Source organism: Balaenoptera borealis (genome assembly GCF_965194805.1).
Source record: "Balaenoptera borealis genome assembly, chromosome: 15".
NCBI classification, from domain to species: Eukaryota; Metazoa; Chordata; class Mammalia; order Artiodactyla; family Balaenopteridae; genus Balaenoptera; species Balaenoptera borealis.
Window position 1 is genome coordinate 14,408,941 of NC_138871.1, and position 70,676 is coordinate 14,479,616.

General features: G+C 52.4%; 1 protein-coding gene and 1 long non-coding RNA gene across 3 annotated transcripts; both read right to left on the minus strand.

Annotated features, from left to right (window-relative positions):
- Nucleotides 1-565: 565 nt before the first annotated feature.
- ATOH8 (atonal bHLH transcription factor 8) lies at nt 566-35,540 on the minus strand. 2 transcript variants are annotated; one of them, XM_082357684.1, is made up of 3 exons: nt 34,089-35,357; nt 24,594-24,785; nt 566-1,611 (listed from the first exon to the last, which is right to left on the minus strand). In XM_082357684.1, the coding sequence occupies exons 1-3, from the start codon at nt 34,842-34,844 to the stop codon at nt 1,606-1,608; spliced, it is 954 nt and encodes a 317-aa protein (XP_082213810.1). In that variant the 5' UTR covers nt 34,845-35,357; the 3' UTR covers nt 566-1,605. The 2 variants fall into 2 exon arrangements, with proteins under 2 accessions (XP_082213810.1, XP_082213811.1); XM_082357685.1 differs by lacking the exon at nt 566-1,611 and having other exon boundaries at nt 24,599-24,785; nt 34,052-35,540.
- Nucleotides 35,541-35,748: 208 nt separating this feature from the next.
- LOC309612245 lies at nt 35,749-51,203 on the minus strand. Its single transcript, XR_014235071.1, has 3 exons — nt 50,887-51,203; nt 48,802-48,887; nt 35,749-44,307 (listed from the first exon to the last, which is right to left on the minus strand). It is a non-coding gene; the product is annotated as an uncharacterized lncRNA (long non-coding RNA).
- Nucleotides 51,204-70,676: the final 19,473 nt, after the last annotated feature.

Sequence of the window (70,676 nt, forward strand, 5' to 3'; positions counted from 1 at the left end):
CCCCCCTCTCCTTGGGCAGCCCTGCCCCTCCTACACAGCCCTCTGCCCTGACAGTCCTTTCCTAGTTCTTCTCTTATTAACCCTCCCCCATCCCCACTGAGCCATTATTGCCCCATCTTAGGCCAAGGCCACACAAAGACTTCGGGCAGGAGCTGGCCTATGGGGCTGGAGAGGCGCTAAGCGCACAGGCAGTGGAGTGAGGCCACCCTGATGTGAGAACTGTTTCTGTCACTGACTGGCCCAGTCTCCTCCCCGCCTCAGGTTCCTCATCTGTACAATGGGATTAAAAATTCAGTCCCCACCTTATAAACTCACAGTATGGAGTAAATGAGGCACGAAGCCGAGAACGCTCCTCACATGTTCCTGACCTGGCCTCCTGGTCACTAGTCCAGGCCGAGGCCATGGCGAGGGCCCCACCCCCTTACACACACACACACACACACACACACACACACACACTGCTCACTTCCTGAAGGGTTCTCAACCTCTCCCTCCCCCCACAACCCTCTCCAGCTGACCGGCCAAAGGCCTGGTCACCCACAGAGTCCATCAACACAAGCAAGTGTTTTCTTTACATGTTGGGGCTTTTACTTCAATTTGAAGCAGATGGTTGAGCACAGATGTGAACAGCTTTGGCCCTGTGAGCACAAGGAAGGAACAGGCCTTGACTTTGAACATGCCTGCCTCCCCACATACTGGCCCATTCCCCTGGTCCCTTCCTCCCCTCTGCCCCCCTGCACAACCATCACAGACCGCCGGCCCCCAGCCAGGGCGCCATCTTGTGTGCCCAGTCAGGAGGGCGGGCCCCCGGCAAGGAGTGGCTGGCTGGACCGGCTGGGGGTCACCCTGGGGCAGGTCCCTGGGGTGAGGCATGGGTGGTCGGTACTGCCCCCCACCCCCGCCACTCACTTCTCATGATGCTTAGGGCCCAAGAAGGAGCCTGGGCCCAGGGAACATGGGAAAATCGGGGTCAGAGGCCTGGGCAGCCAGCGGGAAGGAGAGGGGGGCCGGGATCTCAGATCTCACTCCCCCACAGGCGCCCCCAGCCTCCCTATCACAGCCCCCAGAAGGCTTATCTGCGTCCAGCCAGCTCGGGGCCCAGCTGTAGAAAGGGAGTTCCGGGTCAGAGGGTCAAGCGCTTCCAACAGTCACCAAACGTCCATCCTTTCCACGAGTTCCTAGTGGAACTGCTGACTCGTTCTTTGGCGTGAGATGGGACCCGGGCAACAGGAGGAGCAAACATCACAGAGCAACAGTGTGGCTTTTCACTATGGGGTCTTCTCACCCCATTTTGTTCAGTGTCTCTGTCGAATCTTTGGCAATGAATTTCTGCAGCCAGACGGTGGGCCTCAGGCCCGGGCAAGGGGAAGGCTTTGCTCTCCCCGTCCCACCAGGCAGAGAGCAAAGTGCAAAGTCACTATGGAGTGGTTGGCGGGGGGAGGGCGAGAGGGGGGCAGGCAAGCTCCTGTCCTGAGAGGTGGTGGTCTGAGCATCCGGTGGCAACTTAGAGAGGACAACAAGGCTGGACTTGGCGAGCTCACCTTCTCCTCAAGCTTGACTGGAAAGAGGGCCCACAGCAGCGTCCTTGGACGAGCCCATGGCCGGTCACTCCTGAAAGAAACAACCAATGGGAGGAGAGGGATAAATTAGGAGGTTGGGATTAACATATACACACTACTATATCTAAAACAGATAATCAACAAGGACCTACTGTAGAGCACCGGGAACTCTACTCAATACTCTGTCATAACCTATATGGGAAAAGAATCTGAAAAAGAATAGATATCTCTATATATCTATATATAAAACTGAATCACGTTGCTGTACACCTGAAACTAACACAACATTGTAAATCAAATATACTCCAATATAAAAAAATAAACTAAAAAAATAAAAAAACAGCAGCTAAGACCCGGCACAGCCAAATAAATAAATAAATAAATGTTTTTAAAAAATAAAAATAAAGAAACAAACAAAAAATAAAATAAAATAGATAAGCTAAAAGGATATATTGTATAGCACAGGGATTATAGCCAATATTTGATAATAACTTTAAATGGAATATAATCTATAAAAATTTTGAATACCTATATTATATACCTGAAACTAATATAATATTGTAAATCAACGATACCTCAATAAACTAGCAAACAAGCAAAAAGAAGGGCTTCCCCGGTGGCGCAGTGGTTACGGATCCGCCTGCCAATGCAGAGGACACGGGTTCGAGCCCTGGTCCCGGAAGATCCCACATGCCGCGGAGCAGCTAAGCCCACGTGCCACAACTACTGAAGCCCACGAGCCTAGAGCCCGTGCCCCGCAACAAGAGAAGCCACCGCAATGAGAAGCCCGCGCACTGCAACGAAGAGTAGCCCCTGCTCGCCACAACTAAAGCCCATGCGCAGCAACAAAGACCCAACGCAGCCAAAAATAAAAATTAAATAAATAAAAAAATTTTTTAAAAGCCAAAAAACAAACAAACAAAAAACAGCCAATGGTCAGAAGTAGCCCCTACTGGTCCTGACTCCAGAAGGCCGACCTGTACCAGGTGCCGGCACCCATGGCACCTCCTCTTACCCAATCCTCACAGCTGCCCGGGGAGGGACTCGGGAGGGCCTCGTAGGGCCCAGGCAGGGACTGAATCTTGAAAGGTTCAGTAAGGGATGGAGCCAGCATCTGGACCCAGGACTGGCTGCTGCCAGAGCCCACACTGTCCCCTTACTCCCCACCCCTACCTTGCTGCATTTCAGAGCCACTGCTGATTTTGTTGGTTTGGGGGATGGACGGGGTTGTAGAGGAAGCTCAGGGACCCCTGGTCCTGATACCACAATCCCCCAGGTCACACCTCTGTGGGATATCAGAGTCAGCCCTGTCCCCCACGGGAATGGCATCCTTACCTCCTTCTCCCTACACCAGGGGTCCCCAACCCCCGGGACCCCTGTACCGGTCCGGGCCGCACAGCAGGAGGTGAGCGGCAAGCGAGGGAAGCTTCATCTGCCGCTCCCCATCGCTCCCCATCGCTCCCCATCGCTCCCCACCGCTCCCCACCGCTCCCCACCGCTCCCCATCGCTCCCCACCGCTCCCCACCGCTCCCCACCGCTCCCCATCGCTCCCCATCGCTCCCCACCGCTCCCCATCGCTCCCCATCGCTCCCCACCGCTCCCCACCGCTCCCCATCGCTCACAGCACCTCCTGAACCATCCCCTCTCCCGTGGTCCGTGGAAAAACTGTCTTCCACGAAACCGGGCCCTGGTGCCCAAAAGGTTGGGGACCGCTGCCCTACACCCTTCAGACAAGACACTACACCAGCAGCCAAGAGACTGACTCTAGGTGCAGCCCATCCCCCCGCCAGCTGGGCCTCAGTGTTCCCATCTATAACACGACAGTGTCTTCATCTATAAGAGGTCAGTGTCCTCAGCTGTAGTAGAAATGAAGCCTGACCTGGGAATTCTAACACAGAAAACAGGTGAACATGGTTCTACTCTATTTGGATCGGGAGAGTACAGGGGACACAGAGAGAGGGGAGCCCAGAGTCTACAGTATTCCTTCCAACGTGGAGCCTGGGATGGCGGTGAGAACCCAGGTGCTATGGGGCAAACTGGAAAACCCCTAGGTTAGACCGTCTTTCAGTTCCTTGAAGTCCTGACCTTCGGAAACTTCACTCTGGCAGCCGAACTTGGTGTTGCTCGTGAGCAAACTGACCAGAGGGCGTGATTTGCTACAGGAAGGGACAGGAGATTCGAAAAGGTCCTGGGGCTGCCGGGGCTTTAGCTTTGGGGGAGGTCAGAGCTGGTGGGGAGGCTCTTCAGGGGTTCCCAGTGCACCCAGAACACGCAGGAGAAAAACAGCCGTCCGTTACCTGGGCACAGCACACCCCTAATAACGCAGTTCCAAATCCCTCTCTCCTGTTTCCGGCAACAACCCTGAACAAACAGCTAAGCACTTATTTTTGAAGCAAAACATCTGTCAGGCACCTCTGACATGCCAGGGAGCTCCTCACATCCCCAGCTCAGAGGTAAGTGCTACGAGCTGGCAGCAGCACGACTTGAATCCAGATCGGCAGTGTTTATTCTACCACACAGAGCCCGCTCCTGCTGAAAGGGAGGCTCGGGGAGCCGGCTGGAGCCAAACCACGGGGCTGGAGGGGCTGCGAACCACAGGCCCTGGTGAGCCTCAGGCCTGGGCGGTGCTGGGCAGGCAGCCAAGGTGCGAGGCAGGGGCAAGGCTGGAAGTGGGGTCCAGGGAGGGTGAGGGAGCCCAGCCAGGAGGAGGGAGTGTCCTCCAGCTAATAGAGGCTAAGAAGGGGAAAAGGAAAAGTGAGAGGAGGGAGCATCTTGATGTGGTGAATCCAGGCTCACATTCTCCGAGCCCATGGTGCGTGGCTGGCCCCAGCAGGAATCTGCTTTTTGTTACCGAGTCTGAGGAGGAGGATTAAGAAGCGGAAAGGAAACCCGTGGGGATGGCACTGGGTCTGTGGTCCACGGGGTGATTTACAGCCGCGTCATCCCGGCGCTGGCTGCCTGGGCGGGCCCTGCCGAGGACTGGCCCGGAGTTCCTCCCTTGTTCAGTCTGCCTGCGGTCGGGGAAGGCACGGAAGGCTGGGGCAGCTGAAGCCATCCCACTGGCTGCCCTGTAAAGGCGGCCGCCTGGCCGGGCCCAGCCCCAAGCCCTCAGTCGGCTCTCAGACTCCACTGAAGCCATGGCTACCGCCCAAGAGCAAGGGAGACAGGGGTTTCTCTCGCCAAGGCCTGACCTTCAATTCTCAACCCCACCCTTTCCCTAACGTCTACACGGGACCTGCATTCCCACCACCCACCTTGGTCCAGGAATCCCAGCACATGCATCATCCGTCCAAGGAAGCCTTATGTCAGCTGGAGCGTGGTGGGAGGAACACTGGGAGGCCTTAGGTGCCACGACCCTTTTTGCAATTAACCAACTGTGTGACCTTGGGGAACTGACTCTCCCTCTCTGTGCTTTAATTCCTTCACCTGTACGGCAAGTACACGTACATGGATTAGCACCCCCCAAAGGGTGCTCTTCAGAATACTAGCCAGGTGAGGTATATCCCATGAGTTTGGGAAACATCACAGACCTTGGCCCTACCTTGGAAAGTCACTGTGCATATGAACATATTAAAGTCTCTGAAAAGTCCTACAGTAAAGAAATTCGTGTGGCTTTACTTACCCAGTGTTTTCCCAACCCATTTGACTGTGTGACTGCAACTGCATTGTGGGGAGTAGAAACTCACTCTACTCTTCCCGTTACTTAAGGCTACACAAGGGCCTTTCAGAGCGGCCGGGGGAAAGTCTCAGGAAAGCTTGTGAACCTCAGTAGGGGCAATCTATGGCCCTTCCCTCCAGGTGCCTGCCAACAACATCACTCAGCCACTTCCAGGCTCTGCTTCTTTCATGCCTGTCTGCCCATTGGCCCAATCTCTCAGCATCCCAACCCCAAACGCCCAGTGTAGGCAGTCAGTTGGTCCAGCCTCAGTCAGATTTCTTCCCCTAGACCAATCTGGTGTGGCTGAGACAGGAGACAAACCTACCTATGCCACCCCTTCAGAAGAGGTGGGGTATGTGTGTGTGTGTGCACGCGTGCGTGTATGTAGGTGTAGGTGTGGACGTGTGTGTGTGCACGCACACATGCAAGCACAACTGCAAATACATGGAAGAGGGCTGGACATACTCCCCGCTGTGACAACCACACCACAGACCCCCTTCTCATGTAACTCCTGGCAACATCCTGCTTGGGTCCATGTGAGAAGCACAGCTTGAAAGGGCCTCTTGCGTCCCCTCTGGCTCTGGCCTTTTGTGGGTGGTGTTCCCACTGCGGCCAAGGCTCTGATTATAGCTGGGTAAGGCTCTCACCGTCCTGAGGAGCCCCCTGCAGCATGGCCCCTCCACACATCTGTGTTAAAAGATGCCCTTTAAACACAGGTCGTGCTGCTCACTAATATAAACTTTGAAAATGACTAGACAAGATGCCTCCCAGGTCCCTTTCAGCAGGTCTGACATGCTGGGTCCGATTGAAATGATTTGGTCAGGGTGACAAAGTGTCTGGGTTTATCACATTCAGAAATCATCTTTTTTTTTTTTTTGGCCACAGCATGGCATTCAGGATCTTAGTTCCCCAACCAGGAATCAAACCGCACCCTCGGCAGTGAAAGTGCAGAGTCCTAACCACTGGACCGCCAAGGAATTCCCAGAAATCATCTTTTTATCTGCTCACTCATTTGTGGTCAGAATGTCAGGTCCACAATGGCAGGGACATGGTCGTTTTGTTTGCTGCTGTAGCCCCAGAGCCTAGAACAGTCTGGACACACAGTAGCATCTCAATAAATATTTGTTATTTATTGGACATGTGAATAAATATTTCCAGTTACCAGGCATTTTATTTACTGTAGCATTTAAGTGCCACCAGATATGCTTCCTATTTCAAATGTAACACTGAGCATTTTTGTAACTGTGCCTATGCTTTAGGGGAACTTTTGGTAATTGTTGTGAACCCAGGAACAATGTTGTATCTTTCTGCTTTTGTTCACTTCCAGTTTTTAAATTTCTAATTATACCTCCTCTGCTTACTAAGTTTGTCCCTGGCTTTAAGTGGATTGGTTTCCTCTCCTCATCACTTCTGTGTGCTGCAGGGTAATTTTATCACTTCGGGGGCATTTAAAAAAACGATTATTTCTGCCTATAAGTTATTTTACCTTTAAAGTTCATTTTCAGTCACTTCACCTATTTAACCATTTTTGACTGTTTTCAAATCATACATCTTTCTGTATTTAAGCAATTTGTATACAGCCTTCTAGGTGCAGAAAAAGATGTCAAATGGGATTGAAATCCTGAGTTTTTTGTTTTTTATGGTTTGTCCTAAAAGGAGCAGTCAGATTGCAATGTTACTTTAAAACTAAAATATGAAAGACAAGCAGGGAGGGCATGGGAGAAGTATTTTTCAAGACCCACACTATCAGGCATTATTTTACCTTTCACTTTTATGTACACCAATATATGGGCTAGAAAGGGTTTGGTTCTAAATGCTGACCACTAGGGTTCATCTTGGCCCCAAAGTCAGTGGGACTCTGGGGCCCTGGGCAGGCTGGTTGATCTATCAAAGCCTCAGTTTACTCATCTTTAAAATGAGCACAGGGGAGGGATAAACTGTGAGATCGGGATTGACATGTACACCTATTATATGTAAAATAGGTAACTAATAAGGACCTACTGTACAGCACAGGGAACTCTACTCAATCCTCTGTAATGACCTATATGGGAAAAGAATCTGAAAAAAAGTGGATATATGTATATGTATAACTGATTCACTTTTCTGTACACCTGAAACTAACACAACATTGCAAATCAACTATACTCCAATAAAAATTTAAAAAATAAAATTAAAAAAATAAAATGAGCACAGAAATAGTATCCACTTTCTAGCTCAGTTGAAAAGAATCAATGGGACAAGAGAGCCACACTCCCAGCAGGGCCTGGTACACAGTGTAAGCACCAGCTCCCATTCCTGCAAAGAGCTGGGTCCTTGGTGTGATTCACTGGTGTTTGAAAACATAAAATGGCATCATAGGCTGAAAAGTTTCAAAAGAAGTAACCAGAAATCGTCATATGGAACCAACTGTCATCTTGACCAATCTGCTTTAGATGAATTTTTTTTAAAAAATAAGCACAACTTTTAAATTACTTAAGTCACATCCATGACGAATGAATAACCAAAGTGTGGTATATTCATACAATGGAATACTATTCAGCCATAAAAAGGAATGAAGTACTGACACATGACAGAACTTGGATGAACCTTGAAAACAGTATGCTAGGTGAAAGGAGCCAGACACAAAAGCCCACGTATTACATGATTCCATTCACATGAAATGTCCAGAACAGGGAAATCCATAGATTAGTGGTTGCCTAGGGCTGGGAGGGAGAAGGAGACTGCTAAAGCATATGGGGTTTCTTTGGGGGCTGATGAAAATGCTCTAAAATTGGCTGTGGTGATGGCCACATTTTAGTGAAAAAACTAAAAAATCATTGAATTGTACACTTTAAATGGGTAAACTATAATCTCAATAAAAATGTTAAAGTTTTTGGGACTTCCCTGGTGGCGCAGTGTTTAAGAATCTGCCTGCCAACGCAGGGGACAGGGGTTCAAGCCCTGGTCTGGGAAGATCCCACATGCGGCGGAGCAACTAAGCTCGTGCGCCACAACTACTGAGCCTGTGTGCCACAACTACTGAAGCCCGCGTACCTAGAGCCCGTGCTCTGCAACAAGAGAAGCCACCACAATGAGAAGCCCGCGCTCCGCAACGAAGAGTCGTCCCCACTCGCCGCAACTAGAGAAAGCCCGCGCACAGCAACAAAGACCCAACACAGCCAAAAATAAATAAATAAATATTTATAATAAAAAAAACTGTTAAAATTTTTGTAAATGCGTAAGTAGTATATGTTAATTATAGAAAAGTTTGAAAACACAGAAGAGTGAAGAGGAGAAAACCATTTAAATCACCTCCATCTCCCCACCGAGAGAAACCATGATAGTGCTAGGTGATTGCTGTTCCACATACTTTTTCTTTTTTTTTTTTTCCTAGTTGATATACAATGCTGTGTTGGTTTCAAGTGTACAGCAGAGTGACTCCGTTATATATATACATATATATATGTACATATATATATATTCTTTTTAGATTCTTTTCGATTATAGGTTATTACAAGACATTGAATATAGTTCCCTGTGCTATACAGTAGGTCCTCGCTGTTTATCTCTTTTATATATAGTAGTGAGTATCTGTTAATTCCAAACTCCTAATTTATCCCTTCCCACCCTTTTCCCCTTCGGTAACCATAAGTTTGTTTTCTACGCCTTTGAGTCTGTTTTTGTTGTGTAAATAAATTCGTTTGTATCATTTTTAAGATTCTACCGATAAGTGACAGCATATGGTATTTGTCTTTCTCTGTCTGACTTGCTTCACTTAGTATGATCATGTCTAGGTCCATCCATCCACATGCTTTTCCTATGCGTAGGCAGACCTATGTTGGATTTCATGGGAGTGAAATCAGCTTGTGCAAACTGCACGGCAAGCTGGTGTTTGTGTTTTCTCCAACACTCCAGCCCATACATCTTTGCATCTGGCAGATCTGCTTCCACATCTCCAAGGGCCAGGCTCTGCTGAGGTTATTCTGGGCACAAGCATAGGCCTGGGCTTCTGGCCTCCAAACTTCCCAGGCAACTGGAAGCAGGTATGGACCAGCCCACCCCAGCACCTCCCGCCTCGCCTGGCCTGGGCGCCACGGGTGACAGGCAGGAAATTTATGAGCAGTTGGAGCTGGCTGCTCTTTGCTGAGGGCGGGAACATGGTGTGAATCAACGACCACACTGTGTCCAGGCTGGGAGGGCTCTCAAGGTGCCAGGACCTAAGAGTTGCGAAGTTATAGCCAGAGCCCCTTGTGAGCCAGGGGAATCCGCCTGGGGACCACGAACTGGGGGAAAAATTCATTTAGTCATCAAAGATTTATTGAGTTCCTCCTGTCAGCTCCGTGACAGGCATCAGGATTGGAGGCCCTGCCCTGCAGCAGCTTACAGTCTAACCCCAGGGCGAAGCAGAAACCACCAAAATGCTATCCTGGTAAACGCTGTCGAGTCACCTCTTCCCCCTGCCCCCCCCACCCCGTTGTGTCCCTCCAGGCCACTCATCAGAGAAGCGAATATGATTGCCAGGGGCTCCCGGCTACAGGGTGCAGATAGCTGCCTGTGATGCTAGGACGACGTCCTGCCCTGCCGGCCCAGGTCAGGAGCAACGGTGGGTCCAGCAGTCTAAACCCCTCGCTGACTGAGGCCAACATTTATGTTCAAACCTCAGGGTCAGTCAAGGACATACAGAAGGACTTTCCTAGCGGTAGGAAACAACCACTGAGTAACCCTGGGGACCCCTCCTGTGCTAAGATGCTGGAGCTGGGACCCAGGCACCCGGGCCAGCACTGAGAGAGCCCCGTCCAGCCCCGGGCGCCCCCTCTGTTCCAGTACAGCCTTGCTCGGAGTTCCTTCCGCCCACGGGAACGGAGGCTCCAGGAGGGCAGGGTCCTGCCGGCTGTGTCCCCAGTCCAGGACAACGGGGGCTCCGGTCCAGCTGCCTGCCCCGAGACCCACCTCACTGCAGTCTGGGGAAATGCGTTTCCCCTCTGAAACCTCCAAGCTCTTCATACCGACTCCTGTATCCCTCTGTGCTCGAGTCATGGTTGGTGCAACTGCCATCGCCCACTTGCTCAGCCCACACAGCTCCACCACGAGCTCCCGAGAGAGGGGGCCAGGTCGTCCTCGGCTCCCTGTCCTCCCAGGCCTGGGGACAGAAGTCGGTGAATGGGCTGAGGGCGGCCTCGTCCGGAGCCCAACACACTCCTTTGCATGTGCGGTTGTACAGTCCTTGGGAGGTGTTGTCGCCGCTTCCATTTTGCAGATGGGGATATGGAGGCCCCAGGTCACACGCTGGGATGCAGCAGAGCAAGGCAGACTCCTCAGCCCCTAGAGGATTCAGCTTCTTCACTGGCACTCGGGACTAGAAAGTCCTCAAGCCACCCCCCAGCTGCCACCTCTCTCGGTTCTAAGAAAATCTCAGCCTTCATCCCCTGGGGCCTAAGGGAAGGTGGGAGGCCCGGCGGCTCGCAGAGCCGGGCCAGAGCTCAGAGGGAGAACCCGCGCCTGCAGGGGACAGGCAGGGAGACCCCAGGCGCCGCCCCGCCGACCCTTCTTGGGCTGCAGGCTGACAATCTCTGCTTCTCTCTCCGTGCTCCCGCCGCGTCTCTCTGTGCCAGCTCTCTCTTGGTCTCCCCTCTGCTTCCCTCTCCACGTCTGTCAGCCTATCTGCCTTTCTGGGTCCCCACCTCACCCCGCCCACAGTACAGGGCACAACAAGGGCCGAGCTGGCCTGGGTGAGGTCTGAGGCCCAGCTGCTGCAGCTTCCCATCTGCTCCCCATCCTGTGAGGTTGTCCAGCCAATTCCACTTCGCTGCACGCTACCCTTCCAGACCCCAGAAGCTCAAGGAGCTCCTGCCCTTGCGCCATAGCCAGAGAAGGCACCCGGGCTGGAGGGCAGCAGACAGCTGGGCAGACAGGTGGCCCAGCCAGGTGAGGAAGGCCCTGCTCCCTGGAAGCGTCGCTCGGGCCCCGACTCATGACCCTCACACACGCTCCGCCCCCCCCCGCCAACACTACACGTATACACACACCCCCAACCACAGTGTCGGGGGTCCCCGGGGCCCCCATCATGCTTCTGCACACCTCCGTGCCTCCCCTCTCCCCAATCCTTTTTTTTTTTTTAATCTATTTTGGCTGCATCGGGTCTTAGCTGTGGCACGCAGGATCTTCGCTGCGGCACGCGGGATCTTTAGCTGCAGCATGTGAACTCTTAGTTGTGGCACGTGGCATCTAGTTCCCTGACCAGGGATCGAACCTAGGCCCCCTGCATTGGGAGCGCGGAGCCTTAGCCACTGGACCAGCAGGGGAGTCCCTCCCCTCCCCTCCCAATCCTTACAGCAAAGTGACAGCAGGAGTGATGGGGCACCAACCAGACAAGCCAATTCATGCTAAAGTGCTGGCCCACAAGCCTTTGCAAAGCCCGCAGCATGTCTTCAGGAGACCCCCAGTAAGAGTCTAGCTGTGGATATTTCAGGATCAGTGGGGGCAATAATGGGGTGGCTGGGAGAGGCCACGAGGCCCCTGGACAGCCCAAATAACCAAATGATTTCCGAAAAAACAGTGTGCAAACCCCTCCTCTGGCCCCTCCCATTGTCCCTAAGCCCCTCATAGCTAGATTCTGGAGCTCCTGTGGGATTCAGGAAAGGGTAGGACATCTCTGATCAGGGCTCTTTACTCACCACCACCCTGACCGTCAGTGACACCACAAAAGTACTGGGAAGAGAAACGGATCTTTCACCCACACACACACTTAAGTGCACGTACATACACTCCCTGATGCACAAGCACCCTCACTGACGCAGTGCAGCGCAGTGGTTAAATGTGCCGGCTGTGGCATCAGACAGCCTCTGTTTGAATCCTGACTTCCCCGTTCCACCAGCCGTGTGACTTTGAGCAGTTACTTAACCTCTCTCTGCCTCGGTTTCTCCACCTATAAAATGGTAATAATAGTAGTCTACTGCCTGAGGTTGAAGAGAGGATTAACGATCACAAAGGCTGCGAAGCCAAGCACTCAGGGTTAGGCAGCCACGTGTCAGTACACACACGTGTGTATGTGTGTGTGTGTGTGTGTGTGTGTGTGTGTGTGTGTGCCTCCCTCCATTTGTATGTCAGCTCGTCAAGGCAGGAACTGTGTCTCCCCATCAGGTGGCCAGGGCCCCACTGGGGACACGGCAGAGAGGCGCTAGCTGCCCATGAGATAGATAGTGTGGAAGACAGCTAGAAACACCTCACTTGCTCGGGCTTTCACGCTTCCATGCATTCGGCAAACATGTACTGAGTGTTCAGACCGTGCCGGGCTCCATTCGGAGCATGGGGGGCCCCCCGCAGTGAGCAAAACAGACAAGGACCCCGACCCGCCCAGTGCTGCCCCCGCAGGAGAACAAGCCCCTGAGCAGGAGCGAGTTTCCCTAGAGAAAGGAAGCCGTGTGTTTTCTGTGCCCAAACAGCTTGGACAGGTCCCAGTTCCCAATAATTGATGCACTTCCCTGCATTCTCCGTCAGACGCTACTGGATGTACTTCAGCTTCCTCTTGACAACTCAAGGTCAAGCCCGGGAACGTCAGTCTACAGAAGACTCCCCAGGTCCTTGAGGCTTCTGGGGCCCTTTAGCCCGACACTAAATGGCTCCAAGCCTCTTGGCTCCTCTGAGCCCCTGGTGTTGCTCTTTTTGTTCTCTGTTCCTTCCCACGCCATCAGGCCACTGGCTGCGATTCTGGGGGCTGTCACTGCACCTGCTCCAGGAGCTGGCCTCCTGGTTGCTTCTGCTCAGCTGCTCCGACCTGAGCCTCCCGGGAGTCAGGCTTGTAAGAACTGTGCGCAGAGCTAAGCACAGTGGGCTCCGAGGAAGGTCCTGCAGGGCTCTCCCGTGAGCTTTCCTGCCTGGCCTTTGTGTCGTTTAGCCTGAGTTCCAAAGGGTGGGGCCTTTGTTTTGTTCTCCAAAGTGACCCAGCACCTAAAACAATGCCTGGCACATAGTAAACACTCAAAACTGTTTATTCTTAAATAAATGTACTGCGTCCTTCAAGCTTAATTCATCTTTTTCTGCTTCTGTTGAATAAATGAAGCACCACTGCGTGGTTACGTGGAGGGGGTGGGTGGCCAAAGTGGATCCTGACCCCTGGGGGAGAGGGGAAGTTCTGAAACCCTTGAAGGCCTCCGGGCACCTCCCCAGTGCCAGACACTCAGTCCACCATGTGGGAGGCCCTCCATCTGATCCTGGCAGACAGTGCCTACAGATGCCCCAACAAACCCATGCACATACACACACACACACACACACACAAACACACACACACACACACACACACACACAGGGCAGAAGGGCAGACTCGGTATCTGCTGCCTGGCAACAGAGTCAAGCCCACCCAGTCTAAGCCCCTGGGTGGGGAAGGGACACTCAAGGTCCCTCTGCCCACCTTCCAGATGGACAGCATTGCCCTCCAGGAGCCCCAGTGACTGCGTAGTGCACCCAGTTGACGTGGCCCTTTCATGGCCATCATTTCCTTGAACCCTCCTCACCCATGGACATTTCTATCCATGTCTCATGAGGAAAGCGAAGCTTGGAGAAGGCAAGTGCCCGAGCTGACAGAGCTCATGAGTGGCTGGGCTGAGACAGACCCGCGTCACTGCTAGACCCCCTCACCTTGGGAGAACAGAGGGCAGTGATGGTCTAGATTCAGGAGCGCTTGTTTCACGGGGCTGGATGAGCCTAGGTCCTGCCCGGCCCCACCCAGCTGTGTGGCACTGAGTGACTTCACCCCGCTGGGTCCTCCTCATCCAGCTCCCATGGTTAGTGATGTGGACCTCAGGAGGTCACTGCAAAACTCAAGAGGACAAGAGGCATGAGAAGGCTCTGCAAACTGAAAAGCACTGTGCAGAGGGACCAGGTCACCAGTGGCCTGGCCTAGTCACCTAGGTTCTCGGAACCTCAGTGCTGTCAACTGAAAACAGGGCTGCTGGCCCTCACTTTGCGGGGCTGGGGGGAGGAGTAGGCAAGCTCGCAGAGATCGGGTTCTGACACTGTGGTTGAGGTTATGACATTGGTCAGCCCCACTGGGAAGAAAACCACTCTGTCAAAAATCAGGGTCGGGGCTTCCCTGGTGGCGCAGTGGTTGAGAATCTGCCTGCTAATGCAGGGGACACGGGTTCGAGTCCTGGTCTGGGAAGATCCCACATGCCGCGGAGCAACTAGGCCCGTGAGCCACAACTACTGAGCCTGTGCGTCTGGAGCCTGTGCTCTGCAACAAGAGAGGCCACAATAGTGAGAGGCCCGCGCACTGAGATGAAGAGTGGCCCCCGCTTGCCGCAGCTAGAGGAAGCCCTCGCACAGAAACGAAGACCCAATACAGCCAAATAAATAAATAAATAAATAAAAATTAAAAAAAAAAAAAATCAGGGTCAACTTTCCAGGGATGAGCCACGTGGCTGTTTACCCTGCTGTCCTCCCAGATGAGAGGCCCCAATGTCCTCCTCAGTTTCAGGGACAGCACCCCTTCTTTCAGGGCAGGTAGGGGATGTCTGGACAGGACTGACTGAACTGGTGAGGAGAAACGCTCTTCCCGGCGAGGCCCTGCCCTGCCTTGGATGTAGCATGTGGATGAAGTGCTCGGTGCTGTGGCAGCCACTGTGCAGTCATGAGGTAAAGACCAAGAAAGAAGCCCGAAGCCTTAGCATCACCAGAGCCTTGGAGCCAGGCAACAGTCCCCTCACTTCACCTTTCCTAACTGTAAGAAACAGGAGCCCTGTTAGTTTAAGCTGCTGCTAGAGGGGTTTCTGTGATCTGAAATGCAACGCTTTCTGCGCTGATTCAAGGCAACAAGAGCCCAAACTCCCCAAACAGGAGCCTGGGGGAGCCCAGGGGCACTTCTCTGTCTGTGTCCTAAAGCCCCTAGTTCACTCTTCCCTAGAGTCTTTGCCTTCAGCTCAGGAATATTCAGCCCCAGTGTGTGTGGATTTTCGTGGAAGGAATGCTGTGCATTATTTGGCAGCTTCCTCTGTGCCAGGAGCTGGGACACAAAGATGAAAGGGCTGACAGTCTAGCTAGAAAGGTGTACTAAACACACATTGTGTGACATAATGTAATGTAGTATAGAGTTTTAATATCACATAATTTATCAGGTAACATATCACCTAAAAATATAATATAATGACATAAAATGAGCTCTAAAATATCACATAATAGAGTATCACATACTATGTCTTTACTTCATACTGTATCATAGGATGCTCTCCTGAATTAGACTCTACACACCCCTATGGTAAGGGCAGGGAAGTGGCCATGCTATGGGGCCCTGAGGTGGAGGCTGGGGTAGGGGTCAGGGAGGGCTTCCAGGAGGAGCTAAGCCTTCCAGAATGAGCAGGACTTAGCCAGACAGACAGGGTAGAAGGGCATTCCAGGCAGAAGGGACGGCATGAGCACAGAGGCCAAAAATAGCCCCTCTGGGCGAGGAGTTCCGCGTTGCTGGAGTGTAAATTGGGACACCGGGAGTGACCGGCGGGAGCCAGGTCACTTAGAGGGAGGCGCAGGTGTCCTGTAAGGGAGTCTGGCCTCTACCCTTGGCCTGTGGAGAGCCCCTGAGGGGTCCTGAGCCGGGGAGTGAGGCAGTCAGACCTGGCTTTCAGCAGAGCTGCTGGGAGCGGCTCAGGTGGGTATGAACTGAGCCAGGGAGCAGCTGGGCAGCAGGGCCAGGCCCCAGGTGGCCGTGAAGTCTGGGCAGAGAACTAAGCACCTTGAAGGCAGGTGCCTTCGCCCTCTAGAAACATTTATACTAGGAGGTCAAGAAGGCAGGGATTTATACTTTCCCCTAGAACCAGCCTCCGGTCTGCAGGGGCAGGTAGAAAAAGGACGACCAGGGCCTGCTGGCGCCCCCTGTGCCAGGCGATCCACTGTGCCAGGGGCAGGGGCTCCAGGCTGGGCCGTGGGCAGGACAGGCCTGGTCACTCCAGTGGGAGGGCAGCCCCGCCCTCCCTCCTCCTCCCACTGCTCCTCTGGAAGCCCCAGGGCTGGAAAGCAAGTTCTGGTCACTGGTCGGACCCCACATCATCACCAGGGGCCTGGGGCCAGTGGCCACTCCTCCTTCCCTAGGCCCTCCTCACCTTTGGCTCCACGGGGACCAACTTCCCAGGCAGGAGACACAGGAGGGAGGACAGAGTCCACAAAACAGTTTCACATCCTTTGTGCCACTGACCCCTGGATAGGTGGGCAGTCAGGCTGGCATCTCCCGGATACGACACTTGAGCAAGGCCACCCAGCTACGCAGCCCCCTGGGCAGAGCCTAGACCAGCCTCAGAGTCCAGACTAGGTAGCTGCCCACCAAGGCCTTAGCAGGGAGGGGGGGATCTCAGCCCATGCCCAGCCCTTCAGACGGGGAGATTAATAGCCCTGAAATTGTGATAAACTTATATATATTTTGTCCTGCCAGAGCTGCCACCTCTCCAACCGAAACTGGGAAGAGAGGAGAAAGGAGTGAAGTACGGGGCCTGAGTAGAGCGCAGATGAAACGCCCTCCAAAGCCCGAGCCTCAGCTTGTGAGGACCGGCCACCCGTAGCGATGTGGACGACAGGCTTTTTCCACTGCTGGGGTGAGGGGCAGCCGAGCTTCTGGGTCTCATGGGACAGTGTTGGGGCAGGCAGTGAAAAAGGGGTGCCGGAACTGAGAAAGGAAAGGGGAAGCCCCCAGTCCCCTGCCCCTGCCCCGTGACCCACCCCCCATGAGGTCGCGCCCATCTGACACTTGGGAGGTGTCCCTCTCCCCACCTCCACCTGGCAGCCCTGGGCCTGACTCTCAGCTCCCCCTCAGGGGTCCAGGGGGGTGGCCTGGACCTTGCCCTCCCCTCCCCACCCCTGCCAACGCTGGCCTCCCAGCTGCCAGCCCTGCCCCAGCACACCCCAAGGGCCCCACTCAGGCCACCCGGTGACTTCTCCCAGGAGGTGCCCAGATTCCAGGCAGACATCTCCCAGAAGTTTCTGGCGGTGGCGGCGGTTCTTAAAAAAGGCTTCCTGTCATACTGCAATCAGCTGAGGCGCCAAGCGCTGAGCGTTTCATTAATGCCACTGCTCTTCCAGAGCGGCTCCGTGCTGCCTTCTGATGAGTTGATGGCGGTCTCTGCACTCTCTCTGCCCCCGACCCTTCCCCGGGTTGACGACTTTCTGCTACCCTGCCCACACTGTGCCCTCCCGGGCACCTTCTTTCTGCCCTGTCTCCTCCAGCCCGGGGTTTTATGAAAACAGTCACTTCTAACCATCTCCCATTTTAAGAGCTTTGCGAAGAAAAAAACAGTTCGGCAGCATCCAGGATACCTAATTAGGTGGCCTTCAGGCACCTTAGAGGAGGAAGAAAAGTCACAACTGGTGCAAGAAGGGGAAGAAACACCATTAAAAGAAAACAAGGGGAAACCAAATAAAGAGCAGAGATAAAGAGTCGAGAGAAAACAGCGGCGCCTGAGAAACACGGATTCCAGCCGCCAACTTTTACGGCGTCCAGCCCTGTTATTCATAAGCGAGTTTCCTCTCTCACAAAGGACCTTTTGCACGGTTTTCCCTGCTGCCTCCAAACCAGCTGCTTGTGCTGTTGTATCCTGAGTGATGATGAGGCTCTGAAAGGGTTTTTTGGGAACAGATGGCCAGGGGAGAGCTGGGGAATGTGCCAGCAGAGCGCTGGGCGGGCTGCCAGGGCCTGCGGTGACTGAGTGCTCGGGCTTCCAGCTCGCGTGCTTTCCCTGCCCTCTGCCCTCCGTGGCGCCAGCAGGCCTTCCCAGCGAGCGCTCGGAACATCTGGAGTCTGGGGCTGCCAGGAGGGGGGGGCCGCGGCGGCCGGGCGGGGGACCCTCTGTTCCAGCGGAGCTCCCAGGGCCTCGCCACCAGGCCCGCCTTGTGGAACAGCTAATCAAAACCACAGCGCCCGAATGGGAACCAGGCGCGCTCCCAGCTGCAGCCAGAGGCCGCCAGGGCGACTTAACCCGGTGTCAGGCCTCGCTGGCGGCGGCACTGGGGGCGGGGGGCTGCTGACACCACCCCCACACACCGGCCCGGCCCACCCCTTGCCACCCCCAGCGGGCTGTTGGCTCCCCGCGGCTAAATGGAGCCTGCAAGCGCCGCAGCCCGCCTGCTTACATAAGAGCTCCTGCTCCTGACAAGGCCCTGCACCCGCATTTGCTGGGGGTCCCCGGGCGCAGGCCACCCTGCTGGGCGGTATGTGAGCTTCAGGGCCCGGGCGCAGCTGAAGAGCTCGGAGTTTAGAACCAAAGAGACACGTGCTCAAAGCAGCTCCACCACTTCCTCGCTGCATGGCCTTGGGCAAGTTACTGCCCTTCTCTTGGCCTCAGTTTCCCCTCCGTGCAATGGGGAAGTGGTGCTAACTTGTGGGGTTAGCATAAAGGGTAGAGATAAAGTATGGGAGGTGCTCGGCACGCAATGGGCACTCCCCACTCGGTCAGCGCGATTGTTGGTGAGAGTCTGTTTATTAGCATTATTACCATGTACAACCACACGTTATGCATGTTCTTTGGTATGGATCCGTGAACTTTGAAAGCCCAGGGATTTCTGGGCTGGCTAGGTGCTCGCCCCCCTTTAAGGATGCAGGGCCAGGGGGTTTGCCCTGAATGCTGGACAAACAGGAGTCCCCCAGTCAGAACTATCTGCCCTTATCTGCCTTTTGTCTGGTCATTCATCCATTCCAGGCACTGCCCTTTCCTGAGATGATCCTTCCTGGGATTCCATATGAAGTTGTTACCTCGTGGCTGTAAATTCATGAGATTTCCCTTCTGGCACTGAGAAAAGGCCAGCCCTTTCTCATACTGGATCTCCTTTAATCCTTCCAGCAAGGTGGCAAGGAAGGTTTACAAGCTCACACTTTACACACGAGAGAATGGGGGATCAGAGAAGTTAGGTAACACACCCAAGGTCATATGGGTAGGAAGTACCAGTGCCATGATTCAAACCCAGGTCTCCAGCGCCAAAGCCTACACTTCCCCTACCTCATGGTCTTGCCAAGGGTCTCCCTGTTGTATGTGCCTTAAAGTTAAATGACAGCACCAGAGAGAATTGAAAGGAATTGTAGGGTTCTCTCAACTCAACACCCACCTATAGCATCCTGGACCACCGAGCCTCTGAAGGGGTTTCCAGCAGGACACCCTGGCTCAAAGAGGTGCCCTGGAGGTTAGAGCATCAGAGGGGACTTTTCACGTCTCTGACTTTCTGAGCATGAGAGGTTGGTTCTTTCTCACTGTCCGAGACCCCAAGTTTTCATTCATACACAGCGTGGTGGGGAGAAGGGTGGGGTCTGGGAGTGCGTGTCAGGAGGGGAGAGGAGGAGGAGGTGAAGACAGTGTGAAAGGAGAGGGGAAAGCAGCGCCCCAGTCTCTCCCCCACCTCGGGACCACCCGGGGAACAGCAGAGGGCCAAGTTCTGCGTTCCAAGGAAGCCAGCTCCAAGCTAACCTGGGGGGCTCCCCAGCCCACGACCCCTCCATCCCAGTCCCTGCCAGCCATGTGGACTAACGGTGTCAACTGTGAGAGGAGAAACCACAGCTGAGAGAACACTCCGTGTTAGAACAAACAGCTGGCGACAAACGTCTATGTAATTGGAATGCCAGAAAAAATAAATTGCATCCATTTTTATGACGAGAAGGGAATTTGATGGTGGTTTCCCACCCACCCCCCCTTCTTTCCCAGCATAGACGGACTCCATGGGCTTTGAAAGCACATGGTATTTAACTCAGTAACATGGCTTGGAGGATGTGGAAACAGGACCTCCTCTCACCACCCTATTTCCATGCGGGGGGCGGGACAGGGAAGTGGTAGGAGCCCCAGGCACCTCTCCTACTGGCCAGTTCCTCGGGCCTCTGAGCCTCAGAGTCATGGTTCCTGGGACAACATCAGGATCCACCTTGAAGGGGTGGCGGGAGGAGTCAACAGGGTGATATGTCAGAAGTACTAAGCACCCAGCACCACGCCAGGCGTGGGATCCGGGCTCTAAGAACGTCAGGTAGTATCAGTATTCTCCGGGTGCACTGCACTGGGGTCCCAACAGTCTCTGTGAGCAACTTTCAGATCTGTGTGAAATGCCCGTGATGGGCAGAGGGGAAGGGAGAGTAAACGCCTTTTGTCATTTAGACAGAAAAAGGAGCTGAGGTGACCTCAGTTCGGAAAGTCTGACCAGAAGGGGCCTTAGAAGTCACTTCTGGGGTCAACTCACCTTACAGAAGTGGGAGACCAAAGCCCCAATGGGGGTGACTGTGTACGTGGCAGGTGGGGACAGAGACAGGACAGTGTCCCTCAATGGGGACTCTGGGGATGCAGGAGACCCTGCCCACGAGGGGCTGGATCCAGCCAGAGCAGGTGCTGGAGACTCTGCCTCACATACTCTGGGGCTCCGGAACAGACCACAGAAAGAGCAGGTGCCACCAGGTCCTGTCCGAGGCCTGGTTTCAGCCACCCAGACAGAACCCTCTCGGCTCCCACTGACCCCCCCAACCCAAAACCAATGTGCCACCTCAGCTGGCCCCCAGCACCAAAAATACAGAAGTCTGCACCCAAGATGTTCTTCCCAACAGGAGTCCGGCTACCCTCGAACCTGCCATCACCACGAAAAGCCTCCCCTATCCAGAAAGCAGCAGGAAGTGAGAAGACGCGGTCGAGCTACGCCAGCCTCAGTGCCTCCTCTGGCACTGGACCACCCACAGGGTGAGGAACAGCCTCTGGCCTTGCAGAGCCAGCCTTCCCTGCCCAGCTGGCACACACGGCTACAGTCACAGCTCCGGGGTCACCAATCGGTGCCCAGGCGTCTGGTAGGGCCCTTAGCTCAGCGCACCATAATGGACTTATCTCTCCCCCCTCCCCCCCGGGCAACCCGCGGCCTGTGAGAAACCTGGGGGCAGGAACTTACTGGCCATTTATCACCAGGGCTTAAGCTATGCCATCAGTGTTAGTAGCTGCTGCTGCCGTTATTATTATTATTATTATTATTATTATTCACTGGAAGGCAGTGCCCTAGATTGTGGGAAATCGGTCCTCTCCTATCCCACAGGTCTGACAATGCCCACCCTGCCCAGGTGTGGAACAGTTCTGCTGCTTTTCCTTCTCCTCCTCAGAAGCTCCCAGGAGTTGCTGCTTTAAAAACAGGAGCTGCGGAAACATGGCCCAGAGCCAGGTGCTTAATGTGCATTATCTCCGGCTGCAGCCTGAGCTCGAGCTGAGATCTGCAGAGCCCTTCCACTCCTCCCACCTGTCTCTCTGCTTGGCAGCCTCCTACGGGCCTCTCTGCACGACCAGGGCTTCCAAACGGACCCTGGACCCTCAAAGTCACTTCCTGTGAGGCCCAGATATAGAGCACTCACCCGTCAAGGGACATGGGTCCCCACCCCCAGCAAGGAAGGGCTGAGATGGGCAAAAGGATGTGCCTGGGGCCTAGAGGGTAAGTAAAGATCACTTTAAATCGCATTCTTAACACAGGTCTGGAGGGACAAGGCAGCTCATCAGGGGACACTGAGTACAATCTGTCAAGGAGGCGTTCTGGAAAAGGGTCGCCCAGCCTCTGGGGCACATGAACTGTGAGAGAGCCACGCTCTCTGGGACAGCTCAGATCGCCCTCAGTGGCATTGGTGGTGATCATTTATGGAGGACTTCCTTTCAGCTGGTCACTTACATCAGCATATTTTCTAGTTTCTTCCTTTCTTTATCCTTCATGAGAATGTAAGCCTGACTCACTCCCATCCCCAAACCCTCAGGCTGCCCTGAATGGCTGCAGGGGAGGGGCAAGAGGGGCTTGATTTGAGCCTCACATCCACCTGCCCTGTCTACAGGGACTAGGGAGGGTCAAGCCCGCCCCACCGCAAATACCCATCACAGTGCCCCTGTGCTCAGGATGGGATTGCCCAACACGGAACTCACTGCCAGTGCTCGATAAACACTGAATGAATGAATGTACGAACAAATGAAGGAATGCGTCTCCAGGGACACCAGCTCCCTTGGTTCTGGTTAACAAAATGGTGGCCTATCCCAGGCACTCAGGGCCACTGGGCGGGCCGCTGAAGACCATCCCTGAGGGCACCCTGAAACTCACCTACCTGCATGGGGACAGATGCAGGAAGGCACACACACACCAGGAGTGGGGTGGTGCTGTGATCTGCCAATCATCTACCAGGGCAGTTACAGGGCCCAAAAGGCCTCAGATGTCCCAGCAGCTCCAAGACCCTGTCCCATCCCTCCCTCTAAGTCCTCTGGGCAATGGTGGTTGTCCAGGCATGGTCCTCGGGAGATGGCAGCCTCAGGACAGCCCGCTCAGCAGGAGGGGCTACAGGATACAAGTGGCCCCTTGCCCTTCGGAGGTGGGGCAGGACCTCTGCTTGTAGAGTCAGACTAGAAAGGGCCTTGGAAATCTCTGATGTTTCCACCATCCCCGTTTATTGAGGAGAAAACTGAGGCAAGAAGAGGTTAAGAAATGGGTCCAAAATGATACAGCTAGTAGGTGGTGAGCCAGGCCTTGAACTCAGGGCTGTTTGATGCTCTTACCCACAATCTAACACCTCAGTCTCCCAATCTGGACAATGGGGAGGCTGGACCAGATGGTCTCTAAGGTGTCTTAGATTTGATGTGATTTCAGGGGAAGCCAAAAGCTCGTCTCTTCTGGGCTTCGTCACCCCACCACCCCCCTTCTTCCCTCACCTCCCAAGCATCTAGTTTCCTCCCCAGCCCAGGGCACTTGCTCCAATCAAAGAACAGGGAAGGAGGGGGGCCCAGCACTCTGGCCTTTGGTGGCTGACGGGAGGACTTGGGGAGGGGGGGATGAGGGGCAGAGATGGGGGAAATGGTGCCTGCCCACCCTGCCCATCCACACCTCCGACCGACCACCACCGAATGCCAGGGGAAGTTCACCGAGAGTTTACAACCCTCCTTTGTCACAGAGCGCTGCATGGAGCTATCAATCACGCCCTTAATTTACCCGTGTCACTTTCCAGAGGAAAGCCGCCCTGCGAGCAGCCAGTGGCGCTTCCTCTCTCACCCACTTGATGAAGATTTCATCTAATTGGTCCACATTAAATCACTCCCAGGATCCCAACGTGCCATCACCGCAGCAGCGGCAGTGGCTGGCGGTGGGGACATGCCGGGGCCCTCCCTGCTGTGGGCAGGAGAGACCACAGAGGGCCTCCTTGGCTGGAAGCCTCTTGAAGGGGCCCCTGGGAAACCTGGAGAACCCAGAGAGGGGCCTCCTTGAAAAGGGGGGCTGGGGGAGGAATGTCAGGGACGCGGGGAGGGGCCGGCCAGGAAGGAAGGAGGAGGTGGTAGGAAGGAATGAATGGAGGATGCCAGAGTCACTTGGCTCCCCCCCCGCTCCCCATCCCCGGATGCCCAAGGGAGTCAGGCATCTCTAACCACCTCTACCCTCTTCATGGATGCAGACTTGGTCCCACCCTCTGTCTCTCTCCCTCTAGCCTCGTGGGCACAGAGATCCAGAGGGTTGCCATAAGCCTTGCTCTGCACTGCCTGGCAATGACCCTCAACTGGAAATGCTGGAAGCCTAGGCCATCTGGGAAGCGTAGCTGTGCCCGACACCTCTCCTCCTGCCCGTATTTCTCCAGACACATCATGCTTTGTACAGGCTATTCCCTCTGCCTCAGATATTGTTCCTGCTTCATCTGCCCGGTGACCTCCTGGTTGTCCTGCTGATGCCAGCTCAAACACCACTTACACAAAGATGACCCTTCAGACTCCCTTGGGCAGGAGAGGTAACCTGTCCCTTCTCTGCCTGGCCTTCCCCTGCCCCAGCACAGGCCTCCGGGGCCTCCTTTCCTACACTCTTCTGCCCTTATCCACAGGCAAGAGGGTCTCTGAGCATCCTGTGAGCTGCAGGGGTGCTGCGACCACATGTTTATCATTTTTATACCCCTGCCCGGCCAGCGTGGCACATGGCTGGGGCTCAGTAAATCTCTTCAGAATGAATGAATGAATGAATGAATATCACGTGCCTTAATGCGTGGCCTCAAGTAACCCACAGGCCAAGTCACATTACCAAAACACACCGAAGGGCTCTCTTGGGCTGTTACCAGTTCAGGAGATCTCACCCTGATATGACATCAATCAGGGGTCGAGTGGGGGATTCATCCTAAGAGCATGTAAGGCCAGAAAGAGCTTCAGAGATAAGGTGTCCTCCTCATTTAAGTGATGAACAAACACAGGCCCAGGGTGACTGTCCCAGGTACCCAGCAGCCCCATTACCAGGAGTAGAGTCACACACAATCCCAGGGGCCTGAGGAGCCCTGAAGCTGGCACGAACCCCAGCAAAGCTCCTAAAGGCCAAGCTCACCGGTCCCTTTGGAAGCCTGGGGGAGTGAGGGGCTCCCCAAGTTCCTGTCCCCACCTCTCTGTCTTCCCAGGAGGCTGCTGCCTGCGTGGCTGGCACGTACCTTGCGTTTCTTGGCACGGCCCTCGGCCTGCAGGGTGCGGGTGCAGCGTTGCACACACTCGGAGAAGCTGAGGTTGCTATGGTCGGCACTGTAGTCGAGGTCGGCCAGCCGCGCCAGGGACAGGATGTAGTTACAGGCGATCCTCAGGATGGCCAGCTTGGACAGCTTCTGCCCATATGAGTAACATGGCACCTGGAGGGTGAGAAGGCGTCAGGAGGGGCTGCCAGGGTCTCTGCCGAGAACGGCCCGGGAGCACCTCAGCCAGGCAGGTGTAGGGCCCCTCACACTGACATCTGCACCGCCGGACAGGGGACTGCAGGGCGGCAGAGGTGGCCCATCTAATCCCTCAACCCGGATTTTATTCCCTGTTCTAAGCACCCGCTGTTTCCACACTCACAACCTTGGGAGGCATCCATATTCCCGCGTCACAGGCGAAGAAATCGAGACTCAGCTCTTGCCCGAATGTCAGTGAGCACGAAGCACACCGAGTTCCCCCAGGAGAGAGCTCCACCCCCCTCCCTCCCTGAGAAGGAATCTCTCAGAGAGAACAGATGTTTTTTAGCTCTGAGGGTCTATTTACTCATTCAGTGGCACTTGTCTTGCTGGGCACTTGGGGTCCGACAGCAAATAATAACTCGGGTCTGCCATCAGAGAATTTACACTCAAGAGTGACGTTATAACGTCAGAGCAGAGTTAGGTGCCCGGGACTCTGGGAACAGACCAGAAGCAAAGTGCCAGTGCTCAGCTGGGGGGCGCACACCTGATTGGCTTTCTCTTGCTTTTCTCTTTTTCTTTCTGCCCTCTGGACCTGGGGTGTTGCTGGGCATTGCAACAGGACAGCCCCAACCAGACTTGACAGCCTTGACATTCATCACCAACTAGGCACTCACTAATGGCACAGGGATTTGTATGGGTGAAGCGATGGAGTCTCTAACATTGTCCACCAATGCTCCTGCTGCTTGAGCAAAAAGCTACAAAGACTGCAGCAGAGTTCTGTGTCGTAACACGGAGACATCACCACAAAGTCCACCTGACAGGTGCTAACCAACAGAGCTGCTCTGATGCGTCGTTCACCTAAATGGCCCAAACGTGCACTGCAACTCAGGCTGCGGCATCCTCCTCTCTATGGCTCTCCAGGATCTACACGCAGCATCCGTCCCCACCACGGATACCTGGTACTAACCCTCAGCCCACAGAGAGTGGGGCGCCTTGCAGGGACCACTCAACAAGTATGCCGGGCACTGTTCTGGACCAGTGGTTCTCAACCGGGGACGATGTTGTCCCTAAGGGGCAGCTGGCAATGTCTGCAGACATTCTTGATCGTCACCACCGGGGAGCAGGCGGGGAGGGGCTACCGGCCTGTAGTGGGCAGAGGCCAGAAATGCTGCCAAACATCCTACAATGCTCAGGATCCTACGATGCCTCCACAACAAAGAATGACCCAGCCCAAAACGTCAGCAGCGCTGTGCTCGAGAAAGCATAATCAAGAGAGCCGCTTCAGATGAGGACCCTAAACGCGTCAACATCTTGATCTCACGTTAAAGCTCACTTCGTCCAGGAGCTTTCCCTGACCTCCCACCCAACCCTACCCCGGGGACTAGGGCTGCCTCCCACTGACAGTGCTCTAATAGCCCGCCATCTGTCCTTAACTCCTGATTACTGTGACTCATTTAATGGTCAGTCTCTGTGTGAGCTGTCAGGGGAAGGCCTCTGTATGCAGAGCCTAGCCCAGGTCCTGCCCATCACTGGCCTCCAAAGGGTTTGTTGATTGAGGGAATGAATGAACAAATGAATGCTCTCCCTCCGTATCTATCAGGTGACTCCAGAAGGTTTAGAACTGGGTTCAAAAACTGTTCTCTCTCTCTCTCTCTTTTTTTTTTTTTTTTTTGGCCATGCCGCTCAGCTTGTAGGATCTTAGTTCCTGGACCTGAGATTGAACCCGTGCCCCCTACAGAGGAAGCATGGAGTCCTAACAACTGGACCGCCAGGGAATTCCCAAAATTCTCTGAGGATAAAGATTTAGTTATTTGGTGCAGAGGTGAAGCTCATACACCTTTTGGTCACCTGGGCTAACTCCTGGCTCTAGCTACAAACCCCGGGCAAGAGACATAACCGTTCTGAGCCTTGGTGTCCTTGTCATATTGCTAACAGGACTGACCGACCACACAGCGTGGTAAGGACTAAAGGAGATGGCATATGCGCTGCACAGAGTAAGGCCTGATACAAGTCAGTGACATTATTACGGTGGGTGTTGCAGAGGGTCTCCAAAGAGGGGCTCCAGAGAGGGTGAGAAGCAGGAGATCTGGAGCCAGGACATAGTGCCTGCTCATTCCCCCACCCCGTGGGGGTCCTGAGACCGCAGGCCCGAGGTGAGGTTTGCTGCCACCTTTCAAAATCCTCTAGCAGCCAAGGAGTTGCCCTTCACCAGGCCAGGAAACACAGGGAGGGGCAGGGAGGTGACACAGGGACCACCAACTCCTGTGCATTCCCCTTCCCCCTCCCAGCCCTGGCCACAGCTCCAAACCCATCTGAGAAAAGCCTGCAGAACAATGCACTTTGCCTGTTCTCATCCAGAGTCCAGAGAATCCTGCTTTATCAGCCTGAACAAATAAACAAGGTCTGTGGGACAGAAAGGTTCCCTGGGGCAGGGGCAGGGGTCTCAGGGACCAGCCTAGCACCTCTGCCTCCCCTGAACCCAGGGAGGGAGTGCCCTCCTGGTGGAGGCTCTGGACACCGGGCGCGGCTCTGTGACACAGGCTCTAGTGTGCTGTTACCCAGAGGCCATGCTGGGAGTTACCCAGCTCTTTGAGCCCTGGGCCCTGAGCAGCTGGGCTTCCCTGCCAGCAGGGAGCAGGGATCTTGGAAGGGATCTGCACATGGGGATCCAGGGTCATTGCGGGACCACAGAGCAACAGATGAGGTCAAGGCCGACCTAGGGGCTCCCGTGCCAAGTTCTGAGCCAGTTTTGCCCCAGATTTGTCACTCTGTCCCACTGCTTGTGTCAAAGTCCAGGTCTAACAAGAAAACCATCTATTGAGGGGGCTTCCCTGGTGGCGCAGTGGTTAAGAATCCGCCTGCCAATGCAGGAGACATGGGTTCGAGTCCTGGTCCGGGAAGATCCCACATGCCACGGAGCAACTAAGCCCGTGCGCCACAACTACTGAAGCCCGCGCGCCTGGAGCCCATGCTCCGCAGTGGGAGAAGCCGCCGCAATGAGAGGCCTGTGCACTGCAGCGAAGAGTGGCCCCCGCTCGCCGCAACTAGAGAAAGCCCTACGTCACGCTGCAACAAAGACCCAGCGCAGCCAAAATTAAATAAATAAAGTAAATAAATTAAGAAGCAACTGTGGAGTTTAAAAACAAAAATACCCATCTATTGAGCTCTGGTTGTTTACCTGGCACCGTGGTCACTATTTACAGGTAGTTTTAGCCCATTGAAACTTTCCCCCAAATAAAGATTGTTACCCCATCTGCACATGAGGAAACAGAGAGGTGACATATTGGGCCCCAGGTCACTCAGCTAAGACCCGGTTGGAGTCAGAAGCTCGTGTGTTTATCGCCCAAGGAAGGCGGGCTCTCCAAGCTCCCACCAGGAGCTTGGCCACGGGGCTCTCCAAACTCCCACCACCAGCGGTGGCCATATATGGGACACCAAGGGCGTCTTCTGCCAGCTCACTCTACCTCCTCCCGCTCCCCAGGGTGTGCTCCTCAGCTCACCTGGCTAATTCCAGATGATCCTGGTGCCCACGGCCCAGGATGCAGCAGCTGGGCCCCCGAAAGCCAGCTCAGAGGCAACCTGGTCTATGAGGATCTGATTCTAGGAGGTCAAGGTAAGGCAGAAAGAGCTGGTCTGAATCCCAAACAGCAGGGTGACTTTGGACAGGTAGCTTCACCTCTCTGAGCCTCAGTTTTCTTATCTGGAGAGTGGGAATAATGCCTGGGTACCCTGGATGACTGCTGGAACCAGGCCATCCCCTTGCTGTTTCTTGTGATCTACTAAGGCCAGGCAGAGGGCTGGGTGTTGTGAATATAATTCATCTTTAAACAGCGCCATGAGGTAGAAATGATGACTTCCACTTTACAGAGACGCATTTGATGCCCAGGGAGTGTAAGAACTTCCTGTATCTCTCAGCTGATGAAAGATGAGCTGGGTTTTGAACTCACACCTTAGCTGGGCTCTTTCCAATCAGCCAGAAGCAACGGCTTCGGGGGATGGATGAGCATCTATAGCCTATGGTGGGGAGGTGGGCAGCCCAAGCTTCTGAGCAGGGGATGGAGAGTTCTGGACTCCATGGGACCCCAGCCTTGGTGCATTACCTCTCTGAGCATCCACAGCGAGGCCCAGAGCCCAGCCATCCCACCACCTGCCGGGGACCACACAGCAGTCATCTGCTCAGCCTGGGCAGAGGACAGAAGCCAAAGGAGGCAGCAGGGCCACTCGGCTGCAGCTACTGACAGGCAGCAAAACTTCCTGTAAAGTAAAAGGACCTGCCTCACGCTCACCCCACAAGAATTGTTACGCTTCAGAGAAGCAGGTGCAGTATGGGGATTTTTCACCAGGTCCCACGTGCCCCTAAAAGATTCCATCCCACCTACCCCAAGCTGGACCCTCTCCTGGCTCCAGCAAGCGGGAAAAAGCAGGAAGGACACTGGCCCGGGATTCTGAGGACCTAACTCTACTCCGGGCCATCCACGTGATCTTAGGTCCACAACCTTAGGGGACCTCAGTTTCCTCACCAATAAAATGGGCATCAGAATACCTGCTACCTCAGAATGGAATCGCCATGGGCAGATGTAGGGAGGCGCTACAGAGGAGCAAAGCCAGGAGCCAACCAGCCAATGTAGAGGAGGCCTGGAAGCCCTCCACCCACTTGCCTCTGTGCCAACTCCTACCCACCCTTCAGACCCAGCCCAAGACGCCCACTGAGACTCCTGGACCCGCAGAGCTCCAACATCACTGCATCCCCGGCACACAGCCGAGCACTTGATTCCATTTGAAATTTTTCTCTAATCGGCTCCTGTCAGTGAGTGCTGGCTCCCTGGGGTGAAGCCGCTCCACACAGAGCTGTTCAAGGTCCTTGTCAAGTTCTATTTAAACAAAATCCCAACCTGCTACACAGCAACGAGGCTGGACCCTGAGAACCTGGGTCTGAGTAGTTAAGAGCCATGGCCCAGGGCCAGACGGGACAAATCCTGGTCACTCACTCCACCTCTGTAAGCATCCCCATCTGTGAAATGGGAAGGCAGCATGACAACAGGGCCAGGTAAGGCACTTGGCCCCGTGCAATGAGGCTCAACAAGCTGCTGTCCTGGTGACTGTGGATGCGAGGGGGCAGGAGAGAGGCTTCTGTCACCCCTCTCCCATCTGGATGCAAGCAGGCCCGTCCCCCATTCCCTGAGGAGGGGGGTACAGGTTGCAGTGGGGCCATGGGCCCCTGGCATCCTATGGGGTCTGAGATTGAGGGAGGTGCCGGGCTGGGGGTGCCATCCTCATGCCCCCTCCTGGGCCATCCTGAGTTCACTTGCTGAGGATTCCCTGGGACACTCCAGGGGCAGCAGAGGAGGGCGCCACTGGTTTGGCACTTCAGCAGGTCCTGAGGGCTCCTCCTTGCTGCCCCAGGCCTCTGCCTGGCTAGGCTGCCATTCCTCCATCAATGCTGAGGGGCTTCATGCTTCTTGGGGAGAGAGGAAATCTGCACAAATCGGCACACACACCAGATGCCCCGAGGGTGAGCACAGCCTGTGAACCAGAAGGTTCTGCGGGGGAGGCCGAGGCCCACAGTTCTGGCCCCTCCCCTCACCCGCCCAGCAAGGCCAGGCTTTCCCTTGGACCCTCTCCCACCCGGCCCGGAGCAGCCCTGCACATGGGCCAGGCCCAGCTATGCACACATGGCCTTCACGTGAGACGGCGGGGAGGGCCCCGAGCAGCTGGGCTGGTGGCATGTGCTGCGGCCTGACCATCTGCCCCGCATACGCACCCCCTGGCCCCGCTGCCCGGGGGCCTCCCTCTCCCCCACCTGCACTTCTCATGGCCAAGCAGCCCCCCACCCCATTCCCTTCCTGCTTGAGAGCATGATGGGTTGGACAACACAGAAGACTGTCTGGCTTCCCCCATGCTGGGGGTGGACAGCTCCGGGGTGGTCACCAGGCTGAAGAGCGGGGCCGTTAGGAGCCTGGGCCCTGGAGCGACTCGCTGACTCCGATTCAATCCAGGCTCTGCAATGACAGCGGCACACAGCCACGCAGGCTGTGACGGCACCACGCCCGGGAGGGCGCCGGCACCCTGAAGCCTGGTGAATGGCAGGCCGGGGAGGCATGCAGTGCAAAACCCAGGAGGCCTCATACGGCGGCCAAAGGCTGCGAGACCTCCACCAACTTACAGAAGTTCCCTGAACCTCGGCCTCACCATCCGTGAAACAGGGGTGGGAATGAGGGCGGGGGGATGGGGGGGTGGGAACAATACCTACTTCATTAAATGAACTAACACGCATAACACGCTTAGCACACGACCCAGTACAAAGGAAGCATCTGATAAATGGCAGTTTCTATGATTATTATTAAAATGATTACAGAATTCTTATTTCTACATCGGTCAAGGCCTTTGCCCAGCACTGAGGACGTTGCAGACGTTCGAGAAATGTTCATTCCCCCTACGGCCCCCATTCCTTTCTTCATTCGCTCTCTGCAGAGAAGCGGTGTATGAGGTAAGCATTATCACCATTTTCCAACTTTAGCAACTGAGGCTCAGAGAGGGAAAGTGACTTGTCCACAGTCACACAGAAAGCATACAGCAGAGGTATAACTCAAACTCCGGCCTCCGGACTCCCCGCCCAGTGCTCTTTTCACCGTACCAGGAAGCTGCTCAGAGAAATGAAGCCCCAGGCCAGAGCCACAGTCCCAGAACTGACCTCGGTGCTGCAACGGCCATGGCCTCGTTTCAGGAAAAACCGTCCTTCTTCCTCACCCTCCTTTCCCAGGGTCCATTTCAGACAGTCAAGCCTAAGCCTAGATCCAGAGTCACAGCCTGCCTGGATAGGGGCACACACACACATACGCACACGAGTGTGTGTGTGTATTCACGTGCGCACTTTCTACAGGTGGGATACTGAGGTCCAGAGGAGGAAGGAGCGCCTCTGAGACGCAGGACTTTCCCCATCGGATGGGGGCTGTGATGTGGACGTGGTGAGTGTGCCCTAGTGACATTTCTTTCCCTCCCAGACAATAGACCGGTGCCCACCAGCAGCCTTTTTGGGGAAGGGACAGATGGACTGGACAAGGGGGGGAACAAACCGGGGCAGGAGCTTCTGATCACGCGTTTGTGTGTTCTCTTGGGCACGTGTACTGATCGTGTGTATAGGTACAGCTGTGTGTACCTGTGTGTGTGTGTGCACACTTTCTCCCTGAATTTGTCCCTCTTATATAGAACTTCCGCACAAGAAGGACAGAAGTGAAAGGAAACCACGATTAACAATCTCATCTCAGAGAGTCAGCCATGTGTACACCCACCTTCCGACTTAACAACACTGCGACTGCAGGGCCCACAGCGCTGATACAGCTGACATTGTGAGAAGCATTTGGCCAGGCGGGCATTCCAGAAACTTCTGTCATCTTCCCTAACCCACTAGGTGATCTTGGAAGCGTTTCCTTCCTTCTTTCTCCAGGCTCCAGTTTTCCATTCCATTAAATGGAAAGCTAAGTCAACCGACGGGGATGTTAAGATCAAATAAGATGGAATTTATTACTGAAAGAAGTTCAAGCCACTGGACAAATGAGATGTAGTTGAACACACAGAGACCGTGAATACTTTCTCGGAACTGAAAGAGGCAGCTGGAGGAGTAAAAAGGACCCTGAACTGTCAGTTAAAGGACCTAGGTGCCAGCCCTGCCCTTCCTCTCACCAGCTGTGATGCTCTGGGCACGTGGCCTCCCCAATCTGAGACGGGTTGCCCTAGCTGCAAGGTGAGCAGGTGGACAGTCATCTCTCTGCCATCTCATCCTTCCATCCTGGGCGGTAGGTAGCAGGATGCCCTCCAGGCTGCCACCCTCTGACACAGAGCCACTGCCTGAGGGTGAAACTGAATTCTCCACTGGGCCCACTGCCCAAGGTCCCAACTGTCTATGACAGTTATCTGACTCCTCCACTCCACTCTACCTCACTGACCAATCATCTTACTCAAGCCCAAATGTGACACTTTGGCTCAAAAGTCATAGAAACTCTTTTCCCCAGGAGTTTAATTCCCTTCCCATGGATGGACACAGGCACCTTCCCTGCCCCACCCACAGGAGGAAGAGGAGAGAGTGTGATCCAAAAAGAAGATCATGTTTTCTGAAATCCTTTGTTGTTGGCTAAAGCCCAGAGAGGGTGAGTAACTTTCCTGAAGTCACACAGGAAGTCAGCTGCAGAACAAGCAAAAATCCTGACCATTCAAACCAGTCACATCCACACACCCCCAACCCTTCCCCATGCCCTGTGCGGGGTGGGGGCAGGGGGCACTTACCACACTCTTCTTAGATCTCCGCTCTGTGAAAATGAGCAGCCTAGAATCCCAGGGCAGTCTCAATCTTGTCTAAGTGGAATTGTAAAACTGCCACTCCCCACTATGGGTAATTCTTGGACAAATATTCTTTCCCATCGGCCCCAGAAGACAGTGTCTGGTGAGGACAGCCCCCACCTTCCCCAAACTAAGAAGCCCCTAACCCACCCCAGAACTAGTTTCTGAAGATTCCCCGACCAATCAGTCCCCTCAGCAGACCTGCCTGCTTCAGCATGCGGCGGGCGGCGAAGGGCAGCAGTGGAGGGGATCTCCTGGGAAGGCTCTCCCCAGCCAATTCCTGAGGCCGCCCCTGCGGAGGGGGCTCAGGCTTGTACCCCGGGTCCTTAAGGACACCAGGAGCGAGGGGTGCAGAGCGCAGAAGCAACCTGAGTTCAGGGGCATCCCTGCTGGGAGGTGGGGGCTGAGGAGGGACTGACAGGTTCCCGTGGAATGAGGGACCCTTATGTTCTGGCAAAACCAGGACCACCCCTCCGCAGCATTCCGGGCCTCCAAGACCACGCCAAATTGCCGGAAGGGTAAGGGTCTTCCCCCTTTCCCCGCCGGAGACTGATTCCCACATTGCCCCTCTCCACTCCCCACCGCGCCCGAGGGACTCCGGGAGACAAATATTCGCTGCCATAAAAGTGAACTATGAGGGGTGAAGTCAGACGCGCAGACAGGGTCACCCCAGGGGGGATGGGGGTGGCTGTAACCAGGGCGTGCCCGAGCCAGAGATCTCGAACCTTCACCCCCACTTTGCAAACTAAGAGCCGTACCAACGCTGTGGCAAAGGTCACTGCCCCAGGAGGACCCAAACCTGTCTGGTCCCTGGGGCCGACCGGGCGGGGACAACTTGCCGCTTACCCACGCCCTCATCCTCCCTAAAGTCCCCCCCGCCACTTACCCACCCACTCCCGCAGTCATACCCGGGCGCAGTGAGGGTGTGTGGCTGGGAGCCGGTACCTGCTTCCTGAGCGCCTCGAAGGCTGCGCTGATGGTGTGCACCCTCGTCCGCTCCCTGGCGTTCGCCAGGAGCCTCCGGGTCTGCTGCAGGGCTTTGATCTCGGAGGAGGCGGCTGTAGCTTCGCCCGGCCGTTTCCTAGGCGACGCGGAGGAATCCGGGTGGTTATTGTAAATTACGTGTGAAATTGACGAGTAAGAACTTTCCCCAGGGCGCGTGGGGGGGGCCGGGCGCACTGAGGGCTCCGGGGGAGCAGGGGCCGCCGACGGCGTGGGGCGTGCTGGCGGTGCGCACAGCAAGATGCGGGGACGTAGGCCGGGCTCCCGGAAAGGCTGTGCCTCGGGACCCCCAGGTACCTGGCCCTGGGGCGCTGGAGGCGGCGGCGGTGGCGGCGGCGTGGGGAGTCCCGGCCCCACTGCGCCCAGGGCGAAGCCGCGTTTCCGCGCGTCCAAGATCTCCGGAGCCCGGGCGCCCCCGCGCTCCCCGGCCGTGTCCGCGCCCCCACCTGAGGGAACGGCCGGCGCCACCCGGGCTGGCACCGGGGCCGGGACCGGCTGCAGCCGCTGGGTCCTGTCCCGCAGCCCGTTGGTGGCGGCGGCGCCGTGCTCGGGCGCTTCCAAGTCCAATCGGAAAGTTTTATAGCCGTTCGCGCGCCGCGCCGGCTCCTTGCCTTTCCTCTTGAGCTTCTTGAGGCCGTTCAGCTCCTTCACGCACACGGTCTTCCACGGCCCGTCCTCGAGAACCGGGATGTGCTTCATGGCGCGGGCAGCGCGCAAGGCAGGGGCGTGGGGCTGCCCGGGAAGCGCGCCCGCCGCGCTCGCTCTACACGCTGCGCGCCGGCTCTGCCCGGGCGGCCGCGGCGCTCAGCGCCTCGGAGTCTCCTGCTCTCCCCCTGCTCGCTCCCTCCCTCCCTCCCTCCCTTTCTCCCCCTCGTCCGGGGCAGCTGCGCCGCCGGCTCCGCGAAGCCGCCGGGCTGTCCGTTCCCGGAGCGCTCAGAGTGTCATCTGAAGTCGCTGCCGCCGTGCCAGCATTTCTAGAGAACGCCCGCTGCGCTCCATCTGTGTTTGTTTAGCCTCAGTTTACACAGAAGCCCAATTCGCTAGATCAGTCAGCGCCGCCGCCCGGAGAGGAGGCAGCTCCCGCCGCCGCCTCCCCAGCCCCGGCCGCCCGATCAGCGAGCGCCTTTAAAGAAACAGGAAGCATTTTTCAAAACAGCTGGGCTGCCGGCCGCCTCCTTTGTCCGCGTCCTCTCCACCTCCCCCCACCCCCATCCCTTCTGCCCAGAACCTGCGTCCTCTGACTCTCCCTCCCCGCCCCCTCCTCAAGTCCGGGGCGCTTCTCTTTCCCCAGAGGACAGTCCGCTCCCGAGCACGTGCCTTCTGGGCCCTTCGGCCCTTCCCCAGATCAGAGCCGGGCCTTGTCTCCCTGGCCTTGCTGACCTCTTGGTGACGCAGCGTCGCCTTCCGCACCCAGCACCTCCACGTCCAGCCCTCCACCCCAGCTTGCCAATCGAGAAAGAAACAGAATGGCGACTTCTCCTGGGGGGCGGGGGTGGGGGTAGGTCGACGAGGGAAGGGAAAGGCTCTGGGGTTGCCCGAGACCCTCACTCCCCCTGCACCGCAGCCCCATCCGCTCGGGTCACTTGCTGGAGCAGAGAGAAGGCCTAAGCGCCAGTCAAACTGAGGCTCTGAAAAGGAGTGGGCTTTCCCACGGTCACGCAGCGAGTTAAAGAGGCCGAGCAGCGTGGAAGCTTTGGGTTTAGACGCAGCATCTGGGAGAATCTCAAGTCACCTCACCCCAGGTTGCCCGCTACGTTCCTGTGGGGAATTCAGCCCCAGGCACATAGGGGGTACCAGTCAAATGGAAGCTTTGGTTATTATTATTATTAATAACAGAAGCAGAATAGCTTCTAGAGGCAGATTTCCTGGGTTCAAATGCCAGCTCTGCCACTTACAAACTGAGTGTTGTTGGGCAAGTCACTGAACCTCTCTGTGCCTCCCTTTCCTCGTCTGTAGAATGGAAGTAACAATTGTACCTTCTTCCCGAGGTGTTGTGAAGATTAATTGAGCATATGTGTGCACAGCGTTCAGAGCTGCCTGGCACAAAGTGAGAGCTTTGCAGGTGCCCACTGTTATTGGCAGGGGACAGAGGTCGACTGCCCAGACCCTCGGTCCTCAGTGCCATCCCACTGGAGATTCTGGGGGGGAAAAAAAGGGCAAACTAGTGGGCCCTCACCGGAGCCCACCTCCTGGAGGCTGCCCTGAGGACCAGCACACGGTCCTTCCCTCCTCGCAGGTCCTTCCTCTGTGGTAGTAAGTTCCTCCTTGGTGGTGGTTGCTTTAAGCAGTTTGAGAGAAGATAGACCCTTGACCCTGGCCTTGGGCTCTGACCTCTGCAGCCACTGGAATCTTTGTCTTTCTGATTTCAGTCATTCACTCCCATCCCCAGACCCACCAAACCCGGTGGGGTTTTTCTTGTGAAAATACAGGGTTCATCAGAGTGCCTTCTCTCCTCTAGGGGAGAATGCCCTGGGGGTGGGAGGGGGCAGATGACATGGTGACCTGTGCCATACAGTGTCCTGTGAGGTAGGATGGGGGTCCAGGCAGAAGGTTCAGGGGCAAGAGCGTAGATTGTACTTGGCTTTTCAACTATCAAGCTCCATGACCCTGAGCAAGACAGTTCATCCCACTGGGGTTCTGTATCTGTCCTTGAGGATGATATTTCTGTCCAGCCAACCTCTCAAGGTAGTTGGGGAAGTAAAAAGAGATCACAGATGTAAAAGGACTTTGACATAAGACTTCAAACATCCCTTCACACGTCCACATTCACACAGGGACACACGCAGAGGCATGCAGTTTTCTGACTATGGTAAATGCAAAACCTCATTTTTTCCACCGGGATGGGTCCCGGCATCATAAAATGTGTGCTTCCTGAGGCACCTCCTTCCCTGGGCACCCAGCATCTTCCCATACCTTATCTCTCTCCTGAAGACCCAGGGTAAGCCCCAGAGAGAAGTCCCCATTCTCCTTCTGTTTCCCCCACCAGCCTGGGACCCTCTGAAGAGAATAGTATTCTCACTCTTTGATGACTGGCCCCAGTCTCCCCTCCTCCTGTAAGCCTTGGCTGGTCAGCACAGCCCCCTGTCACTCTTGCTGGCCTCTGCATGTGGTCACTCACAAGAATTGCTGCAACTCGTCCTCCACTGAGGTCCTGCCTGAACCCCTGGGTTTGTGAGCTCCTGAAAAGCCACTGTTTCCTCCCTGTCTTCCAGGAAACTTTTGCTGAAGGCTTCATGCCCTTTACATTCTCCAGATCCCAAGCAGAAGCTGACACCCCAGCCTACCCACTCCTCATGCACCCAGCCAATCGGTGGCAGAGTTGGGGGGAAAGCCAAGACCACCTCTCCAGAGCTGCTGAGGTCCTCTCTGAGCCTCAGTTTCCCCCTCTGTAAAATGGAGATCGTAATATTGTCTCATAGGGCTGGCATGAGGATTAAGTGAGGCTGCAAGTACAGCACTGAGCCTGGTACGTAAGTGGAATGACGGTGGCTTTACGCATCCTGGGTTAGCACACCTGCCCAGGCTCCTTGCATCCCAGCTTTTCCCCCCAGGCTCGGGGTGCACTTGCAGGCTGGGGTGTCCATGGCTAGTTAGGGCGTGCAGAAGTCTCATGGCAGGACTGAAAATTGTCCCTAAAGAGGCCAGGCGGTGCTCCAGGAAAATCACGTGTCTTGGTTGAATAGCGAAGTCTCCACTCATGCTGATCCTGAGCCTGTCACCAACTCTTCCAAAACGGAGGAGAAGGTCACTGAGATCCCAAGGGGTGGGAGGAAGAGAAGGGAGTGGATAGGAGTGGTCATCTGCGCTGGGTGGAGGTAGAACGGGACTCAGACCCAGCCGGTCTCCCAGGACATGCTCCTTCCCCCTCGCCATGCTGCCTCTCCCGCTGGTCAAATCGAGGGGCCCAGGGGTTGGCATCAGGCTAGCCTAGTGCTTTGCCACTCACCAGCTGTGTGGCCTCGAGCAGCCCCTTCACCTCTCTGAGCCGCAGTTTTTTATCTGGGCGTTATCTCCTTAGTCATAAGATGGAATGCCATGTACCGGAACAGGAGGGCCCAAGTGATGTGAAGGGTCCCTGTTATTGTGATTCTCAGCCCACCAGGTGGCAGACCTTCGAAGTCCAGGCTAACTGCCCAAGGTCCCCCAGCCTAAGGGCAAACCGGCCACCCAGGGCTCCCTTCCCTCAGCCTCCCGGAGAAGTGGAGGGAGACCAGCCTGCCAGCACCCCCTGGTGGTATGACACTGTCCGGACTGTACACAACATAGCCGTTTCCCCACAAGGATTTAGAGCCAGGAGTGGTAGCCCTGCAATGACAGCAATTTGGATTTTGTGAATTCATAGAATTTCCAGGATAAAAAGGCTCTCCAGGCTCCAGGTGGTCTCACCCCCTGTTTGGAATGGGACAACACGGACATCCAAAGAAAACCTATGCCCTACATTAAAAACATCCCCCACTGAATCAAGTGTTTGAGGTTACTCTGGGCTAGCATGACCGTGCCACTGGGAGGTTCCACATCTCCTGTATGACTGGTCCAGGGAATAGGAATGAAACTAGAAAGGGAAGTGAAGGCAAGAGCTTAGGGCTTAGACCACTGGGAACAGATGTTAGAAAGCCAGGCAGCAAAACTCACCACCACACAGGGAGTGACTACAGGCTCTATTTCACTAAATCCTTATAACAACCCAGGGAAGTAAACCCATTCTACAGATAAGGAAACTGAGGCTCCTAGACCAAAAAACAAAACAAAACAAAAACTTGCCAATGGAAAGGAAATAACAGAAGTGGGATTTGAACCCAGGCCAACGGACCCAAAAACTTAAGCTTTGAACCATTGTGTTTTGCTGCCTCCCGAGACCTCAGTGAGTAGCATCTGGGGAGGTGAGCCACTGGGCCACCTACAGGGCTGGCCTCTCTGGAAGCCTGGCTGTCCCTGCATGTGCCACCAGCCTGGGCGAGCTTCTTGCTGTCCTCTTCTCAAGGGAAGCCACTGTCCTCCCTTGGACCAGCTCAATGACCCTCCAGCTCCTTCCAGGTCAGGGTCAGATGGCAGGGGCACTGCCTCTGGACATTTGATGTTCTCGGGCATATGGATCCCAGGTCTTATCCAGGTACTGGTGCCCTCCTAGCATTGCTGGTTGGAACCCGCCCAGCAATTCCTTAGTGCATATGCACCACCCGTGGGTGAGGACAGGACAGCTCTGCAGGGTGACATCCCAAGATTGCCATCTTCTTGGCCAAATGGGATGGAACCTTGGATACTTGCTACATGGAACACTACATTGCTGAATCCGGAGTCCCTATTTCCGGCTGTCTAGATTGTTCCAAAGTGGGCGTGTCATCCATTCGAGAAAGGGAGGAAGAACAGAAATTAGACTGCCAGAAGGCAACAGAACGCATGTGATCAGTGCCTTCCAGAGTTGTGCTCATAGCCACCCTGGATAGGACCACCCAAGGCAGTGAGCAGAAAGTAGAATATAGTCAGCCTGGTGGCCTCCAAGGGTCCTCCCTACCTTTCAGTCGCAGTGTCTGCTCTGCCACCATTAACCAGCAGGACCCTGGATCCAGAGGACAGAAATGAGACATCCAGGCGGAAAGCTGTTCCAGACTCACTCTTCAGTCTTCCTCCTACCTCTCTCTATCCAAGTGACCATCCCCGCTGTGGAAAATTCAGAGAGTCTCTGGGGCTGGGAAAGGGGCTGGATAAGGGCACGGCAGGAGGGAGCGAGGAAGGCCTTCAGCAGCCTCTCTCTGGGGCTCGCTCTCTGGGATGGGCTAGGGTGCACCTTCTCAGCCCTGAGCACATGCTCTGTGGTTAATGGAGCAGTTTCCCCCGCAACAGGCAGAGCCCGTGGGGTGCACTTAGTCCTGGCTCCTGTGGTCAGGGAGGAAACGGGAGGATTGGCTCAGGAGAGTAGGGGTTCAACAAGCACCAGGAGGAGCCTGGCACAACAGGCTGGCAGGTGCCAGGTTCCCACACAGTTGGCCAGATGTCCTTTGAAACCTAGGACAAATCATGTCATTCCTCTGCTCAAAACCTCTCTGTGACTTCCTATTTTTCTCAGATGTGTTAGGAGCTGCCAGCAATCCTCTCCCCCTGCAAGCTTGGAGACAGGGGTCTGTTCCTCCACCCCGGGAACCCGGACTGCCGTGGCTAACGGAGACCCAAGGGAGTGGAAGTGACACCGTGCTTTTAAGGGCACTGGCTGTTTCAGCTTCCTGCCAGTGGGAGCCCTGAGTCACCGTGTGAGCAGTCCAGGTTACTCTGCTGGAGAGAGAGGCCTCGTGGGGAGCACCGTGGTGCCTGACCTGTGAGTGAGGAAGGCACCTGGACACCTGGCCCAGGGGAGCCTTCAGACGCCTCCAGCCCCAACCTCTATCTGGCTACAGTCACATGGGAAAACCTAAGCGAGAACTGCCCAGCTGAGCCCGGTCAACCCCCAGAACCATGGGAATGAATCCTGAATTGTTGTGTTAAGCCACTACATTTTGGGGTGGTTTGTTATGCAAGCAATAGAGAACTGGAACATTCGAGCAGGAGCCAAGGTTGGCATCTGGTCCTCCCTTTCCTCACTGACTTCATTCCCTCAGTCCTCCCCCACCACCCGCCCCATCCCTCTGCTCCCACCGCACTGGGCTTCTTGCTACTCCTTGAACTTACCCAGCAAGCTCCCTCCCGCCTCAGGGCCTTTGCACTGGCTGTTCTTCTGGCCTGGAATGCCAGGTAGCCCAGGTAGACTCGTGGCTTACTCCCTCACCCCCCTCTGGTGTTTCTATGTCACCTTCTCAGTGAGGTTGTCCCTGGGCACCCCATATATCCTCTTCTTCAATATCTCTACCTCTTCCCTGCTTTAATTTTTCAAGTACTTACCATTATCTGACATATTATGTCTGTAGGTGTATAACTGGGTTTTTTGTTTATTTGTCTCCCCCACTAGAATGTCAGCTCCATGAGGGCAGGGATTTTTACCTGCCTTGTTCACTGCTATATCCCAGGATCTAGAACAATCCTGGTATACAGTAGGCACTCAGTAAATATTTACTGAATGAACGAAGGCTCACTGCTCAGTTTGGACCAGGTCTTACTCAGCTAGTCAACCAGCTGCTTTAACAGAAGAAACCAGTGGATCCAGAGTTGATCGTGTCCCGGGGACAGCTGCTCTGACCACCGGGAACTGGTGGTTGGTCGAATTCACTTTCTTTTCTCTGGTTTCATGTCTCCTGGCCTGATAAACAAAGTGGGGGACAATGGGTGCAAATCAACAGTCATTCATTCACTTGACAAACCTTGGGCCGAGCCAGGCCTCACGATGGGACTGGGTCAGAGAGATGAGGTGTGTGCCATCAGGAGCTCAAGTGATTCCCATCTCCAACTTGGTCCACTTGTGACAATTCAACACACATTTGTAGACACCTACTGAGGCTATCTACACCTACAGCACAAAGACAGCTACTGAGGGATAGAGCAGTGAACAGAGCAAAAACCCCTGCCTCACGGAGCTAACATCTGGTGAGAGGGCACGAGGTATCCACCTCAAGGCATTCCAGGTCCAGGAGAGAAATAATACAAATCTGTTAAGAGCCGTAAACACAGCACGAAGTGATACACTCTGTAGGGAAAGCTGTGGGAATTCCGAGCGCGGCAGAACTGCTCTGGGAGACTTCCCGAAAGAAGAAGCATTTGAACCAGGCTGGAAGGTCAATGAGATCTGGCCAGGCAGACCACTTCCCTGACAAATGCCCATGGCTCACTCCCTTACCTCCACCCAGCCTCCTGTTATGTCACCTCCTCGTTAAGGCCTCCCCTCACTACCCACTTACAACTGGAACGACCACCAGCCCTTTTCTCCTTGTCACACACTTATGCATCACGTTTATGGGCTGCGTTGCCACCCAAAGGAGATAGAAAGTGGCGCCTGCTCCCTTATGAAGCCTAGAGAAGGTTCGTCCCAGTGGCTGGTAAGATGGCAGAGGAGAGAGGGGATGGTCACGTGGCACCGCCCTGACTGTCGGGGATTCGCTAAGAAGTGAGGGGATATCTGAGCCTCAAGGCTCAAGACTTCCTCAAGAAAGCAACACAGCAAGCCAGGCTGTGCCGAGCGAGCACACCCCCAAGAGGACACGAGGGCTGCCCGAAGCAGCTGAGTCTCCAGGCTCTCTGCTTCCTCTGACCAGCATCTGACCTGGCCCTGCCCTCTCTGGTCCTCTTCCCTCCCCCTGACACCTCGCTGTCCCCCAGATTCCTTCATTCCCATGGCCTCTGATGGGGAAAGTCCAGAGTCTTCTGTGGCTTCTCCTCTGCTCCTCCTCTGTGCTCTATGGGCTCTGTTTCAGCAAAACGACATTATCCATCATAACTCCATGTTGTTAATGTGAATTTTATCACCTTTGTAGTTTTGTTTATTAATTTATTAACTTATTTCCATTTATAGTTACGTAAGAATTAAAAGCATAAAGCATAAGTGTATAATTATGTCTTAGGGCTCTGTGACAGTGTGTCACCTTTCGAGACAGGAGCACACATTACCCAGGTTCAAGAAATTCTGGGCAGGACATTATCAGAGTTGTCCTGCAGCTTTGACTTTCTGGTCTGGGAATCGGAAGATACATTCTCTTCCCAGGACCAGCTATGTACCCTTCCCTTGGGCACCTGCTTCCCCTGTCCCCTGCCCCCTGCAAGCCTCACTTTCTTTTCTTTTCTTTTCTTTTTTGGCCACGCCACATGGCATGTGGGATCCTAGTTCCTGACCAGGGATCGAAACTGCGCCCCCTGCACTGGATGCGTGGAGTCTTAACCACTGGACCACCAGGGAAGTCCCAAGCCTCAGTTTCTTCATCTATAAAATGGGAAGAGTGAGAAGGCGATGGCACCTACCTACCCCCAGATCTTCCCATCCCCAGCATCTTAGCATTTGTCTTAAGCCTCTTCAAAACCCAGAGCACAATGGGGGAAAATGAAACAGTCACTCGCTAGAGAGAAAACTCTCCTGCAGGTCTAACCCCTATTGCAGGCAAGAGAAGCTCTGTCACGAAGCCATCAATCCCACTGGAACACCGAAGCTGGATCAGCCAGGGGGCGGGCGGGGAGCGAGCCAGAGGCCCATTAGTGCTTTCCTCATCAGGACCTAGTTGTCAACAGCCTAACAAGACCTGGCTTAAGCCAGTGATCTCCCGGGAGCTGTTACCAATCCTCATAGGCGTGCTCTGTGGCTAGATGTGAAACCAGTGTGTGATACGTTCTTCTTCTTCTTCTTCTTTTTTTTTTAGGAAAACAACATTAAATTCCCCAAGGAGCACATTCCTTCATTGTGAAGTATTCCCTACCCATCTCCCCCATTCCCTCAGAAAAGAAAGGAAACAAAAAAGGCTTGGCTACTTCTTCTGTACAGGCTCCTTAAAAACTATTTTTACAGCTCTCTAGAAAAGTCCCCTCTGATGGCGGCAGCCGGAACACATGAGGGGGCAGGACGGAGCTGACGCAATGCACATTTATTAGCAATGTGGAAAATTAAAAAGGTACTGGCTCTTCCACGGCCCAGCTCAAGGGCAGCCCCGCAGACCTGGGAAGCCCCAGTGACAGCTGTTGATCTGATGGTCTCCAGGCTGAGTCCTCAGACGCCTAATCAGTTGCAATCCTAGATTGGCACAGCTGGAGGGAGGCTTGGAGACCATCTAGTGCCCGGAGGACAAATACTTTTTTTTCTCTCTCTTTTTTTTTTTTGAATTTTATTTTCTTTTTATACAGCAGGTTCTTATTAGTTATCTATTTTATACATATTAGTATATATATGTCAATCCCAATCTCCCAAAGGACAAATGCTTTTTATATCACGCATGCCAAATCTAATTGATTGGTAGGGGCTGCTTGAAACCCCGTGCTGAAAAGGATTCTGAGGCTGGATCTGGGTCCCATGGGAATGAGTGCTGTAATTGATTAGCAATGTCTGCCATGGATGAAAGAGGAAGAGGGCAGTATTCATGCCATGCGTTGGCCACTTCTGGTCTAGTCCAGCCTTCCCATTTTATTGATGGGGGAGACTGAGTCCCAAAGCCCATTGTTTGTAGGGTCTTCCCCAGCCTTCTTGGGGGCTGGCTGTTGTTGGTAAGTGGCAGGGAGCCTAAATATCTCTGAGGTCCAAAGATGTCAGATCCAAAGACTGTCTCTGAAAAACCAAAACAATGATTGTGTTTGGTTAATACAGTCAATTGCCTGTTCCCTGGAAATAACTGGTAAAATCAGTCATCTCACGGGATTAAGTCAGTTCAACCAATGAAGATGACCTGGCAGCCCCAGGTGACCCCCACGCCAGTGTTTACCTAACACTAGTGGTTACATGGGCAAAAAGAATCAATGGGTGAGACTCACCAACTATTTGGCCTCAGGACAATAAAATCCCCAAATGGCCAATGGAGTCGCTCTAATCAAATGGACAACTATCCGTCTGGTCTCTACCCGACGAGCTTGGGTCTAACTATCCTGTCCATTACTCCACTCCCTCGCCCCCATCTTCTTCTCCTCCCTGCCAAGCCTGGCTTATTTCCTTCTCCTCTCCCGAGTCTGGGAGAGACCCTGCAATAGACTCTGCTTTCTCTGACCAAGAATCCTTCTGAGGTGGGTCAGACACCCGCCCTCCCACCAAATACCTGTATATCAGCTCTGCGTCTTAGATTCTCTCCCCCCGTCTATGACAGCTCGGGGAACATACAGACCATTCCTCAGGGGACAGACTCGCTTGACATCACTGAGAAGTACTGGTACCACTGGGTCCCCCGACTCCAGCTCTTGGGTCATGCTCGTTGCCCTGGATAAAACCATTCTGTCTGGTCCACCTGGGTTTCATGCACTACTCAGAGTAGCAGATAACTTCTGAAGACCCCTGAAGGGGACATTTGGGGTGGGAAAGAACTTGGCATGTGACGGGGGTATGCTGAGGAGTGCGGGAGGGGACACGGGTCGTTGATAAGGTGAGCCAGGCTGTTGGAAAGACCTGGCTTGCTAGGAACCCTGGCAGGACTGCCAGCCGTCACCTCCCGGGAATGGTGAGGCAAAGCAAGTTCCTCTCGGATCTCCCAGCGCTTGTCACACTGCCCTCTGGGAAGTCTACCTTGGCATCTTAGATCCCCAACTCAAACTGAACAGTTCTTTTTCCAGGGACAAAAAAATAAAGAAACAAAAACAGGCCCTTACTCAGACAACTTGGCTAGGTGGGAAAAGACCCTCAGCGGTGGGGAGAAGCCATGCTTTCATGTGGGACAGCTCTGAGCTGAACCCGGCTGACCACGTACAAGCTGGGGGCTTGGCCAAGTTCCCTAATCGCTCTGGGCCTCAGTTTCCTCCTTTGCAATGTCGGATAGAAAGATCCATGACCCTCATGGGTTGTTGGGAGGATAAGCGATCGTCATTGTAAAGGGCTCGGCACAGGCTTGGCCCGTGGTAGCTACTAACAGTCTCCTGAACACCTCTCCTTTCCTTTCAACGCAACACATACGGTCCCTGACTTTCAATGGTTCAACTTAAGATTTTTCGATTTTATGACGGTGCGAAAGTGGCACACATTCAGTAGAAACTGTTTTTGGAATTTTGAATTTTGTTCTTTTCCTGTACATGCGGTACATACTCTCTTGAGATGCTGGGCAGCGGCAGCCGCAGCTCCCAGCCAGCCCCGTGATCACACCAACGCACAACCATTCTGTACCCAGACAACTTCTGTTTTTCACTTTCAGTCCAGTATTCCACACATTACATAAGATAGTCAATACTCTTATTATAAAATAGGTTTGGTGTTTGCCAAAATAGGTTTGTGTAGGCTAATGAAGTGTTCTCAGCACGTTTAAGGTAGGCTAAGCTAGGCTGTGATGTTTAGTAGGTTGGCTGTATTAAATGCATTTTCGACTTAACAGCACTTTCAACTTCTGATGGGTTTATTAGGACGTAACCCCATTGTAAGCAGAGGAAGAGCTGTACTTCGTGCTTCAGGGCTGAGACCCTACCACACCTCCTCCAGGAAGCCTACCCTGAACACCCTCAGCCATTCATGCAGCCTGCTCGGGGGAACTTCCAGGCTGGCCTGACTGTGTCCTGTACTGGGAGCCTTGTTTCTCCAAAAGCCTATGGGTCACCGGGGGCCAGGGTGGTCTGCACCTCCCCTTGCTCCCGAGAGCCCGCAGCTTTAGGCAGAGAACACAATGGGTGCTGGATAAAGTAGCTACACAGATCCTGGCATCCTCTTCCCACCCCCACCCACCTAATCTCGCTGGTTCCCCTGACTTTCCAAACCCCTGTCTAGTTTCTTCCTAATGCTTCTGTCTCCACGTCTCCAGGGTTCTGTTTGCATGAGGGAAAGAAGTCTACACACACACACAGAGCTCAGAAAGCATTCAGTTGCTCCCGGGCAGGCTGCCAGCGATTGAGTGACCTGCAGCTTCCCCCCCAAATCACATTCCACTGGCACGGATCTTGCCCCGCCTGACGCCAGCCTCCGAACTCGCCCCCAGAGCAAACATTTCCAGTTGGCAGCCCGGCCTTGTTTTTCTGAGGCCCTGATTCAGGCTCCCTTGTAGAAAACAGAAAACAAAATGCAAGGGACCAAAAAGGAATTCAAATCAAATGTGAACGGAGGGGGGGGTGAGGTGGGGAGGCATTTGCTCCAAGGCACAGGGAAAAATAGGAGCTTGGGGATGTGCAAAGATTTTCTAAGAAGCAAATACACATGCTCACAAGCCCTCCTTCCCTGCTGGCTTGGAGGCTGGGATCAATTCATTCAGGCCACTGCCTCCTGCTAAAAGACTTACTCTGTTCTCATTCACAGCTGCGCGGGGAGGACAGGGGGTGGGGGGCGGGAGGCTGCGGATCTGAAAGGAGAGGGTGGTCTGTGTTACAGGACTGGTGTTTGTTCTAAAGGGGAAATTAAAGGAAGAAAAATAAACACGGCCAGCCGGATTTTCACGCCAGCGCGTGTGGCGTCAGGGCGAGGAGGGGTGCGTGTGTGCATGTGCTGGCGTGTTTGCCTTCTCCAAATAAGAGCCGCTCAGTGGAAAGATGTCATAACCCAGGCTCGGGTGCTGGGGGACAGGCCAGCCAGGGAGGGCTGAGGCTGGCGCCCAAGTTTACCCATGGGGTCAGGCAAAGGCCAGGTGTCAGGACAGGGGCGCTCAGCCAGGACCCATTAGCCAGGGCTGGGCGTGTGGGGACCAGACTTGGAAGGTCAGCCCCAAACTGGGCGCTCGGTCCCTGGGGAGGAGGTGGGCTGAGGAGCGTTACTAGGGAAGGATGGACTCGGGCCTGGAATCCGGGTGCTCATCTCAGTGGGAGAGGGCCACGAAGCAGGGAGGGAGGGATGGGAGAGGCCCAAGGGACAGGAAGGGGCTAGGTGGGGTGGTAGGGTAGGAAAGGGGATGGCGAGGAGGCTTAGCGGACTCCAGAGTGAGCGTAGACTGGCCACAGTCTGGCTCAGGCACACAGCCGGTCAGCAGGGCTGCAAACAACCCCCTGCCCAGGGACAAGGGTCCCGTGAGGGCACCACGGAGGAAAGAGGAATCCCGGGCCTGAGGGCACCTCAGGGCCTGGGCTGGGATATAGGGCCCCGGGTCCGGCAGAGCCCGAGAAGCGTTGTCAAGAGTGAGGGGCCCTGAGTGAGCGGGCTGTCACATGGGAAGCTGTGAGAGGGGGTGAGGGCTGGCAGCTCAGAGCTCACACTGGGACCCATGTGGCTGTGTCCCTTCTCCATAGTGCCAGCTTTCCCACACAGGGAAGGGCCTGGCATCTTAAAGGCTTCACCTGGCAGTAACGAAGAGGTCCCAGGGTGAGGGGACCGGTGAAGTTTGCAGAGGCTGTAAGTGCTCAGCTGTGACAGTCCAGTGCTGCCAGAGCAGGAAGTCACACAGCCAGTAGGAGAGATTCAGGAACTGTGGTCCAGTGTCCCCCAGAAAATGTAGCAGGACAACCATGTTTGAATCACCTGGGGTGTATAATAAAATGTGCATCTCTGGCATTCTCTCCACCTGCTGGACCAGACCTCATCTGATTGGGCTACCGAGGAGCTGCACTTTGGAAGGCCAGCCCAGGGGGTTCTCCTGCCCTCCACGATGGTTCCAAGATCTTTCCCCTCCAGCCCTTCTTCTCTGGCTGTACCCCTACCTGTTCAGACTCCAGGAACCATAGGACTCACCACTTTTCCTCTATCACGATCTGTGAGGAAAGTAGTTAACAAACCTTTCCCAAGGTTACTCTGACTCCGATTCAGGACATTTCTAACCTCAAAGAAATGAGTCTCTAATGGTGGAAATTCAGGCCTGGAAAAAGCCAGAGGCAGGTTTGGGGAGTACATGGGAAGCCTTCCAACTAACCCTTAACTTCACTATATCATTGGGATGCCCCACAGGTAGCTTTTTGAAAACTTTTTTCCCTTTATTTATCACTTCTCGGAATAGTGAGTTAGTTTTCTCTAAGCAGTCTCCAAATGTCTTTTTATTATTATCATATTTTAATTCATGGACTTTAAAAAATATTTGACGTGTTTCAATTCATTGCAGGGTTTTTGTTTGTTCAGTTTTGTATTTGATGCTCAAATGATCCCATTTTATCCAGGAGGAGCTCCTTCAGTCTGGCATCTGAGTCCTTTTGACACGACCGCAGTGGTGTTTGACAACTTTCTTACCTTCTAATAAAAGATGCTCTGGGTTTATCTTATATAATTGTTGCTCTGGACCTGGAAACAGCCAGTTCTCCAAGAAGCCTTGGTTCCTTTCAGTGAGAAAAGATGCTTAGAGACCACAATTTGGTCACTATATGTGCTCAATCAAAAACAGCTTATTTTCTTTCAATCTCTCAATCTTCTCCAAGTAGGACTTGAGGCTGGGCCCAAGGGCATCTGAAGGATACCACACCCTGCCCCATTAAGTATGTCTTTCCTCCTTGGAGGTAAGCTCTCTACCCACCTGAGGCAGCTTCCCCCTCCCCTTATCTTCTCCTCAAAGATTAACCTTGGTCCCCCAGGCTGGCCCATCAGCCCCAAAGCCCTCCTCACCATCTTTCCTGGATGTATACTATAATGTGAGGAGCACAGATACGAAAATCAGACCTCAAGGGAGTTGCCATAGTTTCTATGCCATAGTTTCTTCATCTGCAAAGTGAGGTCAAAAAGTATTTTAAATGAGATAATTCAGGCAAAGTTCTTAGCACAGTGCTTGGCAAATAATAAGAACTAGAAAACTTCACAGATATGGCATTCCCTGCCAGGGGAGCCTACGAAGTCTTCATGTGCAAATAAAGTTTCTCCGAAGCCACCTCTGACATTCCCGAGGCAGGAGGGCCTGTAGATCCCCATCTTGCTATAAAACAGAGACACAAAGATGGTTTGTACTGGTTTTAGGCTTTCTTTCTTTGGCTGCACCTCGCTGCTTGTAGGATTTTAGTTCCCTGACCAGGGATCGAACCCGGGCCCTCGGCAATGAGAGTGTGGAGTCCTAACCACTGGACCGCCAGGGAGTTCCCAACTTTTTGCTTTTGAGGAAGGGAGTCCCCAAGTGCGAGAGGTGCATTCAAAGGAAATTAGAAGTCCCAGGAGGGAGGTCTTAATTTGCAAGAAACAAACAAATGTATGTGTGGAAGATGATGGGCATTGCAAGGCACGTGTGGGACAAAAAGGGCGACGGGGATGTTGTGTGCATACAATCCCCAGTATGGCAGGGCCTCGTGAAATCTGGACCTGTGGGATCTGAGGCTGCTCTAGGGACCAGCTCCCCTCTCTGTGGACATCAATAAGGCTGGTCACAGATACTCAAGTTTTTCCTCTTTCCATGCATACAGTAGCCTCACACGACTCTTCCACCTTTAAAATTAAGCACAGCCATGAGATTTGCTTTAGCCAATGAATTGTAAGCAGAAGGGGCATGTGTCACCTCTGGACAGAAGCCTTAAGACCTGACATGTAATTGGCTGAATTTCCTTCCCCCACCTCTGCAATCGTGGAAACCCGGGTCAAAGTGGAGCCTCTGTTGGCCTGAGTTCTCACACAACCACAGTGCGCAGAGCCTTCCCTGCTCACCGGTGATGGACAAGTCGTGTATGGTCAGGAATAAACTCTTGTTGGGTTAAGCCACTGAGATTTGGGGGATGTTTGTTCCCACGGCAGAATCTAGCCTATCCTGACTAACTGTTCTCCATCTCTTTCTCCATAGCTCGCTCCCTCTCTCAAGGAGTCGGTTACTCTTTCCGTGGACTCTAGGATAGTTCTTCTCTCCTTGTAGTCTCACCTGCTCCTCATTTCTGCTCCCTGAATAACTTCTGCTATCTTAACATTCTCCCATGGCCCCGTCTCTGCTCCGTGGCCCTGCCTGGAACCGCTTCCTTCTTCAGGATATCTCAGTTCAGAGAGACAAAGAAAGACTCTGATTGCCCCAGCTCGCCTCTTCATGCCAGGCAACACATGGGTTGTTGCCCAGTGTCTAGACTGGCTCTGTGGGCTAGATACCAATTCCTGGTCCAAATAACTGTGGAGGAAGGAGACAAGTGGGGTAGGCGGTACCACGTGATACAAATCATAGCACCTACCTGAGGATTCGGGTGGGACATGGCTATCTGGAAGTGACTAGAAGTAGGCAGGCACCAGATGGGGGGCAGGGGAGGGAGGAGAAAGGAGGAGTATTTGCTTCTAAGCATTAAATCATGTTAACCCTCCATCTACAAGATATTCAACATCTGGCTGAAACAAGAACATTCGACGGAACATCTGGATACTTACTCTGCACAGTGTGAAACAGCTGGATCCTTGGCAGCATCTGTGTGAGTAACCGATGTGGGGTCTCCTCTGTGTGTTTAACATCACATTTGGGCTTTCCTTTGCCTGTAACAGAAAACCAGACTCAAACTGGTTTAAATGTTTTAAAGGGAAACTCTTAGCTCAGTGGGCTGAAAAGTTCTGAGAGGAGGCTGGCTTTAGGTAGGTGTTAATCTAGCAGCTGAACAATATTACCAAGGACCCAGTTTCTTGTATCCTGCTAACAGCTTTATCCCCAAACTGACTACCCTCAGAGGTCCCAAAAAAGCTACCAGAAGTCCCATGGTTACATTTACCTTGTTCAGTCACAAGAGTGGAATCATATCTGACCCAGCATCCCTAGCAAAAGGCTTGACATCTACTCTGATTGGACAGGAGGGGGGTCACATGCTACAACCGATCCTGTCACTGTGACCTAAGGGTACTGGAATGTGCTGACAGGCTTAGTCACATGCTCCACCCTTGGACCCTGAGAAGGAACCAGCTTCTTCAGAGCCCCAAGGACACCCAAGTACAAGCTGGAGAATGTTGGGAAGGGGAAAGGGGCATGGAGGTTTACATACTGCTAGACACAAGGTTGGGACTAAGGTGAGGCCAGTGAGGAAGCCAGGGCACAAAGTCTAAGGAGGCACTCATTTTCAGGGTTGGGTTCCTCACTTGCTTTGCCCTAGTCCCAGCTCTGGCTGCACGAAGAATTACCCCAAAACTTGGTGGCTTCAAACAATAAACATTTATTATCTCATGGTTTCTGTGAGAAAGTCAGGAGTTTGAGAGTGGCTTAGCTGGAGGGTTCTGGTTTGGGGTTTCTCAAACCCCAAAGTTTGAGAAGATGTTGGCCGGGACTGCAGTCATCTGAAGACTCGACTGGGACTGGAAGATCCACTTCCAGCATGGCTCCCTCACATGGCTGTTGGTAGAAGGTCTCAGTTCCTCCCCACATGGACTTCTTTGTAGGGCTGCTGGAGTGCTCTCATGGCCTGGTGGCTGGCCTCCCCAGGACAAGTGATCCAAGAGAGAACAAAGCAAAACCTCCACTGCCTTTTATATCTAGTCTCGCAATTCACACACCATCACTTTTGCAATTTTCTGTTCATTAGAAATGAGTCACCAGGTCCAGCCCCCGCTCAAGGGGAGGGGGATATGCTGCCACTTTTTGAAGGAAAGATTGTCAAAGAATTTGTAGACATATTTAAAGACACCATGTGAGGCAGAAAGATGACTGGGTCACTAAAGATACCCTGAATTATTGCTTCCTTACTTCTCATTATCTAAGGCCGAGATGACACGTGCTTTATCTCCTGTGCCAACTTTGATTGACAATGACTGTCAGAGAAAGAGAGCTATAAGTGATAAGTAATGTCTGCCCTAAGCCTAACCAAGAGCCATGGCTCCTTACAACATGGTGCCCTATTTCTTTGATAACAGAACTTGTCTGTTGAGAATCCAGATGCAGTGTACTCAGAGAAGGTGGGCCCCAGATGATGAATCATGATTGGCCTAAACCAACCATCCCATGAGAAGGGGTAATCCCATTCCCCCTTGCCAGTATTTGATTGGGGGATAGAGATGTAACCCAGTCTGGCCAAAAGAAGGGGAATTCTGATGGAGAGGTTCTGGGCAATGTTATCCTTTCAGATAAAATGACACTGGTGAGGAAAATACTTCCTTTGAAAGCAATTTTAGGAGGACATCATGCTTGGAAGTCCAGCTGCCATCTTACAACCAAACAGAAAAGCTATGAGAATTTCTGGGAAATGGAATCAGAGCCCAGACATCACAGAGCTATTGAATTAACCGATCCTGGAACTGCCCTCCTCTGGACTTCTTGTTTTGGGAGATAATAACTACTCTTATTGAACATTTTGGCTGGGTTTACTGTTACTTGTGATCCAGAGCAACCTAGTAGATAATGTGAGATGGTCCCATGTTTTATGTACCTTCACGTACCTTGAGGAAAACTGGACAAGTTCCTTCCTTACATCCTGAAAGAGTTTGACTCAGTATGACTTATCACATCCTTCCTCACGACTGCCAGGTACACCCTAGAGCCTCTTCTTGGCTAAGTGGGAAAGCAAAACCCTGCACTTCATTTTCTTTCCTTTTATTAGATGCAGACCTTCCCCAGAGACCTCACTGAAGTAGCCACAGCCCACTTCAGGTCTGGGCCCCAAAAGCATGTTAATCAGTCTTTGAGAAGGGGAAGGGCTCCTAGCCCCCAGGGAACTTGCCTATGACAAACCTCTAGACCTGGTCACCCTGGGGTGGAGCCAGGTGTGCTGGGAGGTCAGGTTTAGCCACGAGTACAAGCTGTTCCAAAGGGTTTTACCCTCCTTCCCTTCCTGTCCCCGCCCCTCCTCCTTCCAAGAGCTTCCCTTCCTCTTTATTTTCCTGCCCCTATATCCAGTTTCCTCCTTTCTCATTCCTTCTACTCTGGATACATGCATGCTCAGAACGAAGACTACGATTCCCGGCTTCTCTTTCAGCTAGATGTAGCTCTGGTGACTACATTCTGGCCAGTGAGCTGTCAGGGGAAGCGATGTGTGCAATGCCCAGTTGGGTCCCTAAAGCGAGGGGCGTGCCCTTCCCCCACCCCTTCCTCCACGCTGCAGCTTGGAATTGTTAGGAACGGTGGAAAAAGAACGCAAGCCTTGGTTTTCACTCTAGCCCTGGACTACCTACCTACAGCTGTATGTAAGAAAAACTGCCATCTCGTTTAAGCTTCTGTTACCTGTAGCCCTTCCTCGCCCCTCTCTCTCCTCTCTCACATCTTTCTCTTCCTTCTCCCTTTCCCTCCTGATCTTCAGATCCCCTCACCTTCCCTTCCTCTCTTCTCTCCGACCCACTGGCCCCTTCCAAACAGCAGGCGGCAGGAGCAGGTGGCCAAGGGCCCAGATGGCTCTCTTGTTCCCCAGTCCCTGCGAACCCGGTCCTGTCCTGAGGGTCCTGACCATCTGGGGGTTTGTTCCAATCCCGAGGTGTCTCCCACTGTGTCCGGCTCTGTGCTCAGCCTGGCCTGCTCCCGGGGGAGGGCAGAGCCAACCAGGGCACCAACCCCAGGCAGCCCATCCTGTGGCCCAATGCCCAGTGCCCAGTTCCAGTCTCATGATTCTGCGGTGACCGCTGTGATGCGTAGGACTGGACGCTTGCCTGGGCTGTAGACCATCTGGCTGTGCCCTCTGGCTTCCCCAGAAGGGAAGGCTCCTGATGTTGGGGAAGCCAAAGCCAGCCTGAGCTGGGGGCTGATCACTTCTAACTCTCTTCTTCTTCAGCCCCAGGTCCGAGCTCCGCACAAGTGGGTGATGGTGGCAGAAGAAGAGGGGGTAACAAAGGTGCTCTCTCCCCAAGGGCACCCCCAAACCACCATGACCTCCGCCTCCCAGCCCTGCCTTCTGAGCGCCAGTGCCAGCCTCCTGTCCCCGCTCAGCCCTCGCAGGCAACAGATGGTGCCTTGAAGACAAGCCCTGGGTCCGGGCCGGGCGCGGATGTCAGCTGTGGCAGGGCTCCCCTTTCACCCTCCGGCAGGCGGCTGGGGCAGCCCCCGCTCTTCACCTGGCTCAGCCCGGCTTAGCAGAGCTAGCAGGGCTGAGGCCAAAGAAGCCACATGCAGAGTGTTAGTGGCCCTTTGGGAGTGGAGGCCTGGCCTGCGGGAGGAGAGGTGGCCGAGGCCCCAGGTGGGTAGGAGAGCAGCCAAAACGAGCCTCGCCCACGGCCGGGGATGTGAGTGCGGGGCCTCCGCTGGGCTCAAGTCACAGGAAGCGGAGGAAGGGCATCCGTTTGCCTCTGGGCTGCTCCTGGCGATGGTCTGGACACCCAGAAGGCCCCTCCCTGTGCCACCCCTTGGTTCCAGATCCCCACCCGCCAAGCCAAGCTCCTTGATCTGAGCCAGCCCTGGACAAGGGGCAAGGTTGGCAGTGACTTCACCTGGCCACTCCCAGATCGGTTACCGTCAGCGCAATGTCCTGACAGTGTGATGTCATGTCAGAATTCTCGAAACACTTTCCATCTGGAGTCAACACCATCCTTGCAGCTGCTCTGAGGGCCGCACCCCACTGCCAGCCACGGGATGGGATCAAGTGTCCTGGTGGAAGCCAAGATTGGGGCAGGCTTAGGAAGAACAAAGTCAAGGCGGGAGCTGCTGAGGGAACAGGGAAGCCCTTGTGGGGGCTCAAGTACAGAAGCTCTGAGCCCACAGGGGAGCAGGGAGAGGCCCATAGAGGTCACAGCTGGGCCCAGAGCCCTGAGGCAGGGGCTCAAGGGGGAAATCAGGGACCAAAGAAAGTTCAGTGAACATAAATGGAGCCTCTTTCTCTGTCTCTGTCTCTCTGTCTCTCACAGACACACATGCACCTTCACACCCATACCATCCTCTCTGTGCTTCACACGCCCAAGCCTCTGAGCTTTGTTCACGTTGCTCTCTTGCCAAGAGTGCCCTCCCTCCACCTGGCGAATTTCTTTCATCCTTCAGAGGGCAGCTCAAACGTCACCTCCTCAGTGACACATCTCCCCACACTGACCCCCTCTGCCCCTCACCCACTGGCAGGTTCGCGAGCCCCCCTCTGAGCTCCTCAGGCACACTGAGCTCACCCGGCAGGGCTGGCAGACGGGTTCACAGCCTACCTGCCCACTTCCTCCTCTGACGAGGGGCACCCCGAGGGCAGGTCGAGGCAGCCTGGTGGAGCTCAGGCGTGACTTGGTCCTCCATAGACAGGTGGCCACCAGGGCCTTCCCTTGGAGGGTTTATGGACAGGCATGAGGACACGCTGGTGGGTCACTCGATTGCCCCACGCTGAGCACACAGTTGGAGCTCAAACAAAGAGTTACTGACTGAATGCATTTACATAGGCCTTTGTCACACACCCATACACAGCTCACGGGTCTCTCCCTTTCCCTTCGGTGTCTTGGAGTTATTTGGGGATTGGCCTTCAGTGTGGGCAAAAGATGCCGCAAAGGCAGTCCAGTTTTGTTGGAACAAACAAACGAAGTCAAAGCTGCCCAGGTGTTTCCCACACCACAGAAGCCCCAGGAGGAAGAAGGAGGCCTGGGGGCCGAACGTCAGAGAACCTCGTGGAAGGCCTGTTCGCCACTCACTAGCCACATGGGGCTAAGCCTCAGTCAGAACCTCAGTTTCTTCCTTGGTCCAATGAGAATATCTATGGTAATAATATTCCCAATGTTGTTAAAAGAAACAAATGAGGGAACATGTGACCAAAAAATGTAACACATTAACGTCATAAATTTTCATTCAGCCCCAGCTCCCACTTTTTTATTTATTTATTTATTTTATTATTATTATTATTTTTTTTGGCTGCCTACAGGATCTTAGTTCCCTAACCAGGGATTGAACCCATGCCCCCTGCAGTGGAAGCGCAGAGTCTTAACCACTGGACCACCAGGGAAGTTCCCATCTCCCACTTCTTTAATTTCTAGTTCTAGAAAACTGGTGGAGTGGGAAACCATTAATGCCCCAGAGAAGACAACACAGGGAATTTCCTGGCAGTTTAGTGGTTAAGACTCGGTGCTTTCACTGCAGAGGGCCTGGGTTCAACCCCTAGTCAGGCAACTAAGATCCTACAAGCTGCACGGCCAAAAAAAAAAAAAAGATAGAGAGAGACTATATAAATGTAGAAAGACTGATCCATATTAATTATTAAATATTACTAAATATTTATTGGTGAGATTATATTTTAGAATGATGTCTAACTCCAAAAGTTTAAAATTTTAAATGTATTAAGGGTGACCCTTATTTAACCAGAATGGGTTGGTCAACTGAACTCCAGCCCCTGGGCTGGTCCAAGCTCTTCTGCCATCCCTGGGGATGAAGGACTGTGGCTGCCATTGTAAACAAAGGGTGGTAGGAGAGGCTGGGTCTCTTCCCAGCTAGCTTTGCTGAGTCCTGGAGCCCACTGACCTTGACAACGGACCCTATAACCACCTCCCAACTACCCTCCTCCACCCTCCCTCACCAGCTTCCTGAGCCCCGGTTAGGTCTGCTTCAACTGTTCCAACTCACACCCTGATGCAGGACTTAAGAGATGCAAACTTCATGATTTCTAGAACACTTGACATTCTCATCGAATCTAATATTTTTCAACCTGGGACCCCTTACCCTTCTAGACCAGCATTCTCAGCCTCTTTCTCTGCTTCTACTCACGGGAAAGATGACTCCTACAGACGGACACACTCCCTTGGGTTACCTCTGAGCTAAATCCCTAAGGTATAATTCCACCCCTCTTTCTCCCACTTTGTGCTGACACCACATCTCACATGTATATGTATTATTGCAGTTTACACAGTGTACCTTGGTTATTTATTTCTGTGACAGTGTCCCCTGGGCGTAAGACCTGTTTGATGGGGTGTTTTTAAAACCCCAGCGCCCAGCCCAGCGTCACACATGCTGTCTGCAGGAAGTGTGTGTGTCCCTGAAGCCTTCTCCTCACCGGCCAAGATAGAACCTGTTTGAGGAAGATGGAAAAAGTGCTCTGTGAGCAGGATTGTGAAATGATAGGGATGACGTGAGGGGCTTTCGAAACCCTGGGAAGGAGTACCCACGTGAACTACAGCCCCTGGCTATTCTTGGCCACTGGCAGTTCAGGTTTTGAGTCAGGACAGCTGCCCAGAGCCTGCAGTCAACCGGGGACATGGCCGTCCTGGCCAGTGCAGGCCTCTGCTGCCCCCTGGTGGCCCCCAGGGCCTCAGCTGAGCAGAGTCCCCAAGGCCTCCAGCTTCTGCTCTCTGGGAAACTTCTCCACTCCGATGGAGAAGACAGAGATTTTTCACGGGACTCCCCACTTCACAACTGTCTGGGAAATGCCTCTTTGCAACATGGTGCCAGGCACAGCTAAGAATAGGGCCTTAGGTGTTTTTTTAACTCAGAGCTTTGTAGTTTAACTCATGGTGTGATCTTCAGTGGCCTCCTTCACCTATCGGAGGCTGTTTTCTCATCTGTAAAATGGGAATGATAATACAGATCCTACCTTATGTGGGTTTTGTGCAGAGTAAAGAAAATAATCCATGAAAATCGTTTAGCACAGTACCTGGCACACCGTAAAGACCCAAGGCAGTAACTATTGCTATTATTATAACAGAGAATCTTGGTGACTCTCTTGTCTCATTCCTCTACTCTCTCTGTCATCCCCTTTCTCCATGAGACCCTCTCTCCAGTAGTCTGTCTCCCCCAGCCCACCTCCTGCCTGCTACCACCTCCCAGTGCTGGCAAAGAATCTGCACCCAAGGAAATAATTAGGATGCCCATGGTGGCCTAGACATCTGCAAGACCAAAATATGATGACAAGTGAAATGCACCAGGCCTGGCTCAGGGACTCCTGGCTTGGCTGGAGAAACTGAACAGAACTGCCACACTCCCCCCAGCCCACCCAGGTCCGCCTACTCAGGGAAATAGGGCCAGGTGCCAGTGTTTTGTGCCTTGGATGGTCTGGAAGCCCCAAACCTGGCCAAGCTGGGGAGGTGGGGGTGAGGTGTTCGGTGGAAGGAGAATGAAGTCAATTTAGGAAAAGATGAATTTTTCTGCACCACCTCCTCCACTGTTTTCCCTTTTCTTTATACTTTTCCTCATTAAAAAATTTTAACTTACTGGGCTTCCCTGGTGGCGCAGTGGTTAAGAATCCGCCTGCCAGTGCAGGGGACACGAGTTCGAGCCCTGGTCCAGGAAATCCCACATGCCGCGGAGCAACTAAGCCCGTGCGCCACAGCTACTGAGCCTGCGCTCTAGAGCCTGTGCACCACAACTACTGAGCCCGTGAGCCACAACTACTGAAGCCTGCACACCTAGAGCCCGTGCTCCTCAACAAGAAGCCACCGCAATGAGAAGCCCACGCACCGCAACGAAGAGTAGCCCCCGCTCACCACAACTAGAGAAAGCCAGTGTGCAGCAACAAAGACCCAACACAGCCAAAGATAAATAAATAAAATAAATAAATTTATTTTTAAAAATTTTAATGTACTGCAATGATGCAATTAAACATGTTATTGTAGAAATTTTGGAATATACAGGAAAGTATTGAGAAGAAAATCAAAACCACCTATAATACCTTCACATATTCGGCAGATATTTGTGAGGAGCGACAAGATCCTGGGAATGGAAAGGTGAATAAGAGACCGCATCTCAACCCTCCCAGAAATCACGCTTAGGTAAGGCAATCCCATCATCCTGAGACAACCAACTACAGTAAGTCCCCTACATATGAACGAGTTCCGTTCCGAGAGCACATTCATAAGTCCAACGAAGTTAGCCTAGGTACCCAACTAACACAATCGGCTATATAGTACTGTACTTTAATAGGTTTATAATACTTTTCACACAAATAATACATTTTTTAAAACCCACAAAAAATAAAGAAAACATTTAAAATCTTACAGTACCTTGAAAAGTACAGTAGTACAGTACAACAGCTGGCATACCGGGGCTGGCATCGAGTGAACAGGCAAGAAGAGTTACTGACCGGAGGAGGGAGAGGAGGTGGGAGATGGTAGAGCTGAAGGATCGTCAGCAATAGGAGACGGAGGGCAAGCTGCAATTTCACTCACGCCTAACGTGATTGGACAGGCGAACACACGTTCGCATCTTTGAAAGTTCACAACTTGAAGGTTCGTGTGTAGGGAACTCACTGTACTGATAATAGTCTGATGTGCTTCCTCAAGTCTTTTTCCTAAATATATCTAAGTATATATCTAGTTATTTTAAACAACACAGAGATCATACTGTCTATATCTATACATGCTATCTATCAAAAAATTCTGGCATGAATTAATAGCTGAGTAGTCCAACGTATAAGTGTAATATAATCTAAGCAATCTCAATTTGTCAGTTATTAACTCCTTTCCAATTTTTTTTTGGCAATTCTAAATAACACTGTGAAAAATTGTTTTAGATAATTCTTCTGATCTGCTCTATTTCTCTAGGGTATTTTTGTAGGAAAGGAATCATTGGATCAAATGGAATAAACATTAGAAACAAAACAAAACAAAGAAACACGGAATTTTGGTTATAAAGTAATATGTGCATTTTGAAAAATAATTGACTAAATACAGAAAAATACAAAGAGGAAGATAACGCTCACCTGTAATTCCATACCTGCAGGTAATCTGTGCTAATATTCTTGAGATGTATTTTTCCAGATTTGTAACTGTATATAAAGATTTTTAAATCCAGTCTGACAGAATTCATCTGGCAGCTAGAGTAGTACATTTTTCTGTGCACATATACATAATATTTTTTCCATAATAGAATTTTACTGTAAATATTTTGATTCTGTACTGTAATCTTTTGGTGATATATTATGAGTTACTTTCCATTTGCATAAATACATTTCTACCACATCATTTTTAACGGCTGGTTGTAGAGTATGATTTATTATAGTTGTATACTATGATTTATTAAATTAGTCCTCTATTTTTAGACATCTAGGTTATATAAATTTTCTGCTATTAGAAACCATGTGGTAAATACTCTTACATGTGCATTTTCATGCGTTTTTAAGATTTTAAAAGACTACTTGTCCCTAAAGTTCTCTAGTTATCTGTTTCAAGGGAAAAAAACATACATACTGACTATTCCATGTGGATATTATATTTCTTGAAGTTTTCCTCTATTTCCTGCATTGACTTTATTTCCCTTTGTAGGCCTGTTCTGCTTTAGTTTGCCTTGGTTTTTCTTTCTTATTCATACAGAGCATTTCCTCAATCACTAGCTGATCTTTGGCTGTTCATGTATAAACAGGTGATATTAGAAAGCTGATTGGAAGCTTCCAGGTTAAGAGACCAGGTTAAGCACACACACGCACTGTTTCTCTCTCCTGAACCCCACCAACATTATAGTAAAGAGATTAAAGGGGGTGGGAGAGAGAGACATCAAAACGCATAGAAAACAGGAGAGGGGACCATGGCAGCCAAACTTTGGAAGCTGGAAACCAGATGGGTAAGGAGGGATTGATCGGACAGAGCACAGGAGGAGCTGATGCCAGAGGTGGGGAAAACTAAGAACCACTGCATCTCGGCTACGAGATTTTCAAGAAATCAGGAGATGGCAGCCCCCAGAAACTCTCGGATGGAGGGCTCAGGGGCCTGAACTGAGGAGGATGAGGGGGAAGTTGTGTGAGAGTCAGCTGCTCCTTCCTCCCCTCCCCTGCAACACTGGGCAGCTCCTTCCCCTACCCGTTCAAGCCCGAAAGTGCCTTCTCTGGAAAGGGGGATACTGAGGGTCTCAGGCCAGACAGAGGTCACTGGCACAGGCGAGGGTGTGAGCTGCAGGAGAGAAAAAAGTGGGTTTGCTGTGTGCCGAAAGCTGAGGCCCCCCGGCTCTCCTTCCCCACCGGCCCCGAGAACAACCCAGCTAGATCTTTACCTCCAGGCGGGAGATTTGAGAAGACTTCTCCAGGGAATCTGAGATCCCACAAGGAAAGACCCAAAGCCCTTCACACACACACACACACACACACACACACACACACACACACACAGAACAGTAAAGAGCCCAGGAACAGACAATATGTGTGTGTGTCAAGAGAGGACTATTACTAATGTTAATATAGTAACATCTTTGGAGAGTTGAGAAAAGCTACTGTATCCATCGAATATTCTATCAATAGGAACAGGATGGTTTTTTTTTCAAAGTGCATTAAGAGAATTTTTTTAAAGCTTTTAAAGGTGAAAATTGATAGCAGCATTGAAAAACTCAACAGAAAGAAAAAAACTGAGGAAATTTCCCAGAAGTAGAGCAAAAAGAGAAAATTGGAGAACCCAGAATAGGAAGTCCAACATCCAAATCACTCTGAGTTCCAGAAGGAGAGATCAGGAAAAAACAAAAGGAAGGAACCAATAAAGAAACAAATTAAGAAAATTACTCAGAACTAAAGGATGTACATTTCCAGATTGAAAGGGCTGGTATATACCCAGACAAACAGATTAAAATGGACCTACACCAAGGTATACTGTTGTGACATTTGAGAGCACGGGGGAATGAGGGGAGATCTGACAAGTTTCAGAGAGAAAAAACAGAACATGTGAAAAAGGCTCAGAATCAGAATGGCTTCTGACTGCTTCATAGCTACCTTAAAAGCAAGAATACATTGAAGCAATTTTACAAGGAAAATTATTTCCAATCTAGATGTTTAAACCTAGAAAAATCTCAGTCAAGTAGGGAGAGGAAAAAAGACATTTTCAGACATGGAAAGTCCCAAAAAATTTACCTAGAATACAGCCTTTCTCCAAAAGCTTCTGGAGGATATGCTGGACCACAGCAAGAAAGTCCAGAAGGAAGGAGGCAGGAAACCAGGAAACAAGTGTTCAAGGCAGGAGGAGGAAGGCACCCAGGATGACTCGAAGGGAGAGCGGGGAGGGAGCTGGGCACTTGATGTGGAGGGTGATGGGCACCAATGGGAGACGGGCACAGTGAAGGCTGCCATCCCCAAGGTGCCCACTTCCTTACACCATCTGAGGACAGAAGGATGCCCAGGGAGTCTGGCCCAGGCTCAGCTGCTCATCTGGACTTGGCTGATGAAGTAAGTTCCTGTTCTCCACTCCAGGAGGGAGATTCAACTTCACCCCACAGGTGTTCTGCTCTGACCTGCTCCTGAGAGCGGGGGATGTGAGCAACTGTCCTCTGACTGCATCTCTGCTGGAGATCCACCCTGGCCCACACGAAGGCCCAGCCAAATCCCCCGCTCTGTGATGGCCCTGATCTTTCAAGGTTCACTCATGACCTCACCCAATGACTTCTGCAAAGGGTCTCTGGGAAACTCCCAGGGAGGCTAAAGACAGACTTTGTTCAGCTTCTCCTCTCCTAGGAGCTTGCGTCCAATGGTGCAAACTGCCCTTTTCCTCACACAGTGAGCTTTGAGCTTGTCACTCTGCGATTCATAACTAAACAATACGCTGCTTAGATAGGAAGAGATTTACTGGGGGTAAAACTATAGTGAAACGCAAGAGGATGATCAAGACAAAGGTCCAGATAGTGGTAGGGGGTGAGGGGATGGGATGCCACACCAAGGGGACCAGGGGTCTCGCAGGTACCGGGTAATGTTCTATCCTTCTACCTGCTGCTGGGTCCCTGGTAGACTGGTGGTGCATCTTATTGTCACCCTTTTTTTTTTTTTTTGGCCGAGCGGCTTGCGGGATCTCAGTTCCCCGACCAGAGACTGAACCCAGGCCATGGCAGTGAAAGCCTGGAATCCTAACCACTAGGCCACCAGGGAACTCTTGTCACTCTTGAAACTGTACCTATACATTTTGTGCTCTCCTCTGTATATATGACATGTGACAATTTTAACAATTTAAAGCCAGCTGGAAGCTCTGTGTAGGGCAGCAGAGCTTGTCGACGCCACACTTCATTCCAGGGTTATTCAGCGGGACTCAGCCATTTCCTTCATTAGCTTAATCATCCCGTTTTCAAGTTCTTGCCTCGCCCCTGCCTCTGCTGTGCCCGGTGTCCTCAAGTCCAGTATCCCTTGGCTCAGCTTCTCCAGAGAAGAAATGCCTTGCCTTCTGCTGGCGTCAGTACAGGGGTCTGCAGGATCAAATACAGAATTTTAGCCAATCCACTTGTATTCAGCCCTACCCCTGCCCCAACCCTACTTTTCACATTTAGAAAACCCAGGGCCTCTGATCCCTGAACTAGTCAGCAGCTCTATGGAGTCAATCAGCTTGCTTTTTTTTAAATTGAAGTATAATTGACATATAATATTGTGTAAGTTTAAGATGCACAAACTTTAAGGTGATACACATATATTGCAATATGGTTACCTCCTGCGGTGTTAGCTAACACCTCTAGCACCTTACAAAAGTATTATTTCTTTTTTGTGGTGGGAACAACTATGATCTAGTGTCTTAGCAATTTTGAAGTTTATAATACAGTATTGTTGACTATAATCACTATTCTGGGCAATAGAATTCATCTGTTCTTCCTCTGAAGGCAGTTGGGTTTTTGCATTCCCCCATCACCGAGTTTTGTTTCATCCATCAACACCCCATCTTCTGAATTTGCTGACATCTCTCACCTGTGTTGTCTTTGCCTGTCTTCTCTTTGGCCGGCCGCTCATCCTCCCCCAACCTCATGGCGACAGAGTTCCCGGGCTCATCCCTGCACCCTCTTATTTGTCTATAGCTGTTCCTGAGGTAAGCCCATCTCTCCCAAGGTATTAATCTGTCCCCATGGGGACCTGATACAAGCTGAGTCCATCAGATTCTCCTTCCAAGAATTTGGAATACTGACCTGAGTGGCAAAGACTGGGGATCCTTGGAAGTAAATGTGTTTTAGCAGCTCTCTAGAGCAAGCAGTGATACCCAAAGTATTGTCTCAGGACAGAGGAGGTCTGTCCATTGTTCTCAGGCCTCAACAAGGTAAGCACAGAAACTGAGTAAGCATTGAAAAACTTTTATGGCAATTTAACAAAGTAATTTTATGTGTGTTAAACCCAAGAATTTAAAATGGGGTTAGTATTATGTATATCTTTTAAAATTTCATTTTTCTAGTCATTTGTTTTTATTGCGTTTTCAAAAGCATTGGAACGTGACGTTTGGAATTTTTAAAAACATGATCCTTCAACCACAGAGAGTTTGAGCAATCCTTTTCTAAAAGGAAAGTTCGCAAACCCATTGCTAGCCATCCTGGATCTGGCTTTATCTGGCCCTGCCTGAGGTCAAGTGCTCCAGCTCTGCCCAGAAGCCCTGAGCCACTCCCAGTCTAACGAGTAAATTACCTATCAACTTAAGCTAACCAGAGGCAATTCTGATATTTGCTGCAAAAAGAGACTGTAATTAGTACAATCATTATCCCACTCTGCAGATATGAAAAACAAGGCTCAGAGATGTTAAATAACTCACCCACAGGCCCCAAACTAGTAACTAGCAGAAGCTAGGATTCCAACTGAAGTCAGCCTGCTTCCAAGACTCAGCCTTTCCACTGCTGCACTGAAACTTTGAAAGAGCCACAAGGATTCAGATACATTTGGTATTGGTGAGAGATGGGGAAGCAGGAGTCCTAAGTATCAATGGTGAAAATGTTGACTGGTAAAAAGAAAAAAAATTTTGGAAGGGAATCCTGGCAACCCCTATGAAAATTTTAAATGCACATACTCTTTGAATTTTTGAAGGAATTTATCCTACATACATACTTGCACATGTCTGCAAAGGCACCTGATCTAGGATAATCATTACAGGTTTGTTTTTCCAGCACAGAATTGGAAACAACCAATTTAATAGAGAGCCAGTTAAAATAAATTATTGTACATTCATACAATAAAGTAATGCGGCCATTAAATACAATAAGGTAACTATATTTGTGCTGAGATCGAACAATCACCAAGTAATATTAAGTAGAAACAAACAAGTACTGTACAGAACAGTATATATAGAATACACTCATTTTGTTAAAAAAAAAAATAGACAGAGAGAGGCAGGGGACATGCACTAAAAATGAGGAGCGGACAGCCAGTCCCAGCAGGGAAGCAGCCAGCTGCTGCCGTCATAGAGAGCATTGACCTGGCCAGCTCTCTAGAAATTGCCAAGGTCAAGGTCGGGTGCTTCCATCCCCTACAGATTGAGAAATCTGGGGACAGGCCAGTCCAGTATTTCTTTCCACCTCACTACTGGGATCACTGACCCTGGTCTGGAGCTCCCTGATTTCCAGCCACCCAACCCATAGGCCCCTCCATGCATCACTGCTTTCAAAGGACCCTTAGGCCTCCAAACCCCTCTCCTCCCAACACATTTCTGAGTTGGGCAGGGTGGGCCTTATCCTGTGTCAAAGACAAGGGCACTGTGGCTCAGGAAGTCAAGGGTCTCTTCCGACTCAGCATGTGAGTTGACCAATGAAGTGGATGCCAACGTAGAGCCCCATCCCAGAGTCAGTGCCTTATCCCAGTGGAACCTTCCTCACGAGCGACATACTTGGCAGGGTCCATAGCCTCTGCCCTGGCACTGATCACATCTAAGTGTCACTTGCTCTCGGCGACCCTTTGCCCTGTGAACTCTGACCTCATTCCCTGGTGTTGGGAGCAATTTAGCCTCTTCAGCTGCTGCCTCGGCTGATTTCCCTGGGACCCAGCTCTTTCCTGCCTGAATCCATGGAGGTCATTTTCACGTTGGGTCTTGGATACGCTCCCTGCTGGTCCAGCTCACTCACCAGACCTCACAGATGGCCTGACCAAGCAAACCACTGTCCTCACACCCACAAAACACCCCTCATCCTCCAACAAGGAAGGCTGAGGCCCTGGGGGGTCCAGCCACAAGCTTCATCAGCCACTTGTGGCAAGCAGGGCTCCAGATTCCCTTCTCTTAGAGGTTCCCACAGGCCTGGGATAGAATGGGGAGGTACCTCAGGGAGACCAGAAGGATGGTCTGGAGCAGATGCAGGAAGGGGGGCTGCCCGAGGAACTTGGGCAGGGCCGGTGACGGGGGGAGGGTGGGGAGGAGTCCACAGAGGGGGTGGCTCTTCCCTTTGAATAGGACAGGACAAGGTGGGCACCTGGTAGGTTTCTGCTAATCAGATTACAGCAGGCAGAGGAGACTCAGGAAGTAGGAGAGAATGAAAGCTGGGATCTTCTTTTTTTTTTTTTTTGAGAAATACAACATTTGTTTTTAAAGGACATTCAATAGGTGCAAGTGAAAGCTGGCAGAATGTCTTTTGAAACCTGAACAACCTGTACCTGTGAGCACACCAGGGTACCATGTGCAGAGGCCCAGCAAGTGCACTGCACAACCCTAGGGCCCCCTTCGCATTGCACTGATTGTGAACCTGAATACTTACTACAGTTCTCTGGCAGGTGGCAGTCAGGTGTCTTAAGGAAGGAAAGAAGGGCGCCTTTTCTGATCCTCTAAGGCTAGTCGTAGGGCTTCAAGTAAGTACTTCCACGAGGCTTGAAATGAACTTTTCCTCTTCAGAGGTTAAAATCTCTCTAGTGTAAACGTGCCTACTCTACTCATTTGCATGACAGCCCTTTCTTCCTGGAGTATGCAAAGGTAGCAATTAATTAGCATCCATTCTTAATTACAGAGGCCCGAATTCAGGAAGACAGATTTTTTCTTACATGCTTTGGGGGTGTGGGGGTCGGGTAGGGAGCGTATTCAACAACTTTGTGCGGTCAATAGCACCAATAATTCCTAGGCCTTATTTTAGGCAATACTTGAATTTGGGAATTATATGACAATTCACATTTTTGCATGCCTTCACATGGAGAGTGTTCACAAACTTTTCTGGAGTTGTTTTCTTAATTTATTTGTGTATTTATTTATTTTTGGCTGCCTTTGGTCTTCGTCGCTGCGCACGGGCTTTCTCTAGTTGTGTCGAGCGGGGGCTACTGTTTGTTGCGGTGCGCTGGCTTCTCATTGCGGTGGCTTCTCTTGTTGCGGAGCACGGGCTCTAGAGCACGGGCTCAGTAGTTGTGGCGCACGGGCTTAGTTGCTCCGCGGCATGTGGGATCTTCCCAGACCAGGGCTCGAACTTGTGTCCCCTGCATTGGCAGGCGGATTCTTAACCACTGCACCACCAGGGAAGTCCCTGGAGTTGTTTTCTTCACTGGCTGCCCTCAGGAATCTTTATTCCCGTTCTCCACACATTCCAAACCAGCATCCCTATTTCTCCAATTTAATGGAGCATTGACTACTCAGACCCCATTCGCATCTAACACCACAGGCCATTAACAGACACGCTCTGAAAAGAGTGTTCTCAGAGTCATGAATACACTTGTGTGCTCTGAGAATCACCAAAAGCAGACCTAGCAGGCAATGTTTCCCCAACAAAGATAAGGGTCTCCAATGAGCTGAAGAGACGCTTTCCACATAGACCAGACATCAAAGCATTAAATGAAGACGTGACCGAGGAAGAATTGTGGGCAGAGGCCAGTTGTCTACAGGCTGTCACCAGGGAGCCCTGTGTCACCAGCCACGGTGACCATCCACTTATTTCCTGAGCAACAGTTTCTGGTCGACATAAAGACCTCTCTCTGGATATTTCTTGAAGATAACATTTGGCAAGTAAATAGCAAATAGGACTGTTTGCTTTCTTTATACTAAGTAAGAGGGAACATCCCCCGGTGACCCAGCCCTCAGTGGTAGCTCCCCAAGGGCTTGTCCATTGGGAAGTCCAGTGCTGACCCCAATGTGTCACCTCGTCACCTGGGCTGGAAGCTGCTTCCCACAGTCCCCTTCCTCGTGTGCTCCCAGGTTAGACTTTGTCGATGAGGGACTCTTGCCCTGGACTTAGAATGCAGGAGTGAAGCAGAAGCCATTTTTCTCAGAGGCTTGGTCAGATGCAAGTGCATCACAGAACTTCAAGAGCTCCCACTTCCTGCCACTTTCTCCCCTCACACTCCAGGGCTGCAAGCTGAGGTCCCCAAGACGCAGAACGGCTTCTGTTTTCCTGATGGCCTGACCGATGCCATGGCCCTCAAGATCTCTCTGCTCCCTGGCTCAACCGTCAGCTTCACGCGGGCCCTCTCCCGACTCCCTTCCCACCCCTGCTCAGCACTGACCCATGCAGAGAGCTCAGAGCCCTTCCTCAAGCTCCTGGGGCCTCTGTGTGTGCAGCGAACCTCACAGGACGCTTAGAGTTTACCTCACATCAGCACCAACGATACGATGAAATGTCAGACACCATGATTCTTATAAGTTGCTCCATCCCTTTTTTCCACCCCTATGCAGTTTCAGGCCTGCTTCGTAAGCCCTGTTAAAACAGAAGTCACCAACTCTAGGTTGTAAGCTTCAACAGACTGAAGAGCTGCCAGACACCTTGAGGCTTCCACCTTTCCTTTCTCCAGCCTCTATCAATAGAAAGGATGAGTATACAGAGTGATTTTCCTACCACCCCAACCTCATCTTCCCTTAGAAGGAAAATGTTGCTATACTTCCTATTCCTTTCATTCATTTTTTCCTACTGCACTAGAGTTCATCCTCAAAATTGGATATTACTGACTCTGAAAGATTATATTTTAGGTTGGTGTGTGTGTTTGCTATAATTGCTGTGTAACAAATAACCCCAAAACTTAGCTGCTTAAAACTTTTATTATCTCACCATTTCTGTGGGTCAGGAGTTAAGGAGTGGCTTAGTTGGATGGTTCTGCCTCAGTGATTCCCAGGAGGTGGCAGACAAAAGGTCAGTCAGGACCCCAGTCACCTGAGAGCTTGCCTGGAGCCAGAGGGTCTGCTTCCAAGATGGCACCTGCACAAAGCTGTTGGCAGGAGGCTTCAGATCTTCAACACATGGCCTTTTCATAAGGCTGCTTGAGTGTCTTCATGGGCATGTCAGCTAACTTTCCGCAGAGCCAGTGATCCAAGAGATAGAGCTTTCACAATCTAGTCTCAAAAGTCACAAACCATCAGTTCCTCCATATTCTGTTCATTAGAAATGAGTTACTAAGTCAGCCCACACTCAAAGGGAAGGGAATTAAGCTTCACTTTTTTTTTTAAACATCTTTATTGGAGTATAATTGCTTCACAATGGTGTGCTAGTTTCTGCTCTATAACAAAGTGAATGAGCTATACATGCACATATATCCCCATATCCCCTCCTTCTTGTGTCTCCCTCCCACCCTCCCTATCCCACCCCTCTAGGTGGTCACAAAGCACTGAGCTGATCTCCCTGTGCTATGCGGCTGCTCCCCACTAGCTATCTATTTTACATTTGGTAGCGTATATATGTCTAAGCTTCACTTTTCAAAGAGCAGAATTTCAAGGAATTTGTGGGCATATCTTAAAACCACCAAAGTGTGAAAAGAATACAAGGATAAGGCGTTAAAATACCTATGTTCTAATTTTACATCTAATTGCTAAATGACTTGGACACATCCCTTCATCTCTCTAGATCTAGTTCCCCAAAATGAGAAGACTGACTTCAATGACTGCTAAGGTTTTGTTTCCGGTTAGTCTGTGTCTCAGTGTTCCAGCACTCAAGACCCTAGGCCTTGAACCCAGACCTCAGGCAACCTCCTCCTCCCCTGCCCCTCTCTTGCCGCAAGCTCTTTGCCCCAGGTGGAGCCTCCACTCATCGGCACCCAGGCCGAGTTCATCAGCATTTCTGGGTGGTACCCAGGCATCAGTAGGTTTTAGGGCTCCCCAGTGGTTCCAGCGTGCTGCCATGATTGGGGAAGCACCCCTCTAACTCTCAGTGGGAACCCCTACATAGGTATCTTTTCAACAAATAAAATAACACTGCATGTGACAAATTACTGATTTGTCTTTTTCTTTTGGTGTACATGTACAGGTATTCAATGTCCAGTTAATTACTCTTGGGGTCTGATTTTTCTAAGAGAACATTTTGCTCCATGTTACCTCAGAGAAATACTTACAAAAGTTTTAGAAAATTAAAGAAGTTTTGTTCAGGGCCGGGATAGAACTTTTTATAGAAGTTTTCCTTGCTCAGGGTTTCTCATCATGGTACTGCTTCTGTGGGAAAATTGATCCAATTTTTATCTTTTTGACTTACACCACCTTTTCCTAGAATATAAACTGCTATAAGTTTAAACAATGCCTTCCTTTTTTTTTTTTTTTTTTTGCTTGTGTATGTGCACGTGTGAGAAAAGTCAACATTCTCCAAGACGGCAGAGCCCGGTGCTGGGCTTTTCTGACGCTGAATTAGTATCTTTCCCAAGTGTGCTCCATCTCAGTAAGTCACTGGGCCAGCTTGCCCAGGCCTGAGGCATTTCCTGGGATGCAGGACTTTCAGTGTTAAAACTGAGAAAGTTCCAGAAAACTGTTAAAACTGAGAAAGTTCCAGAAAACTAAGACAGTCAGCCCCCCTACAAGTG

Bases quoted from the DNA above. Each gene is read 5' to 3' on its own strand.
- ATOH8 (XM_082357684.1), bottom strand. From the start codon at position 34,844: ATGAAGCACATCCCGGTTCTCGAGGACGGGCCGTGGAAGACCGTGTGC. The intron at 24,786-34,088 runs GTACCGGCTCCC...CTCACCCTCCAG, and splicing joins TCGAGGCGCTCAGGAAGCAG to GTGCCATGTTACTCATATGG.